The sequence below is a fragment of the Stegastes partitus genome, unplaced genomic scaffold (genome assembly GCF_000690725.1).
Source record: "Stegastes partitus isolate 25-593 unplaced genomic scaffold, Stegastes_partitus-1.0.2 Scaffold441, whole genome shotgun sequence".
Classification (NCBI taxonomy): Eukaryota; Metazoa; Chordata; class Actinopteri; family Pomacentridae; genus Stegastes; species Stegastes partitus.
The window spans coordinates 444,944-497,056 of NW_007578172.1; the positions used below are offsets into that span (position 1 = coordinate 444,944).

Genomic DNA, 52,113 nt, shown 5'->3' on the forward strand with positions numbered 1-52,113 from the left:
GATTTTTATGCATCATTAATTTTTTGTGCAGTAACAATAAAAGAAGAAAAACTCCCACTCAGCGTGTTTGTGGTCAAAAATGGCCACCTAATGTTTTTACATATTAACATTATTTTGTACTTTCAACAGTTAAGTTTTTAAAATTAGAATCAATCCTGACCTAACTTCAGAATTTTAACCCTTTTCATTTGATTTAGAGCATCATAGCATGAAATATGGCCTGTCCCATCTTGTCATTCCACATGGCACATGTTGCTTCATGTCTTGAGCGGTAAACGCCAGCCAGAATCAGAATCCTGATCTTGGGTCTCATCTCCACTTCATCCACATCCCTCCAGTTCTCACACCTCCTGCTCCCATGTGGGTTTATATGGGTACACAGCAGCTGAATCATCTCCTCTGTTACAAACAGGTCAAAGGTAGACCGCAGCCTGCTGATGCGGGCAATTGCATACAGGGTGGGCCCTGGGGTGATACCAGTGGGTACCGGATTGTAGTGCAGGGTCTCTTTAGCAGTGGGAAACCACATAATTTTCCCATTATGAGACATCCATTTAGCTGCCAGTTCCTCTGTCTCTGCCATTACCTGCTCAGCCTCCACTGCTGTGTCTGTATTGTCCTCACCCACTGAGGAAGAAGAGTCAGGCACTGGCTGGTTCTTCTCATCATCAGTGGTGATGCTGTCATCCTCTGAGGAGGATGTCTCCTCATCTTCAGGAGAGGATGTGTTCTCATTTTCAGGAGAGGATGTGTCCTCATCTTCAGGAAAGAATGTGTCCTCATCTTCAGGAGAGGATGTGTCCTCATCTTGGGTAGAAGATGTCTCTTCTTCCGAGTGCAGAGGATTTCTCCTCATCTTCGCTCTCTGATGGCATCACATAGTCATGTGCTTAAAGAAGTAATTATGACCTTCTTGCCATCTTGCCAGAGAAAAACTGATCTGGAAGCTTTTAGACTTACTTACAGCGTTAGTAGTGACTGCACCTACATAAACTCCAGGACAGATTTATAAACAGTGCCAGAGTTTGTTTGTTTTTTCTCTGCAGTTGCATCTTTGACCTCTGCAAGATGTCCTGTGATTTTTTTTGTTCTTGAGAGTAGATATTTGGGTGTGTAAGGGCTATTATGTAGTTGTGTGTGGCCTTTTTTATGAAAAGAACAGAGCTACTGGTGCTTTGAACATGTGCATCAAAGTCAAGTTTGCCTGGGACACTCAAAGCTCAGTCGCCTGCATCAGCAGAAATTCACTGCAACTTGGATGTATGATGCATCATAATTTATTTCACTCTTTCATTTTTGTACTGCAGTTTCACGCACAGGCATGGTAGAGAAATGAGTTTCTTTGGAAAATATGCATGTTTTAATGTAAAATAAGTCAAATTTTCCAAACATGCAGCTTGAAAGACAGTGTACCGGGCCAAGACACAGCATGTTTTTTCAAGGAAATAGCGTGGTGACAACCCTGATGTGATGTATATGGTGCAGCTGTGGCTGCAGTGAAAGGAGACTTGTTGAATTGTTTTAACTGGGTCTCTTGCTTTAGTAGTGGCATTCATTCTTGCTACATGAGATACCTGTCAACGGTGCAACATCCTGCTATGCTGCCTTTCTGTATAATACTGATGGTTTCTGTAGCCATGACATCATAATGACGGTGTTAAGAGGTGGCTTGATTCAGGCAGGACGAAACTGAAGGCCAAAGAGAAAAATGCACGGCCTCCCACTGAATTCCAGGATACCATCACTGCATCCGAGCACCGCAAAAACGCAATTGATTGGTTTAAAAACACCTAAAAAATACACCTGTATAAACATCTACTTTCCAGTGGCATTACAAAGCTAACTATAGGCTTAAAATAGAATCTATTGACTACATAGGTGTGGTCTTTGTAAAAAAAATATATATATGTATTTTATTGATTTATTGTTTTTTAGAATAGCTAAAAGTGATGGAATTTTGCAACTGTGGACCTTACAGGGTTTAACTGGAGAAACCTATACATCTATTACCGTTGGATAGGTGGCACCAATCCCAAAGGACACCTTGTAGGTATCTCTCAGATGCCAGTGGCTTTGACAAAACAGCAATAGTAGACACATAGGGAATGAAATTGTGGGGCCATAGAATGTGTACATTTCTGTAGAGCTTTGCTTTGGTCCATACATACCGTGTTTCCGTCCTGCCGGCCATCTGTCATAGTGCCGATGCAGAGGCCGACCACAGTGACCACCACCATGATGACAGACAGGAAGGCAAACACTTTCCCAGCTAAACCTGAATGAGGGTTATCCACTGCTTCTCCCAGCTTGTAGAACAAACTTCCCTGTTCTACATGTGCTCTCATGGCTCTTCTTCTCTCCTGCCACTCTTCCTCTCTGCGCTGGTGCTGGGCCACAGCCTCCACACAGCTGACCACACGATGACGGCAGCAGGGCGCCATATCGTTTAAGGCTATCCCCCAATACAGCAGCTCAGTGTGCAGGGCTACACTGCAGACATCCTGCAGCACCCGCAGCTTCCCTTTCGCCAGGAAGCAGAAGATGGTCCGAAAAGCAAAAGGGTCACGGTCAAAGAAGAATTCATGGAGCATCGAGTCATAGTCGTCGCAAAACTCTGCAATCTCCCTTAGGGTGGTGCAGAAGCGCAAACGACTCAGACGACTCTTGGGGAAATCTTCCAGGGTGCTCCAGGGGAAGGTGTACCTGATGCCCCCAACATTGATGAGGGCCTGTCTGCAAGGATCGACGAACTGCCGTGAGGCCTCTGGTCCACGGAGAATCCTACCACGCTGGAAGTACAAGCCTTTGACTGTGGTGCCCTCTGACTCTATGAAAAGGTGGTTGTAACTCTCGTCACTACTGAAGGACTGGTCATCTAAGCCAGCACCGATGAGGGCCATGGTGGTAGGTGGGTGTTTCAACAATGGGCTGCACTGTAGTTACGATGAGGAAAGTCTGAAATTAGGGAGTATATTGATAATTTAGAGATAGCATGGGTGTCTTCTTATGTTACATTTTTCTATTGTACATTCATGCACTCTAATGAAAAGCTTACTCTTCTATCAAGAACTGATGTTTTAAGACAAAGGTCAGTGAAGTGAGAAAAAGTAATAGCATTTTAAGATCTTATATTAAGATCAGACTGAGACCAGAAAAGGACTATTTCTCGGGAGCTGAATTTAAAAAGTATGAGAAAGTCATCAGAATTTCACATTGATGTTGACATGAGCTCAACTATGTCCAGAAGAAATAAAATGGACAAAGAAGAGATCTGATTTAAAATGCTGTTTGAACTTGTTCTGTAGTTTTAAGTGGGACAAAATAAATACTAGGGATGCTAGGGATGTTTTTCAGATATCTGATATGCCAAGATTTTCCAACTTATTTTGACCAATTGCCTATACCGATAAATACATGTGTTTTAAAGTCTTATTGCAGATTGCATGAATGAACATATTATTCTGTCTACTGTCATTGTGATGGCACACTGGCAGATGCACACATAACGTACAAAGCTTTTGAAAACCACATTCACTGGGCAAAATAAGAAAGATACTTTAATTGACATGTTGACTATGCAACATGTATTCTAATGTGACATTAAACAAATTAAATAATGAAAAAAATTGTGTAACTCCACCATAGCTTTTTTTTTTAATCAACAAAATTCTTGGTAACTTTGAAAACTCATTCTTGTTTGTAGCAGGAAGTAAGTTTCAGTTTTTTGTATTTGTTCTCAGGTGGTTATCGTTTGCCATTAGGCAACAGAAGATTAAAGTGTAATTTTTGGAGGCTTACAACTACATTTTTGTCTCAGTCATCCAAAATTTATGTCCAAGTGTTCTGTAACTCACCTTAAACTGGTATTATGGTGTACAAATCCATTCAAAAGGATGCTTCCAAATATTTCAAATGCTGTAGCTGTCTCTGATTCCTTCAGATGAATTATTTAAGATTCGCAATATCAGCAGAGAAATGTGTCATCATACCAGCAGAATTGTGAAGTTAAAGTGAGAGAGAAACTCGGAGCCTGAATAAACAAAGCCCTCCCAGCTTCCATCTGTTCATCCTTTCTCCCCTTCCGGTGTTCCTCTCTAAACCTTCCAGTGTCTGGGTGACTAATGGATGACCCCGCAGTTAGTCTGAACATCATCAGGACACTTTGTGTACAGTTTGGTCTAAAACATCATCTCTTTGTCACTCTCTAAGCTTTTGGCTTAAATGTACAAAAAGCCAAACACAACGTTGACAGACTGATTCATCCAAATGGAGAAGGATTAATATCATGAGGATAAAGAACTAAAGACATATTAAACATAGAAATGATACCAACAGTACACAGCTTGTGTATTTAAAAAAATATATATAAAAGTGAAAGTTAAAATGTGCTGTCTACAAGTTGGATTGTGTTGGGTTGACTTTTTTGTGGAAAAAAATTATAATTACCAGATGATCGTTCACAATAACTTGCACTTTATTTTGGTAAAATACATTCTTTTGGCCACTTTTGTATTTGAATGTTTGATGTTATAATACAGATATGACTCCATACTGCTCCGATTAACATTTCAGATCACCATTAAGCCACACAGAATTTGAACCCATGGTGCTTTAATCAAACATGACAGATGTGTTATCAACATGGACAAGCTCAGGAGTACTGCAGCTTCAATGAACCACTCAGCCAGTATATTCATGTCAACTCACTGCAGACACACAAACCCAGCATGTAGTGTTACAACCATTAAAAAACAGTCAGCCATGGCTGCAGTCAAAGTACCAGCGATAGGATCATTCCATTATTATAGTCATAATCACAGCTACAGTCTCAACCAGTGAGAGCTGCTTTGCCTGACTCTGATAGTTATCTGTCGAGCTGCAATAGGACAGATTTTCACCTTGTAACATTTATTGCAGTTTTTTGCAAGGTAATTAAAAATCTTACAAATTCACTTTGACCTTTCAGGAACAAAAGAACAACATTTCACCAAAGACCAGCAGAGCAGCCACAAAGAGATGAAACACAACCACAGAGCGATGGAGAAATGACCCAAATTGGGGGAAAATTGAGCTTTCCGCATCTGTAACTCGATGCTGGTATTGGGGTGACAGCTAATAGAATATTTTGACAAGAAAATAACAATATATGGGATAATGTGAATATTACAAATAACATATATATAAATATTAGTTTATGGTCATATTTTGCAGAAAATGTAAAGATGGTCTTCAGCCTTTACCACCCCTTTAATATCCAAAGGTCCATTTATGTATGTATTTAAAATTATTTAAAATTATTCTAACAGGTTAGTTAACATAGGTGGGGCCTTTTTAAAATCCTTATCTCTGACAATGTAACTGGTGGATATTGCTAAAGAATTACTGCACTGTACTGTCTGAAAGTTTTCAAAAGGCAGACATGGACAGGTGACTACAACATGTGTCAGGGGTCACTATGAATATCTGTCTTAAGCCAGTCTTACCTCTGTCTGTTGTAAGGGACGTTTTAGGTCACAAACAAGACTATTGTATGTGTTGCTACATCCCTGTGAAAAAAAATAAAGAAACTTGCCTGCATGATAACTGTAATTGTGTTATATAATATTCTTTAACAAAAAAAAATACACCGTAATAAAGCAGAATAAATAAACAAGCTTAAGTAAGTATTAGAGGTATTGGCAGGCAGCTTGGTTTCGTGGTGCAGATGTTGGTAGGTGCTGTAATATCCGAAGCTAGCACTGGCAAATTCCATGACATAAAGAGTTTGTGCTTCTGTAAATGGATCTTGTAAGTAAACTGCTTATGAAACTAAAGAACAACTTTTCAGGTTCACATAATTATATATTTTTTAAACACTTTTTTTTTTAGTTATCTTAAAGTTGTACTCATGTTTGAGCTCATCGTCCAGACCTTTCCTTAAGTTTACCCCACAAACTGATGAACATCCACTCTTCATGGCAGTACCAGCAAATGACTTTTTAGAAATTAGATTTCCCCCTGATTCATAGTTTCCAATGCTGCTTGTCAACAGTCGCTTAATGGTGTCAGAGAGCAACTTATTTTTTGCTTTGAACATTATTTGCGCAGTCCTGAATTTGCTATTCTGTTCAGCTGGTGACTCAGTGAATCAGTGTAGTTATGTCAAACAACAATCAGATACTGTGACTGGTACACAGGCACTCCTTTGTCCAGTGACTATAATACGCCACCTTAAAATTCCAGCCTTATTTCAATGGCACAGTGCAGCAGATGAAAAGAGAAAGTCGACAACAGGCCGTTGGCATGCTGGATGCCAGCATGTCACTTCGGGCTGCAGCCAGGTACTCGTACACACTTGACACATTGTAGTCAACTCCACCATTTGTTGTCCAAGAAATTGCTTCAGACCGCAGAGTCCGCCAGTCAATCTGCCACATAATGCTCTGGATGGACATGCGTATGAATGTGACATTATGTTCACCAAGCCCTCCAGGAAGAGTGAAGCAACATTCTTCAAACCAGCATCAACAACCTCATTAACTCTATTTATCACTGATGTGTGACTTGTTACTGACTTGTGATTTCTGGTCTATGACTCTACTCTCCATCCGCTTATTATCATCTCTCATATAGCAAGTACTTGGTTGTTTCATGAAATCTATTCTGGTGTAGAGATGGCATGTGTAGGCACAAACAATACTTGATTCATTATACTGAGATATTCCATGCTACATTAATATTTTTGATTGGAATAATAAAACATCATCCTACCATCAATGAAGTCACTATCTACAGCAGGTAAAATAAGTATTGAACATTGTCACCATTTTTCTCAGTAAATATATTTCTAAAGATGCTACTGACATAAAATTTTCACCAGATGTTGGAAACAACCCATGTAATCCGCACATGCAAAGAAATCAAACCATAGATGTCCATAGTTATGTGTAATAATGTGAAATGACAGGAANAGTTGTGTCAATGCATTTTGCTCTCAGTAATTACTGACCTCAGGAGAAAACTGTCTCTCTGCCCTCCAAACATAAGAGTGTCCTGTGATGCTTTTCGAGCAATGGCTTGGTCAAGCTGGTTAGAGCACCACACTGCTGATGTCAACCATTTGATCCCTGTTTGAGCCAGTGATTATTTCTCCAACACTCCTACACAGAAAGTGCTTCTTTGCCCCTTAAACCTGCCTCACGAGTGCCCCTGCTATCATGCTCAAGGCTATTATTGCCTATAAATTCAGACAGGTAAGTGCGCAGGGAGGGCAACAATTTCATTGTCACTTTTTGTGTACTCATGTATGTTTAAAACAGGGAAGGGAGCCCTCCAAAAAAGATTTTGCATAGGACCCCTAAAAAGCTAGAAGAGCTCTACATATCAGTCCAGTTTTACCTGCTCTGCACTGGCTTACAATATTATTTAGAATTTACTTCAAGGTACAAAGCACTCAATAGGCTAGACCAAACTACTTTGCTTATTTGCTTGTTCAATATATCCTTCAAAAATGCTTCAATCATCAAATCAAATCAAATTTTATTTATATAGCACTTCTCATACACTAGAGCAACGCAAAGTGCTTTACAGCATTTTAAAAACATTACAGCAGTTAAAAACATTGTAAAAGAAAACAAGAAAACTCGTCCCTCCCACTCTCCATGTATACACATATGGCTACAAATGCACTCACACACACACACACACACACACACACACACACACACACACAAACCACTGGACCTAGGGAAGCATGACATGACACAGGATTGTGGGAAACACTACCATTGGGGCCGTCCACACCGGGAGGAATCACAGACCATGACCATTGGGGGCACCGGCACCAACACCCCCCCAACACCAGCAGGCAGGGGGACCAACACAACGATGTGGGGAGCCCCCCAACCAGCCGGGCCAAAGGGACCCGCAGACAGCACCCCCAGCAGCAGACCGGACACAGCCCCCAGTGTGGAGGACCCCCCTAAGGAAACACTGGAGTAAAAAACTAAAAACTTGAAAGCATAAAAGGCCCTTTGTAAGATAAAATGAAAATTAAAAGAGTAAAATATATAAGATAAAAAATAAATAAATGACAAGAATGTAAAAAGAATTTTAAAGATCAATTAAAAGCCTGATTTAAAAGGTGTGTCTTTAACCTTCTTTTAGAAATATCGACAGTCTCTGCAGTCCTGAGGCTCTCTGGCAGGCTGTTCCACAGGTGGGGGCCGTAGTGGGTAAATGCCGCCTCACCGTGGGTTTTGGAATGGATAAAAGGCTGCTGCTGGAGGACCTAAGGATCCGCGAGGGTCGATATGGTAAAAGCAGATCAGATAAATAAGGGGGTGCAAGGCCGTTAAGACATTTAAAAACTAGTAAAAGAACCTTAAAATCGATCCTGGAGCAGACGGGGAGCCAATGCAGCAACTTTAAAATGGGTGTAATGTGGGCTCTGGTCCTCATCAGCACGCATGAGGCTGAGTTTTGTAATAATTGGAGATTTAAAATGTACTTTTTGGGAAGACCAGAGAGCAGGGCATTACAATAATCTAAACGGCAGGAGATAAAAGCATGCATTAGCACCTTCATGCTGGCCTGAGAGAGAAACGGGCAGACTCTAGCTGTTCTTGAGATGACAAAAACCTATTTTCGCTATATTTTGAATACGTGGGATAAAATTCAGCTCAGAGTCAAAAATCACACCCAGGATTTTTACAGATTGTGCTGGTTTAAAATCTTGCAGTTCTGATAACAGTTTACCTCTCTGGCCTTCAGGACCAACAACTAAAACTTCAGTTTTGTCCTGGTTGAGCTGTAGGAAATTCACTGCCATCCATGATTTGATGTCAAAAATGCAGTTAAAAAGGGTATCTATTGGTCCTGTGTCATCAGGAGACACAGCAGCGTACAGCTGTGTATCATCAGTGTAGCTATGAAAACTGATGCAGTGTCTCCTGATGACGTCCCCAAGAGGAAGCATATAAAGAGTTAAAAGAATGGGACCTAAAATTGAGCCTTGGGGAACCCCACACCTAATTTTATAGGTTCCTGAGGAACACGTTTCCATACTAACATAAAAACATCGGTCTGTGAGGTAGGAGCTAAACCAGTTAAAAACAGTACCAGAGAGGCCGACCAGGTGCCTAAGTCTATTTAATAAAATGTGATGGTCTACCATTAACTTCATCTCTCATCCCAAAGAGACGACCCCGATCAGAATTCCTCTCCCCATTCTCCATCTGCATCAGACTCTTCATCTGATCCCAGCTAAAACCAGGGAAGCTCTTCTCAGGGAGACCAAAACGTCCAAACGACAAGACGTTTTCTATGTACACAAAAGGCCTATTTCTCTCAAATATTGTTCACAAATTTGTCTAAATCTGTGTTAGTGAGCACTTCTCCTTTGCCAAGATAATCCATCCACTTCACAGGTGTGGCATATCAAGATGCTGATTAGACAGCATGATTATTACACAGGCATGCCTTAACCCTCTGGCTTTGTTCGATTTTGGCATCTATTCAGTTTGTTCGTGGCCATTTTTGGCCACGTCCAAACTAAGTCTGTACATTTTTATAGTTTTTGTAATTTTTGCTACTTTTACCGCATAAAGTTTTTAACTAGCATCAGTTATTATCATTCATATAAAATATTCATTCCTTAATTTTTTTAACCCTTCAAATGTTTGTTTCAGTTTGTTTGTGCAATGCACTTGTTGTAAATCAACCTCAAAAATAACCATTGTCTTTATTCCCTGTGCCACTGGTTTTTCTTGTTATATTAAAAAAAAAAAAAGTCTGAGATATGTTACTGATTAACAGTAACACTGATTATTATGCATTATTACTTTTGAGCAGAGGGAGCAAAGTAGATGAAACTCCCACTCAGCGTGTTCGTGGCCAAAAATGGCCATCTCCTGTTTACATTCCCAAAATNACCAGATGTTGGAAACAACCCATGTAATCCGCACATGCAAAGAAATCAAACCATAGATGTCCATAGTTATGTGTAATAATGTGAAATGACAGGAAGAAAGTATTGAACACACGTACTGAAATTTATTTAATAATTCATACAAAAAGCTTCAGGATGCCTCCTGTAGTCACATGAATTGCTCAGGTGTGATTTTGGCCCATTCTTCCACACAAATAGTTTTCACATCTTGAAGGTTCCGTGGGCCTCTTGTACATATATATATAAAATAAAGGCTCGATGTCTCGTCCGCGCTGTCGGCCAATGGCATCGCACGGCCACACTGGCGGCCATCTTGATACGGTACACTCACTCACCCATAACATTGTGTTGTAGTGGTGCATGTACTTTTTAAATAACCACAACTTGCTCGACTGTCTACCGATTTTCAAACAGTTTGATTTGTTATAAACATCAGAGGTGTAGTTATAACTGCACTTATGGATAATTATATTACACTCTCACAGCCAGCAACAATTAGTATTTTAGTTATTTTGTATTTTATTTGTATTTTTGTAATTTGAATTGTAGCCACGTTAATAATGTTTGTAAGAAGCCAAACTGTTTGTAAATCTGTCAAGATTTCAGTGAGATAAGAGTATTTACGTTTGTGCAGATCACTCACCTTCCTTCATGTACCACAGGTACCAGAGAGCTGCCCCGAATCAAGATGGCTGAAGGGTGATCCTGTTCTTTAGACATCTAGCCTTTATTACATATATCTATGCTCTTGTATGAACCCTGATCTTTAATTCTTTCTATAGATTTTCAATTGGATTCAAGTCAGGTGATTGGCTGGGCCATTCTAGCAGCTTTATTTTTCTTTCTCTGAAACCAAATGAGAGTTTCCTTGGCTGTGTGTTTGGGATCATTGTCTTGCTGAAATGTCCACCCTCATTTCATCTCATCATCCTGGTAGATGGCAGCAGATTTTTATGAAGAACATCTCGATACATTTTTCCATTCATCCTTCCTTCAATTATATGAAGTTTGCCAGTACAGTGTCCTGAAAAACAGCCCCACACCATGATGTTCCCACCTCTAAACTTCACTGTTGGTGTGGTGTTTTTGGGGTGATGTGCAGTGCCATTTGTCCTCCAAACATGGTGTGTATTATGGCATCCAAAGAGTTCAATTTTGGTCTCACTGACCAGACTATTCTCTCAGTCTTGTGTGCCACCTTGGTAATGAGACACCTTCTTATAGGCCATCAGTTGGGACTGAACCAACTGATATGAATTTGCACCGACAAGGGGGCAGGATTGTTTTCTAATTACTGGTTGATTTCAGCTAGTGTCTTGGCTTTCCATGCTTTTTTGCATCTCCCTTTCTTCATGTGTTCAATACTTTTTCCCAGTGTCAGTTCTCCAGTTGATGTCATTAAGCCACTGCAGAAAGAGAGGATGCAACATAAAGGCAAATATGATAAAACTCCAGTCAAACTTCCAGTAGAGAAAAAGTATGAAGAAAACATAAAGAAAACAATTAGATACAACAACAACCGATGTGATGCTTCATCATATACTTCATCTAAAAAATCTTTCCACATCAAAAAAAAAAAAAGTTAAGTTTAGTTAAATTAATTAAAATTTTAATTAATTTAACTATTCATACTCAGGAATTTTTAAATTCAAATTGAAAAGGTAAGTGGATGGAAACATGCATATTGTTCAGCACGATCAACAAATTCCCTGAAAAGACAAATGCTGTCATGTATTTTGCTGTAACTTGCAGTCCCAAACAGACTGCTCACCTTTACAACACATACACATTTATATACAGCTCACATTTATATGGTTAGATTTTTAAAAGTGCACTGTGACCTCCTAAGTCAACTGGGAAATGTAGTTTTTAAGAAAACACACTAAAACAGGAGGAATTTGTGCATCTCAGGGGACGACTTTCACTTGTGGATTAATACATATTTATGCAGCTAATGGAATGGAAATATGCTCTCGTGAGTATTTTTTGACAGATCATTTTTCACAGACATGAATGTTGACATAAATTATTTACTTGCTTGACTAAGCAGATGAAATCTATCTTCACTACAATTCATGAGGGACATTTCACTTGCAAATCTGCCAGAATTTTGCCCTTTACGCACAGATTCATATGGTGAAATGAAATGCAGTCCAAGTGTGGTTGCATTCTTTGTGGTTGTGGTAAATGAAGCCAGCTCAAGCAAATAAACACCAACCAAGGTCTACATTTTTGTTGACTCTGCAGCTGCTGCATTTGTTGTGGTTGTGTTTAAATAAGTGACTAGTGTTCACTCTTCGCCAAAGCAGCAGATTTTCTGGGAATCAGAATTAAGAATGTTTACATGGTGCCGTCTGATAACAGGTGAACTGCTTCACACACTTTTTAATCCACCTGATACAGTTTGTTGATTACTTGTTTGCTACTGGTGTGGCCAGATTTCATTTAACATTCACATTTGTATGGATATAAAAATTAATAGCAAAATAAGTGGTAACATTCTTTTTTGAAACCTCGAAATCAGTGCTACAGAAGAAAAAACTTGCATGCCTAAATCATACCTATATAACACCACCTTCCTAAAATAATGGCCAAAGTTTTTTTTTTTTTTGACAAAAATGATTGTTATTTGCCTAAATCTCCTCATGATGCTGGCAACCTCTGGGAAAATCACCGACTTCCTCAGGTGAACAGGTCGTGCGATTCTACCCTGTAGAGTGCGACTTAGGTGGTTTTATTTTGCCAAAGTTAAGAACAGATGCATCTTGAAAAGCAATTTAACAAGCATTTCAAGATGGCAGCTGCTTCAAGAAGAACAAAAATCTGTCTAGCCGCTGAAGTTATTTCCATGGTTCAGGGCTCGTCCCCAATTGGTAAGTGATGAGATTTAGTACAATATAGGCTTGTTGTTATTTAGTCTTTTTGTTCAGTCTTTTAAGTCAACAAAATAGCTAAGTCCATGAGGCTAGCATTTAGCAGAGAGTGAAAAGGTTCCAGAATCTAGGGCAGTTACAAGCAAGAGGGTTTCTGTTAACTCTTTTCTGTCTTTTCACACTATATTTCATTTACAATTTTTGTCTAATTGTTCCACATTACATGATCTAATTAAGAAATATTTGAATACTCTATTGTAATCAAACATCTAGAAATTATGTGCATACCTAAAAAAAATACAAAGGATCCTCTTTACTTTTGTGTCTTTATTTATTGAAAATCTCACCTGAATATACATCCATCCATTATCTATACACCGCTTAATCCTCATTAATGTCACGGGGGGCAGGAACCTATCTCAGCTGACTCAGGGTGAAGGCAGGATTCACACATCAGCGGGACACAGAGAGATAAACAAGCACACTCACATTCACACAGATGAACAATTTAAAATCACAGGGAGAACATGCCAACTCCACACAGAAAGATCCCAGGCAGGTGCTAGCCACTGCATCATGGTACCGCCCCTATTAGGAATCAGTTTGTAAGAAAAAATTAAAAGTAATCTGAAAAATGCAGAAAATTAAATCAGATAATTGGCCAGAGGGGCTGCAAGGTGACTCAGTGGTTAGGACTGTTGCCTCGCAGCAAGAAGGTCGCCGATTTGCGTCCCATTGAGGACGCCTGGGATCTTTCTACATGGAGTTTGCATGTTCTCCCCGTGCAGCATGGGTTCTCTCTGGGTTCTTCGGGTTCCTCCCACAAGTCCAAAAACATGTTGAGGTTAATTGGTGATTCTAAATTGTCCGTAGGTGTGAATGTGAGTGTGCTTGGTTGTCTGTCTCTAAGTGTAGCCCTGTGATAGACTGGCGACCTGTCCAGGGTGTCCTCTGCCTTCACCCTGAGTCAGCTGGGATAGACTCCAGCCCCCTGCGACCCTAGTGAGGATTAGGCCGTGTATAGATAATGAATGGATAATTGTCCAGAATGATAATTGTCAACCCCAAATGCATAATGAATTGCAAAATGAGTTTTTTAAAGTATAAATTATGCAGTCAAAGATAGAATACATGCTAAAGTCTTATTTGCATGGTATCCTGATGCTGCATGTGTGTTGTTGTTTTTGCAGGTATTTTACACAGGAGATCAAGACTAGAGAATGATTCTGTGTATTCATGGTGGTAGTTTCTTACAAGTTTGTGCATAATTTTAAACCACTGAAGTTCACAGTCTGATAATTGGCTCATCTCACTGTGTGTAATAATCTGTCAAAGGAGATCAGGGAAGCTTGTTATATATTCATGTGGCCAGCTACATAACCTACTTCTATAACTATATGCTTTGCATACGATTTGACTTTAGAACAATTACACGATCGACCTGTCCAGGATGTCCCCTGCCTTCGCCCTAAGTCGGCTGGGATAGACTCCAGCCCCCCCACGACCCTCGTAAGGATTAAGTGGTGTATAGATAATAGATGGATGGACAATTACACGATGGTATATCAATGCATTCCTGCCATAAATTCTGCATAAGGCAGTAGTCATTGCAGTGTTCTCCATCCTCCTGCAGGTGGCTCCTGTGGTGAGAGAGTGCATGATGAAGGAGGCCATAATGATGATGAGTTACCAGCACCAATGTGACAAACCCAACTGTATCAGAATGATCATCATCAGCTCCCAGGGCAGCAAGCAGGACATGGACTTTGTCCTGGATGAGAAACACAATCTGGGAAAGGACTTGTAATGAATGAATCATACCCACAAAGAACCCTTCCTTTATCGGTCACAGATGGACATTCTCACAACAGTCGTGGTGGAATAGGAAGGAGGAGCAGTTCTGATATAAATAATTATTGATTTTTTTAAAGATACATGATGATCTGACTGACAAACAGTTTTCTGTTCACAAAAAAATCCCAATGAAATTAGGACATATGCCATATAATTTTACTCAAATGTCAAATCGCAAACAGTGTATCACTTGTAGTTTTGTTTTTTCCAAATGTATGTGTTTATCTTTTGACATATGCATGTTTTTTTTGTGGGGTTTTTTGCAAACTTCATACACACTCAATTATCATCATTACTTTCTTTTTGGTATTCATTACATTGCCTGTGTGTCATGTGGGTTTGGCTGCTATGGTAACTATGGGATATTATGATGTTATGAAACTGCTACAGCAAAGGTATTAGCAGACATTACCCAGAGCAATGTTAGCATTCAGCTCCATTCCTGTCCAAGTCCCATATTTACTCCATCTTTTCGCTCTGGTTTTGGGCTCCACTAACTCCTAAGGGAATATCTGGCTTTTCAGCTGCTTTGTACTCCACTTTGTTCACCAGTTGGTCTCTCATTGTATCTGTCTGCTGTTTTAGTGCTGGGCAGGTGGTGTACAGTGAAGGTTTTTACTGCTGTTGTTTAAAAAAAAAAAAAAAGAAAGAAAGAAAAGAAAAAAACACCCGCAGATGCTAGAAATGTACACTGATGACAGCAGTCATTTATTCAAAACAGTTAAATTGCACACCAGAAAACCAACACAATGAGCTGAAAGACGCTACAGTATTCTGTAGATGTCTAAAGCTGCCACCAGCATCTGATCAAAAAAGACCACAAGCTAGTATGTTCTGTACAAAGTAGTCTAGGGTCATTTCACTTGTTGTGTCTTTAGCCACTTGTCTGCCCTGCTGCACACTCTGTTGTGTGCTCCCACAGGGTTAAACGTTTTTCAGGTCATTGAAACTTGCAAGATAAACTCACTTAGCTACAAATACAAATGCATGCTGAGGCTTTTAAGATGCTGCCCAGCTTATTCTACAAAGCCTTTGTCGACCTGCTGGCTTTTAGTAAAACATCCCAGCTCAGTTTTCCAGCCCTCAGATAGGTTGTGTAAGCTACTGCTCTGCAAACGAAATAAATAGCCGCAGAATACCTCATTTAAATGCTGATGACTAATGTCCTACCTGATGACTAATGTGCCTTGAATAAAACATATGGACACTTATAAGCACAGCCAAGACCAGACTCAATAAATTTTTTTTGTTAGGTTGTTTGTTTTTATTTATATCCGACATATAAAAGACTATTCACAGTGAAACGTTTTCTTCAAATAACAAAAGGTGAAAATCACAGAAAATAGTTGCACAAGACAGTCTGCTCGATACATGATTCATGACTAAAATGTAGAAATGAATACACACAAAATTTACTTTCACACCTTTCTGCATCTACACAGATCAAATAATCGAAAAGTATTTTAAACCATAGTGTCTGTGTTACAACAAAACCACAGGCAAACATTGTCTTGTCTTCAATAAATTGTGTGAAAACTGTGTGACATTTTTAAAGTAGATTTCAGTTGAGAGGTGATTACGAGAAAGGAAGTGAGAGAACATTAAGTACAAGCTGTAAATCCCAGCTGATGCCAGTGTGAGGCCCTTTTTCCCAAAAACTGCTGAATAAGCAGACAAGAAAGAATGCATGACAAATACTCTGGCTGCCCACAAGTCTGTCCCTGACAGATGAGTAAAGTTGGTGAGAGACACTGGTCATTCATCACAAGTCCTTCCCCAGATTGTGTATCTCATCCAGGACAAAGTCCATGTCCTGCCTGCTGACCTGAGGGCTGATGATGATCATTCTGAAGAAGTTGGCTTTGTCTCCATGGGGCTGATACCCCACCATCATGCTGCCTGTTTTCATCATGCGTTCTTTAACCACTGGGGCCACCTGCAGGATGGGGAGGATTCATTGCAATGACTGACGATACTGACACAAAAAGATATGGAGTTAGACATGAAGATATTTCTCTTTAGTAATAAGTTTCTTACAGTGTGGAGCTTCTGGTAGAGCTCAGGGCCATCTGGAAGGTTCCTCAGACTTGGTGGAATGTACCAGAAGCAAACATTTGCATATTCGGGCTGTAGAGAAACAAAAAACAAACCAATCCCATAAATATATTAAAACTGAATTGAAATTCACCTTTTTAATATTTTACAGCTTCACCATGAAAAAAGCGTGATGATGTGAATGCAGTGATGTAGTGTGTAGCTACAGATCAACTTACTTCCATCAACAAACGGAATCCTTTTCTTTTCTTGATCTCTTGTGCAAGATACCTGCAAAAAAAACAAAAAAAACGTTTAGCTTCAGAATCAAGAAAGATTACTGTGTGACTTGCAGGTGAAAGATTCTGGCAACAAAAATTCATTAGCATAGCACTTCTATTGCAGGATGTTGCCATTCAAAGTGTTTTAAAAGCCTATAATAAGTGGAGTAGTGAAATGAGTTGAGACAAATGCACAGATGTTATCATATTTACATGATTGTTCATAATTTTAAGTATGACCTGTTTAGGAAAAAATATCAATCATAAATAGCTTTTACATGTTTTGTTTTTTTTTTCAAATAAAATTGATAAAAGTACATTTAGCTTCAAATAACCACTAGAGGGCACTGTGCACCAACTGACTCCTTTAAATCAAAGCAAAAATAATGACTTGTGCATCAATCTGCACCTTATAGATTATTTAATACAGTTTAATTAACTGTGGTCTGACTTACTCAGTCTGCATGTGTGTTGAGAACTGATCTCGATTTCCCAATAATAACATAATAACTGGACTTCTGTGCAGCTAAACGCAGCTTCTATCTTCATGCAATCAAACATATAACTCTTTTGGGTTTTTCTTTTTTTTTTCAATGACTTTGTCTTTATCTGCAGTTTGCATGAACTATGGTTCAGTGGTATGGCAGACCACTGCATCAGGTCTTCTGTGCTAACCTGATTTAACTGAGCGTGCCACGTTATTGCTGAAGGTTATCTGCAGCCTTACAATGCCGGTCTTTCCTCAGACTGACCTGGCCATGGCGAGCGCTCTGTCCACCCTCTGCTCCAGCTGACTAGTTCCCAAAGCCTTCCACATGAGCCAGAACTTGAAGGCATCCGGCTTCCTGCTGCACTGGAGCGACTTGTCCCCCGTGTCATAACTGATGTCATAGAACTTATCCTGCTGGAACAGGTAGGAGGCCCGGTTTGAGTGGCAGCGCTGGAGGAGACTCTGAGGAAACACAATGGCAAGGATGGTTTATACACACACCGGGAAAGGCTCAGGAATAAACAGACCTAGTTTACAAGACACTTTAATTAGTTTCAAAAAGACATTGTAAAAGTGCTTAGAAGGGTGTTTGTGGCCAAAAAGAATGTGTGCATGCACAAGAAGCAAATGCAAAACTGGGCATTCTCTGCCTTTATGGGGAACTATGAGGTTATAAGGCTGCTGACCCAGGGCCAGTATTTGCAGATTGCCAGATTGACATTGTCCGTTAAATATGAATGTGTCAGTAAATGAACTTCAGAAGGATTGGCAGAGCACATTCTGTGACATTGGCTAGCTGTTTACACTTTTTATTCTAAGCTGAGCAAACCAACTGTTGTATGTAGCTTCACATACTGTATAGCATACAAATATAGGAGGTGCATCCATCTTCTCATCTAACTTTTAGCAAGAAGCCATGTGTATGTCCAAAATGTCCAACTCTTCCTGTAAAGCTGTGGTTGTTACAAGGTAACATGATATTTTGCAGGATGCATTTTACAGAATATGTCAGCTGCACAGTTGTCTGCTGCCACTCACAATCTTACAAATCTCTATTTCTCCAAGTCTCAAACAAACCAAATTCTTCTGTCAGCTCATCTTTTGCGAATGTGAGACAACAAGAAAACTGGACTGTAGTGAACTACACAGTCAGGTCTAAAACCAGTAACAGGTTGAGGCTCACTGATTTCCATCCAGCTGAAGAGTTAAAAAAAAACACACTTCCCCTTTTTTTACTGCCAAAGCTACACTGTCTACATTCACACATACAGGTTAGACTGGAATTTTATCCACACTCAGGCCTCAACTTGATAATGGCTTCATTCAGACATGCCCATGACTGTGACAGAGAGAGCCACAGTGTATGTGCAATAGTGGTCATGGACACAAGATTGGACAGTACATCAAGTGATGTATATCACCTAATAATGCATCAATCAAGAAAGAGCTACATCTAAACTAGTAGCTAGCTTGTCAAACCAGCCAAACAACTAACGATCTAGTTCATTTGGGATTTCCAAAGCACTGAAAGTTCTGTCCATGTGTGCTTGTGTATGGCCTTGTGTATGACAGTTCACCTGTGTGAGGTTTAAAAAAAAAAGTGCACAGTGTGACTTGCTATTAAATCTTCACCTAGAATGATCCTTCCCTCCATCTTGGAGATAATTTGTATGTATAATTAATTAATGAAGTTACTGCTGAAGTGCCACATGTGTAAATGTCTCAATTAGGAGAGACACATATGGATCCTGTTGCAGTCTGATGCTGTAGGTATTAAATAACTCAGAGGAAAGACTGCTACAAACAGCTGGAAACAACAAACTACATTTACAGTAAAGTTTTGGTTTTAAACACATTTTGGTTTGTAGCTAATACATGGGAACTTTGGTGCACAAATTGTGACATAGGGATGTTTTTTGTCTGGTATTAGTGCTGAAATGTAGGAAAAGCCTTCCCCAAACTGCTTCACACAATTTGAAGTGTGTAATTTGTGCATGCCTAGCAGTTATTGCAGTTCAGCTTTATCCCATCATGAAAGTGATATGTTAATATTAATAGGTCAAACCCACTAAGACTGCTGTCACAACTGTTACAGAGAAGTGACCAGGTGCTCGGAGTGCATATCTGAAATGGGCTTCATATTGCAGATGGAACACTTGTATGACTTGGATGGTCATGAAATTGTTCCAGTTGATTCATCAGTCAAAATGATTAACTGTGTTGTACAATGTGTGGTAAGAAGGTACGATCTTGTGTACGTAACATTTTCAAAGGGTAACTCCAACTCTAACTATGACTCCCAAGGTGCAATTCATCAAGAAACTCCAAATCGCTGATCTTAAAACCCAAATTGCAGCTGACTCCGAGCCATATCTGACTCAAAACATGATTTACATAACAGTCCCATGCTTTTTACTGCTCTAATGCAAATGTGGCCATAGACTGTATGTAAAAGCTGAACATAAAGTAGACTCTGGGTCTGTCAAGCAAAGCTAACACAGAAGTGCCTGAAACCAATCGTTTTTTTAATGACCAGTAGGGGGCAACATCTCTGGCTGCAAAAAGAATTCTATAAGTCTGTTTCTCGCTTCATCTGTTACCGTGATAAAAATGTTCTGATTGATTTTATGGTCTTAGTCTCTAGTTTCAAGTCTCCTTCAATACAGTATGGTGCTCATTTAGGAAATAATGCTCCCATTTAAAGTAAAAACAACAATAAAGGAGGGTAAGGACACCTTGATTAACAGGTTGCTACCATAGCATCCTTGAGTCGTCAGTCAGCTCTGCTCCTTAATTGTAATATCTGGTTTTAAAAGACCAAGATAGTGACGGTGACATGCCCAATATGTCACATGAAATGCTTTTTTCTTAAATCTCACATAAGACATGGAAAGACAAATGAGACAGATTGATAGTTTTCATGCACAGTCTTTATATTTGTCCTTACCTACGAAACGTTAGCCACACTTGACACAAGTTCTAATGTATGTGTTTTAATGCAACACTGAAGTTTGTAGTTCAATGACAATGTACCTAATACAGTGATGAAACAAACTAGAATGACAACTTCTACATTCCTAGCAACTCCATAGAAATCTACTGAACATCACAAAAGAACAGGAAATACACACATGAATGAAAAATGGAGCAAGTATTCAAAAGATAGAATTGTAATGTTACATAACCATAAATTGGTATTTGCTTTCCAATTCTCTTTCTCGCTTACTTGTGTATGCTACACCTTGTAAACAATGACACACACATGTTTGCTGATTGTAATGCATCATTTCTTCTTCTGACAACAAATGAAACGGAACACAAACTGCAAAGGTGTAGCCTCATTTTAGGGCACTATAGAGCCTAAAGAAAAATAAAATAATAATTTAGAAAAAGCTTGTCTTACTGTTTTGTCTCTGACCAGGAAAGCAGAACATTGCAGACATGCCATCAGCATCTTATGAGGGTTCCAGGCCACAGAGTCAGCTCTTATCAGAAGCAAACAGGAAAAAACAAGGTTACCGTCAGTGTGTTATCACATGAAGCATCTGGAATTTCACGTCACCAAGATGTAGCAATGCTTTCTTGACAGTTCAGGTACTAATGCAGAGCAATGAAATGATCTCTATCAGAAATGTTGCTGTAGACTGATGACACCATTTACCTGTGGATGCCCTTCAACAAGTGCCTGTGCTTTTTAGACATGAGAGCTGCTCCTCCCCAACATGCCTGAAGAAACAAAAGAGAACATAATGATGATGAACACCGATGGCCAGACGTAGCTACAGGGAATGAAGGAACTAATTAATTGCTGAGCTCACGTCCACATGCAGCCACAGGTTGTGCTTCTCACAGATGTCTGCAATTTCCTCGATGGGATCAAAAGCTCCAAGCACTGTGGTCCCCGCTGTGGCGTTTACCATGAAAGGAGCTGCACCCTGAGCACACACACACAAGAACATGTTACTCTATATTTCTGTTACATTTCCGCTTTAAAAGCCCTTCAAACAAACTAATGACAAGTAATCCAGCTTCCTCACCTCACTTTTAGCCATCTTTATTTTGTCCTCCAGAGCAGAAGGAATCATCTTTCCTCTGACAGACACACACAATTATTCATTAGTCAGTTTGGGATAAAATCACAAACCAAATCTATTCATTGCCTGAATCAAATTTTTACACTTTTACTCGAATGTCTTGGAAAATAACCAGAATATCAGGTAGGAATAGAACGTATATGTGAGGTACCTTACCTGTTATCAGATGGCACCACATAGACGTTCTTTGTTCCAATTCCCAGTAAAGCTGCTGCTTTGGCAATGGAGTAATGACACTGAAAGAGATTTTTTTTTTTTTAAAGAGTAATTTCTTTTAACACAGGCACAATACATAATTATACAATGCAGATCTGATTTCTGCTTCACCATATGAATCACTGTTTAAAGAAGCCAGGGGTGGAACATTTGTAAGCTGAATCCCTCATGAGATGTCTCTCACTGGTTTTTGTGTTTCAAATGATCACTTGGTAACACTACCTTTGTGCCTTCTGAAAGGTACAAAAAACTTTTTGAGAAAGGATGCACTTTGATCTGACAACATGTGTCTGAAAAATACACAGAATACCATAAACTGCTGGACTACAAACTAAAATTTCTGCACTTTTGAAGAGCAGTGAACATCATGATACTTTTCCAGTACACCCTAAGGAGCCATATTGCTCATAACTGCAATGGGCAGCAAAGACTGGAGGATACTTTCACTTTTCCTAAATTTGGCTTAAGCCAGATAAGTGGGAAGAATAGGTGTTCATGTCTCTGGAAATATCCAGGAGCAAAACTGAAAGGCAAAAGTGGATTTTCACTTTGCAATATAACGGCAGAAATGGCTCAGATCACTGTAGCTCTGGTTAAGTGGAGAAAAAAGTCATGTAAGCAAAAACAAATCACAAACAACCTACATGCTACAGAACCTGCACCCGTGACCAACAGCTTTAAAAATGATAAGTGCATGTAGTCGTGATGCGACAGGAGCAGCTGGAGCAGAATTAGAACTGTTAGGACCCAGAAAGATTCACAAATCAGATGGAAGAAGAGATGAAATGATGAACCTGTGGCAGTAATGGTAAGGCTGTGTCATCAGACGTGTGAGTCATACAAGGATTATTACCTGCTGCCTTCCTGATGCGGTAGAAAACAACATACCTAAAAATGGCTCTGCCTTGCTATCTATAAAATCAGAATGTTACTCAGTTTGTCTTTGATATCCACATCGAACTGCTAGAGTTCAAAGAGTACAGCCATTTGTTTGTGGCCTGCTACCAACAGCGGACTACTGGAACTGAATACATGGCTTTCCAAAAGTTGCAACACCAAACAAATTAAGCAGTGCTGGTGGCCTTCATGGAATGAAGACATTTATAGATAATCTTGTGTCACATGTTCCCCTTCCTTCGGACGTTCCAGAAAATCTAACCAATATTCTCTGAGGCAAAGAGGACAAATCATCTCTGGTTGATAACATTCATGTGGATCCCTCTCTCATCTGTTCAGCTGGGCTTCACTGTCAGACTGGAAGCGCTGATCCATGCTGGCAGCAAGTCTCACATAGCCAGACCATCCTCTAGCGCTGACAAAGCAACGTGTTGAATAGTCTGACTGCACCTCATTATCATTCTGTTACACAAGAAAAATGTGTTTGCATTTCTTTAAACTAATCGCTGTGGTCTTGGGTGGTGCTAAGAAATGCCGTCCCCTCAAAATAGATATGGGGGAGCTGCCTTAGCAGAACATTAGCTTGGAGAAAGGCAAGCCCTGTCAGTAAAATGGGTAAGTGAACAGAAAAAAAAGCAGGGCTGCCTTACTACATGATCCAACTTCATCAAAAGTTATTGTTGTTGTTTCTCATAGTGAAAGGGATTCTGAAAACAGCGCCATGTAGATAGATAACGGGGAGGAGAAAGCTGCATTAAACCCACAGCCAATGGCAGGCATGTATCCCACAGTCTACCTCTGGTGAATCAGACATGCAGCTTACAAACACGTCCCCTTCCCCACGTCCCTTCAGTTTTCATTATGTTGTACACCCCTTCCTCTCGCTCTAGCCCAGTCTGCTCTCAGTGCCAGCCATCATCTGAGAGAAAAACAAAGGACAGCCACCACCCGTCCATCTCAATCTGCACCGGCTGAACTGGGCACAGTCAGTGCTGCCAGCTGCACTGATAAAAAACAGGCACAAAGTAAGACCCATCCCTGTCACCATGGAGACGTCATTCCTTAACAGTTCAAATATAGGACTCGGATCCAGTGGCGATGATGTTATCCTGTCAATGCCTTCCCGAATTCCTGTTTTTATAAGAATTGCAGGATAGAAATTGTGTGCAGCTCAGCCTGCGCTTGTATCAAGTTTAATTTTTCTGCTTCTGAGCTTTGTTCAAACACAGCACCTGGTGCTGCTAAATGTCAGATCCCTCGCAGGCAAATCATTTTTGATTAGTGACTTTTTCACAGATTATAAATGGGTTTGATGTTTTTAGCCGAGACATCGTGGGACCAAAACAGCAGTACTACAGTTCTTTTATGAGACAGCTCCCTGTAATTTTAATTTTGTCAATGCAGTCAGAGCCGAAAAGAGAGGAAGTAAATTTACTGTTTTATTGAGTGCAACAAGATACTCGTACATCTTTTGAACATCTTTCTAGTCAAAATGCCAAACAAAAAAAGCATGAAGAACAGCAGAACATAAATGGAAAAAAATAAACCTCCAAAATGAGTGTAAGCTCTGCAGAGAGAGTCATCACATTTACAATGGTAGACTGAAAAGTTGAAGACAATGGTTTTTTCTTAATTAATTTCTTAATGAACAATTACAATAATAATGCACACACACTATATGATGGTGTGGACAAGTTTGCCACTTCACAAATACCAGTATCTGCAGAACTCGTTTCTGCCGAGCCTGTCAAAGACGTTTCTTTTTTTACTATTACTGCAAAAATCTATAAGGAAAACTATTAGTTCTACCTCACTGGATCACAATATTATGCCTCAACATTCAGCAAAGATGGTAAAGATGACTCATTTGATTCCTTTAAACCTCAAACTCTTTAGGAAATTGTCTTTCTCCTGAAAACATTCACAAGCTGCCTTGATATTCTGCCCTTAAGTTCTTAGTTGTATATCAGTGCTTTCTAATATATGTCTATCTTGACAATCTATAGTTAAGAAACAAAAGTAAAGTCAGAAAATAAATTCCAGTAACCACATTAAATTCAGATCAGCCTTCCACCACCTTAAAGCTGCAGTAAGCAGAAATTTAGAAAAGAATGAAAATAGAAAAATGAAATTAGAGTTTGAAAATACACAGCATTGTCCTCAGCTCATCTTCTTTCTGTTGTTAGGTCCTCCCACCAGACAAGCATGTGCTTCAAACACACAAAAATCAAAGTCAAACTAAAAGTCAAGACTATTTGTGGCTTTTCCCAGGATTTAAACCCCACTCTCTGGAATGAAAGCCCTTCTTCTAACCCATTGTGCCACCATATCCTGTTCTGACTGTGGATTTTGTCCAATCTGATCAGCGAAAAGACTTGTGATTGGCTAAAATCCCCCATCATAAAGAATGAAAACTAAGCCAAGAGAAGGTGCAGGAGTCAAGTTTCCTGTCACATCAGTTTAACTAAAATGCTGAAAGGTTAGTACAGAATTTTTGCACAGTGATGCTAAAGACAATCACTGTCTGTCCCAGCTTCAACTATACCAGAAGAATCCTTCATTTTAAGAGAAATTCAAGCATACCTTTATACCTCGTAGAGTCGGCTACTGTTACTCACGTTATAAGGGCCTGCAACATGTTACCAGCCTGACACAGAATTTAAAACATTATTACTTGTTCATAAATCACTGAAGGCTTTGGCCCAACTTAAATGTTAGCTATGCTCGATTACATGAACTTTCCAGAACTCTCAGGTCAGCTGGGTCTGGCCTGCTGGTTCTTCCTCTAGACGTGGTGAAGCCACCTTTAGCTTCAATGCAGCTCACATTTGGAGCAAATTAAGACTCAAGATAAAGCTACTTTCCAATCAAAGCGAAAAACTTGTCTGTTTGCTTTTAATTAACATTATGTGCATTTTAGTTTATTTTTTCATTCTAGTTTTATTCTTTTTTTGTTTCTTTTTATTACTTTTATATGATCTGTGTGAAGCAACATAAACTACCTTGTGACTGAAACTGTAGCATACATTTCTGTGAAAAACACAATAGAAAAGAATGTTCTGTTTATTAAGAGGGTAAGAATAAAGATGGAGGGAAATTCGAACACAGCTAATTTATGCCAAGAATTTCATTCAGGCAGAGGTGTATATTTAGCATAGGAATAAGGAAAATGTGATCCCTGGAAATATGTTCTCAGGTCTAGACTCACTACAAAAATCCAGCCACAAGTATCTTTTGGGGTGGCATTTAGTGAGCACCTTATACCCTTATCAAACCTACCTCCTGTGAAGTGAACATGACCAGTCGTGGTGCAGCAGAGAGGCCGAGCTCTTTAATGTCAGGACAGTGATTGTATCTCGCTAAGTTCACGGCGTACATGTTGGACATAGAGCCACCTAAACGGAAAGCAGCATACAGGATGGAGTTAAGACAAAGATATTAAGGTACAACATTATCACTGATTTGCCCTTGATTCCACACACACTACCTGCAACACGTGGTCGTAGGTAGGAAAATCCCAGACAGCAAAAATTACTCTGGCTTCCATTATACAACATGGAATGATGATACATGGGCGGCCCCCGCCTGATTAGAGACCTGCATGTGGTCGACGATTGGCTGCCATGAGTGGACCCCCCATGGGTCATCACTCTACGCCAGTGTGTGGGCCACATTTTGCAATCAGGGAAGTGATTTTCTCTTGTCCTAGCAGCAGAAGAATAAACACCAGTATCTGTCGGTGATTGTACCTGCATTGAAAATTCCCTCTCCTCCTTCCTCCCAGCCGATTAACTTCATCATCTTCCTCAGCACAGCATCCTCCATCAGGGTGAAGACTGGAGCCACCTCATATGTGTATCTGGTGGAACAGATATATTGATGCTCTTTTTCAAAGTCATGTGTTACATTATTGAGTATAATTAGAAATAAAATATGAATCAGTTATTAAATTAATAGTTAGGACAGAGCTAAACAATATTTTAAAATATGTATTTAAAACCTTCCAAAATGAGTATTTGCAACCTTTACACAAAAGTTTTGGTAAACACAACATTTATACCTGAAATGTTATCAAAGCCTTCAAGTTGCCTTAATTTCCCATTTTAAATTAAAAAAAAGGAAAAGTTTGCCAGGCACAAGCTAGAAATGATTGCAATTCTCACAGAGAGCACTGTTATTGCCAAAAGTAAGAGGTAATGCAACATCATCACCTACGCAAGTCCATCTTATCTGTTGCAAACTGTAGGAAATGTTTTATACTTAAGGTATTCAAGTGACAATTACACTTTTAGGGGTAATGCACGAGTTTACATAATACTTCAACCATGACAACACCATGAGTTTACATCCTGTAGGATTTCTACACTGACATTTAGCTATTACAGTAGGAAGGGTGACTCACAGACTGGGTTTGAGGGCTTCAGCAATGAAGCTTGCCACCATCGAGTAAGGCTCCATCCCAGCATACAGCTGGTTGAAGAAACGAGGATGGGCTAGAAATAGCACAAAACAGAATTAGAACAGGTAACAGCTAAATCGATGTTACGTTGCAATGTTACTAATGCAAACTCCCTATAGATGCATGTGTTTGGATGTACGTTTTTTTTTTTCAGTCAAAAGTGACAATTATACAACACAAATTTGTGTCTACTCCTGTTTTCTTGGCAGGTTTTTTTTTAAATGTAGTAAAACTCTTTACCATCTCCTTCCTCCTACTTCTCCCACACACAACCCTCAGTTGTCAGCTTGCTCATTCTGTCACGCAAGTCAAGTCAAGCTTATTTGTATGACGCAGTTTACAACATATGTCATCACACAGTGCTTAACATAGTAAGGTATAGACCTTACAAATTTAAACAGAGAACCCAACAATCCACAGTTGCCTTTGGACTCCCTCTGAGCAAGTGGTTGGCAACATGGGAAGGAACCAAATCCCCCAGAGGAGGGGAAAAAAACCTCCGGCAGAACCAGGCTTAGGGAAGGAGGCCATCTGCCTTGACAGGTTGGGTGAGATTGGGGATGAGAGGATGTTTCTTTGCTCATTTACTTGTCAGTATTTTTCTAGTCAGTCTGCATTGTTGTTTGTCAGATTGTGGATCTTGGACCGTGGATCGTGGATCGTCCTTTGTACCCTGCTTGTTTGTATGCATTGCCTTTTCTTGACTATGGCTGCTTCACTGTTTCGAGTATTTGCCTGATGCCTCCCTATCTCTGGCTAATTTTTGGTTTTGAACAGGTTGTCACAAAAGTGGATCACTTTTAACCTGCTAGATCACCATGGTAACTTACACTGTGGTGCTAACCTGGTCCTGAGCAGGTTATGTTCAGGTAAGAAGCATATCCTTTCTTTTTTTTGTCCATTTGCGCTTTTTATCATCAGAAATTTTTTAATTTGTGTAGTGCACCATTAAAACAACCTGTAGACTGTGTGAAACAAGAGTCACATGACATGTTAAATGACCCCTTTCATGTGAACCTGCAAAGCCTCAGTTAACAAAGAAAGTTGACAGATACCTTTGTGATCTCCATTATCTCTGACTGGGGTTTTATTTTTTTACACAAAGAAAGTCGTGGCTATGTCAGACTGGCTTCAGAGTACAGCCGCCTAACCAGGTAGCAAAACCCCTACATGTACATAGACAAGAATGTGTTTTATTACTTATGACTTTTTATTTGTAAAATTACCATTTCTTCTTTCGAAAGGGCCACTAGACCCCCAGGCCTTGGGCCTGTTCCTGGTCAACAACCACAACACTCAAAATGGCAACAAAGAAATGAAACCAACTACAAAGAGAAGCATATCAACCACAAAGAGACACAAAACAACTCCAGAGAGATGCAAAAATGTGAATTACCACTAGAATCCTCAAAATAACTACAAAGAAATGTAAAATTTTTAGAAAAAAAATGCAACATAAACTGAATGAGGCAGAGATTCTCTGACTGAATCTGCAAATCGACATTGCAAATCCAGCGCAAAGAGACTATAAGCAATTACAAAGAGACAACAAAAAGCAAAGGGACTCATAGTGACTATGCAAATTAGCCTGCAAAGAGACAAGCTAAAGAGACATAAAATACCTGCAAACTACCAGAAGGTGAAGACTGACTACAAAGATGTACCCATTGTCTTTTAGGTAAGGATGAAGGATTAAGTATTTAATACACACTATAAATGACTGTGTCAGAGTTCATTGAAAGCTTCTTCACACTACTTCAAGAACAACGGAATCGTTAAGCAAGCTGCTTTGTTAAATCTGTGCCTCTGTGTTTTGATCTCAGTCCATTAAAGTTAGAAAACTTACTGGTCTTGACACTGTATCTGATGGTGTCTTTGCAGCGCTGCAGAATCTTGGAGTCAGACTCTCCTCCGTCTCTCAGCTCAAGGTCCAGCAGCTCCTTCAGCTGCTCGGGGGAGTGCCACTCACAAACCTACGCAACAAAATGTAGCTGTCACAGTCAGCCGTAGCAGAATCTAATGTCATATAGTTACATAACAAAGAAGAATAAATAATTACATTCCTACCTTTTCTCTGACATCAGATGCTTTTTTCACTGCATCTTCTATGATGATGTCCATGGACTGGTGAATAAATTCTTCTGCTGCGAGTACGTTCAGAGTGGGACCATTCAGGGAAACATCATCAATCACAACTGGAGAACATTTCACTGGATGTCCAGGGTCGGTCACAGGGCTCTGGCCTTCACTGGGACTGTCTTCTCAATAAAGACAAATGTTATCATTTGAGTTCAGACATCAATGGCTTTACAAAAAAAGTTCTATATTCTATGAAAAGTTGAGTCAAGGTAGATCATGTCCTGAATTACCCCAACATAAGCCTTCTTTGTACTCTATAATGCAATACAATAGGGCTGTGTGCAGAAAGAGGGGTAACAGTTTGTTTCCTCAAAACGTCTGTGCCACATTAGCCAGTTATGTGGTTTCCTTGTGACAACAGCATGTTGACTCAGTCATTAATTCTTCTCCTGATACTTTCTGCTTTTTCACATTTATATAGTTCCTCATTCAGCTCTGTCAGAACCTGTTTTTATTATCTATAAGACACTAGATTTTGCAGCAGCAATGTTATCAAAAAGCAGTTTCATTTTTACTCAAAATTATTTATTTATTAATTTTGAATTAATCATTTATTTATTAATATTACTACTATTTCAAGTGATTCAGTGATTGAATCGTCTAGAATAGACATATTAAGTAGTCTAACTAATAGAGAAAAAAAATGCTATATTCTTACCTTTGACGTGTCTCTCCATGTTTAATGCCACTGTCTGTGCTGGTCGCTGTACGTGCACTCACTGTATGACATCTGTATTTATAGCTACATGTCACTGCCTCCCAATGAGCTTTACGGTAATCACAATGCTGCATCATGTTGCTGGCCAACTTCCAGTAAGTTTCCACGTCAATGATCAGACAGGCTTGTGCTGAGTGAGAAAATTCCACTAACAAGCCCTTCAAACTACTGGCTTGCTGCCTTACACAAAACATGGTATGTTTAAAGTCTCCAGCCAGCCATTTTGTACCAATTTGTGACAAAGTTTTTCAATTTATTTCTATATTTTTACTTTTGTATCTCTCTTTCGGAATAAAAGGCAAAGATGACAACCCATCATGCATGAGGGTCAAAGCTAGGGCTATACAGTTTTTGGGCTAAAGCTACATATAGAAATTCTTAACTGGCAGTCAACCAAGCTCCATACAGTTTAAGCTATTTTAACTCCCTGCTCCCCCCCCCCAAAAAAAAAAATCTCAGATCTAGTCAAGTCAAGTCAATTTTATTTGTATAGCGCACAACATATTCATCACACAACACGTAGCATAGTAAGGTATAGACCTCACAAGTTTAAACAGAGAACCCAACAATCCAAAGCTGCCTTTGGACTCCTTCTGAGCAAGTGGTTGGCAACAGTGGGAAGGAACCAAATCTGCCTCGACCAGTTGGTTGAGAGTGGGGATGAGGGGGCGGCGATGGGGCTAGCAGGTTAGCAGATAGAGAACATACAATAGAACAGAACAATAAATATGAATAGAAATATTTTGGGAGTTGGTGAGACCAGCAGCTGCAGGTCAGGGACCTGGCCAGAGACGTCCACAGAGAGAACAAACACAGGACCTCAGGGGAAACCAACACGTTCTCACTCCTTACTCGTCATATATGGAGGCTTGGCTAGGCTCCCTCTGCGTCACATATTCAGGTGTCAGGTACACCCGTCTCGTCATTAATTGACTTCCAGGGTGCTCTTATTGAACGTTACAGATCTCCCTAAACTTTGGGAATTGACGACTTGAGAACGTGGAGGAGGAGGAGCCTGTTCTGGTGTTTTGAAATAACATACAAAATGTGCTACGATTCTGTCACAGCTGATGTATTTGTACATTTTTAACCTTTTCGTTCATTGGACTTCAGCTTTAACATATTTTGTCCTGCTTGTCTGAATACACGCTAGATTGGTTGCTAGTTGCTTTTGACAAAAATAAAGTCGTCAAGAGGATTTGGAAAGTCGCCACATTTAGCGAGAAAGCGCTGCCAAATTGGCAACACTGTGCGTGCCGGCAGGTGTCGCACATCAGTTGTTGTGACGCATATTTTGAGTGACAAAAAATTAAACACGTTTAATTTTAATGTTACAAATTCACAAAAATCTTCAAATTTAGAATTACATTTTAAAAACTAACCAACTGAAATAGAATACATTGACAGTAAAATACTTATTATTTATTTTCCAAAGCCACAAGGAGCCACAGCAAAGGGAAGGAAAGAGCCACATGTGGCCCCAGAGCCGCGGGTTGCCGACCCCTGGTCTAGATGAACTAACTAGACTTTATTTATAAATCCATGTTACAAAAGCAAAGCACATTTTCAACCATATGTAAGATATAGGTTAAAGCTACTTTACTAGCTACTCCGCCTCCTGGCAGGTTGAGTAGGTTGTTAATATCTCTTCACTTTGCTGATCAGCAGCACTGATACAGGAAGACTCCCGATCCAGTGCAACAGGAATCCAGTCCTCCAGCAGGTTTCAAATCCTCAGGATTACGGTGCAATTTCTGGTCGATAGAAGGCATTTAGACTGTGACTATATAATTTAGGAGTGAAACAACAACGAAAAGGCTTCCCAATGGACCTTAAGCAAACGATATTGAATGAAAATACTAAACATTACGCCTTTTAGTAATTTTATTCAGTACTACTTTCTCTTAGGTCTTGCGAGATCGTTTCTACCGTGGTTGCTATGGATGCTGCTACATGCATGGCACGGCCATGGCATGGCATGAAGTCCTACAAACAGCTGAATGCAGACAAACTAAGCTTCAGATCGACCAATCAAAACCCAAACTACGTTCATTATTTGTGAGTCTCTGTCATTATCGTAGTTAACATTTTATTTTTATGGAGGCCTCAGTTTGTAATGGATGTGAAATTACAGAGCAAAGTCAATAGGAAAGGTGTTGTGTGTTTTGGCACGTACACTGTGTCTCTGGCACTTTCTGTGATGCCTTTCTGAACAATATTGATGATGAAATAGGACAGATCCCCTGTGAAAACTGTTTTACACAACTTTTTGATATTGCGACTGAATGCAGTTCAGGCTTGTGTCATGTTGAGGTCTGTTGCAACTTTCACGAAAAAGTACAGTGAAGCTGGCACGTTCAGTTGCTGTCAAGTTAAAGAAAAGGAGTGCATGTTTGAAAGATGTGCAAGCGTTTGCTCCAAGGTAGCCACAAGTTTTATCGTGAAAGTGTTCATGCAAGTTTCCTGTTATAACCACACTGTGTGTATTATACTGGATGCATAATCATAGAATTTACACTATAAATGCAGTGCACCTATACCATACTAAGCCACTTTTTAATGTTCTGACACATTCAAGAATCAGGAGAATATACCACTAGGACATTGCTTATGATACAAGGTGGCTTTCAGTGTGTTTGTTTAACAGGTTTAACAGGATGTTTCACGTATACTGTTTTGTAGCCCATCTATTCAATGGCCTCCAGCTACAGAACTCATCATTCTGCTAAAGTGATGAACATGACATAAGCTGTTAAAGAACACCAAGAACAAAATGTGAAATATTTGTATATCATTGTCATGTGGAAAAATCCATTGCTTAGAATCCACATCCGATAGTTTGCAGCAGCCATTAAGGTTAGAAATGAACACAACAGCCCAAAAGACTGAAGCTAATTTACCTAAAACAGGATTTCCTTATTGATCAAAGCATTTCTCACAATTCATGTCCTCTACTATAAAGTGTATGTTCTGACAGATTTTCAGAATATCGAGCAATACTGTAATAAGTTCATATGCCATCCCACATGATGCGGTTCTTTCACCTTCTGATCGTTCATAGCCACAGGCCAGTAAAATCCATTTCTACCTATCTGTTGTGAAAGTTGAGCACAAATGATTTGGCTTTATAGCACAGATTTGAACTAACTCTGTAGAGACAAAGAAACACGGGTTAATGCAGGTTATAGGACTGGCTTCATATCAGCAGCTTTATTAAGCCCATATTGTTCAACAAGCACGAATCAGACTTTAATATAATACCCTTTGCCTTATCTCCTAAGCGATTCTTCCTCACTACAAAGAGTAAACGATTCTCTCAAAACTAGAACATTTGAGCAAAGTTACCCATCCATGAATTCTCTCTTTTCAGTGTCTGTTTATTATAATACCTGCATTTGCATTTTGTCCAGCTGCTGTGTGGGGGTGTGATGCTAAATGTTAAAGAATAATAACGCACAGGCATCATGTTGTGCACAAATCCAGCTTATTAACACACTGGGAGGCTTTAATGTTTGAATGTAAGGTCTGGAAGAGTTGAAACAGCAATGGCATGTTACCACACCTCGTTTTTTTGTTTTGTTTGGTTTTGTTTTTTTCTTTTTTTTTATCTAAAAGCTTAATTTTCTACTAAACAGGGTGCATATGCTGGACATGGATTCTTCCAGAAATATTGTAGTTTTAAGAACACTGAAGGCACAAAGCAGATTATAGGTTGTCACCCTGTGGCTGAAAATGGTATTGCAGTGCATACAATTTGGGCCCCAGTATATGGTATAGACCCAGTACAGCATATCATTGTCCTCAAATCCTTTCATATATAAATAATTTAACTTGTAATGTAACAATGTGTTTTACTGCCTGAGTATTTGTTGCTGATGAACCAAATGAGGAGCTGTGGGTATACTGTTAGATTTAGGGTGGGAGCATCCCGTCAAAAACAAAAACAACAACAACAAAAAACAGAGCCACATGTGACACAGTATCACAAAGGCTACATCTGAATATAGTCATCTTGTGTCATATGTAGTCAAAAATGCTGAATTACTTACAAAATTACAAAAGAATACTTTTTGTTTTTACTAGCAAATTAATCGTCATCAATTGCTTGTGGAATCAGGGAACATGTCAACCTGTCGTGCTTTCACAGGGAGTGATTTAATGCAAGTGAAACCATGCAAACTTGATCACACCTTCACTTAAGTGGGTCTGTTCATGGTTTTGTAGCCATCTGGTAGCAGGAACAGAGCTCACCGCAAACTGCTTCCTGTGTTTCGATAGTAACGCAGTGACTGATTCTGCAGAAAGCCAGAGAACGGATGTGAAAAATGAATGAGTTTGGCTCATTAGCTGTAAAGGGCTCTCTCTACCACTTCATTAATTACTCTAATAACTGGCACTGGTAAAACATGCAGTGTGGGATTAGTACAGTAGTGACTAATTGCATGCTCATTTAAGCATGTTATCACTCTTTTCATATGGTTTTGACTAGAGGGAGACTTGCAAGCTGTGATGGGACGAATGATATTTTAAGGTACCGTTTTTTAACACAATGAGATACTTGACGACGGAAGAGAAATGCAGAAGTAGATACTCTGCAAATAGAACCAATTTTCATGAAAAAACAGCCACCTAATGTGTTGCTAGGCTACTTTTAACAGCTCTACTGATCACTGATAGAAGATGAAGCCATGATTGGATAAAACTCAGTCATGCATGCTGTGGAAAAAAAGTTTCTTATGCAAGTTTACCGCACCATCAGATGTGGAAAATGAAACCGATCTATCTCTGGTTATATTTTCACATATACAACATTATGCAAAATAGGTGTGGAAGACACACTGGGCTGCGCTCTCAGGCTGCACCACCTTTACAGTCTCTGGGCTGTAAAGTTTTACATCATTTCTCCTGTTCGCATCTGTGATGTTAATAAGTTGTGTTTACTTTTGTGGAAGTATATGACCAACCTTAACAATGTTACCCTGTAAATCATGCATAGAGCTGACGTCTGCGTATAAGATGATGCAAGAAAGTACAGGCCGAGCTTAGGACTCCTACCTCGTCTCTCCTGCGGTATGTGGCAGGCTATTTGCATGTGCACTATTATATGTGTTCTGCAGACACTGCAAAGAAAAAGGAGGTAATTTATGTAAGGAAAGTTACTGTACAAGATACATTCTGCTCCCAGAAAATATGTTGATTGTTCTATTATTCGCCACAAAAGGCCTGCGTGTCTTGCTCCCTCTGTCTTTGCCTCGCTTCTAGGGAATGATACAATGCATGTACAGGCTGAAAGAGAATCCCTCAAGTATTGTTAAAGGTGAAACAGGCAGCATTGTGAATTAGAATGGACAGCCATGAAGGACTGTGGCAACCAGTGCAAATACACACATCACCTGCCTTTATATACTTTACATGGAGACAAGGCTATTCCATTTGAACACATTTCATTAGAACTCAACTCGGTATGGGTGCTTTTCATTAAAATGCATGTGCTACCACCTGCTAATCCAATGACTGTGAACAAACCGCGTGCACCACACAAACGTGCGCATCACTGACTTGATTTTAAAAGTAAAGATGAGAAAATAATCCAGTCTTGACTGCGTTTTCACTGTATTTCAGGGATTTAGCATGAGCACATTTATTGCCTGGTTTTTAAAACTCCCTACCAATAAGACCATGGATCCCACAGGCACCAAGACTGAAAACGATGTTTTGTTTGTAGTCCCGTGTATCTTTGCAGTTGTTTTGCGTCTCTTTGTAGTTATAATGTCTGTTTGTAGTCTCATGGCATCACTCTAAAGTTGTTTTTATGTCTGTAATTATTATTACCTCTTTCGGCGGTTGTTTGTATCTCTGTATTCACTTTTGCCTCTGTGAGATTGTTTTGTGTCTTTTTGCACTTGCTTTTTGTAGTCACTTGACATCCCTCTGGAAGTGTTTTGTATGTCATTGTGCTTGTTTTACCTCTTTTTACAGCTCTGTATCTCATATGTATGTCTCTTTCTGGTCTGTGTACGTGTCTGTTGTCAGTTTGGCTCTATCTGTAATCATTTTGTAGTTTTCTGTAGTTGTTTTGTATCTCTGTGATTATTTTGCCTCTTTTTGTTGTTTGCATCTCTCTGTATTTGTTGCTGTCTTTTTGTTGTTGTTTCCATTCGTCTGAATTCCCTTTTGTTTTTCTGAGGTTGTTTGGTGTCTCTTTGTAGTTATTTAATATCTTCAGTAGTCACTTTGAATCTCTCTGTAGTTGTTTTGTGTCTCTTTGTAGTCATTTTCATCTCTGTGTAGCTGGTTTATGTCTCTTAGTCGGGATACAATATATCTTTTTCAGTGACATTTTCCAGGTAAAACTCAGAAGCTTCCTGAATCTTTGTGCCATTGGTCATGTACCTTGCAGGCCTGTTCAATAATCTGTCCATGCCTAATACAAATTCATGAGAGGTTTTTATCAATTCTGAAAACAGTTTAACAGCCTATTTACTGATGTCAAGATAGTGTGTTGCCAAGAAAAAAATAAACCATTCAAAATGAGTGGTCCAAGAACTGATCCTTGTGAAACTCCAAGATACAAATTTTGTAACGGTAAACCAAGAGTTTAACTCAAATTTGCTTCATCTGGGCTTTGTGAGTGTGGTTTTATCAGACTAACAGTCATCAAAAACCCAGTTATTTTAAGAAACATCAGTTTTTTTTTTACATCCACTGTTTAAACAAGTGTGAAGAAAAATACATTTACAGAAAATCTTGCTTGTGAAATAAGCAATGCTGCTTCAGCTTTGGCAGAACATTTTCATGTAGAAGCTGACAGATAAAATAGGTTTACAGGAATTTTAAATGAGAAGAAAACTGTTAAAGATTGGGGCCTGGTAGACAAACTAAACTTCATGTGGAATTTCATGGCTTAACTATGCTAAGGCAAGAAAATAAAAATAAAAAATAAAAAATTAGGCAAAACTGAGAAAGAAGTGGGAGAACTTAAAAATCAAGGGGGGAAACAAAACATTTATTTTGACCTCTTACACTTCCGAAGTAAAAAAAAGACATGAATAGAACTATGAAAAATTTACATTTTAGAAATATAAATATATTAGGACTTTTTAATTTGCGAGGTCATGTGCTGTAAAGCCTTTGAACAATGTCTAGACTGGCACATTGCAGGGACACTGCTGTCAGGGTTAAGTCTCATATGATTCATCTCAAGAGGGTGGACTCTGTTCATCATGGAGGTGAGCCTCATTACAGTCTCCAAACATTTCTTTTTGTTCAGGAAGCATCCCTTTGCTTCAGCAGACAGTTGATGAATTGTCAAGCTCTGGAGGTCTTCCCAAAGCAGCGAGGCTCTTTCATCCCAGCACTATCCCTCTCCTCTTTTCTTCTTGTGAGGATGGATGTTAACAGAACCTCTCTGTCTGTCTACTTGTATCCAAGACACATAGATTTAATGGCCTCAGATTCCCCAAACTGCTGTAGGACTCAAGCTTTGTTTTATGGGCCAGTGAAGATGTTTCCTGGTAGGGAGATAAAGCAGCCTTTTGTATTGCTCAGCCAAGACACGCTGCTTATTACCGCGCATAGAACAGAGGAGAAAATGTGAGCGCTGTTGTGTATTGAGCTTCTCAAGCAGAGGCACGTAGTACCACTGTTGAATAAAAAGTTTGGCTATATATATTATTACTTATGGTTATGAAACTGTTAATCCATCAGCAAGAGGAACTTTTATTTGGTTAGTCAACAGGCTAAATCTAAAGAAGCACAGTCTTTAATACATTCATCAATAAAAGGTAGTCTACATTGAAGTTACTGAGCTCAGCATATGATTTTCACAAAAATACAAGGCCAGTGAATTTGTACCCCAGTAGTACTTCTGCAACAGCCACAAAATCAATCATCACTCATCATTTTTGAGTGAAAACACTCAAACAGTCGCAATAGAAAACAGTTGAAGTAACTGAATGTTTTGAATACACAGTTAAAATAGCCAACTAAAGGTAACTGACACTTTGCTGCAATAGCTGATAAATGATTAACATATTGAACTAAAACTTCACTGTGAATGTTTTTCCAGAATCCTCATGGGATCTTCCAATCATCTGGATAAAAGTCCTGCCTGTCGGGTCCACAAGAAAAATGAAAGATTTCTCAATCGGTCTCTTGGGTAGTAAAACGTGTCTTGCTCTTCCTGGGCAACAAAAGTAGAAAATCAAGAGCAAATGTGAATTCTGAGAAATGGAGTTCATGTCCATATATCTTTAGTGTTGTTTTCTTTAACTTGATACAGGCAATAATAACTTTATGCATTTTTTCCTTCAATAAGCAGCTGAAACTGTTAGTTCTTTTCCTTCAGGACTAGTTGGAACTGTTTTTGTATTCAAATGCTTAGAAGACTGTTAGTACATATCAGAAATACATCCAGAATGAAGGTAACTGTTGTCTCCTGGTTTTCAAAAGGCAACCAAAAGTTTTTTTTTTTTTTTTTACTAGACTCATACTTGTAGTAAAAGGCAACATTTCTCAGTTGCTTTAGTTCTTAATGTTCATTATTTATTGCGCCTAATGTGAGTGTCCCAGCTTTAAGTTAAATGCTAGATCACAGTAATAAACCTTTAACAGCATATACCAGTTCTATTCTGTTGTTAAAAACTAAAGTTAATGCTTTAATAGATGTTTCCCCTTTTGGTGTTGTTAAGGTTGCTAATATCATATTTCTTGTGTCTGAGAGCATCAGCTTGTTCCAGCTCTTCATTGTATCCATGTGATGTTCACAAAGAGAGAAAGGCTTTTATGAACTGCCATGCTCTTATCCTTTGATTTACATTTTGCATTGCCTGTATTGGATTACAACCAAGAAACTTTTGTTGTTGTTGTTTTTTCCCCTCTTCCGAGAGAAAATACATAGTTTTATTCAACTTTCATAAACATGCAGCCTGAGATATTTGGAGTGTGAATTTCAAACTTTTCCTGTTTCTGGATGCACAGCATACAATCATCCTTAAATTTATTCATACCCTAACATTAAAGAAAGGGCCAAATTCACAATAGTCACTCAAATAACTAGAAACTGATAAAAAAAAAGTAATAATAAACCAAAATTTGCTAAATTAGAATGTAGTGAAATCATACATTGTTTTTTTTAATTGTGGTTGAAAAGAATAATTTAAAAAACAAACAAACAACCAAAACTGTCCCAGATAAATTGGAGCACTTTGCTGATGAGCAGTGGGCCAAAATCAAAATACCTGTCAACAGGTGCAGAAGTCTGACTGAGAGTTATAGAAAACATTTGATTGCAGTGATTGGCTCAAAGGATTGTTCAACAAAATATTAGCTCCCTGGTCTCATCATGCTTGTTTTCTTGTTGTTTTTTGTTTGTTTGTTTGCTTGTTTTTAATATTTGTGTTGAACCACAATTCAAAAGCAATGTCATGATTTTCATTTTTAATTATTTTTGTCAATTTCAACTTATTTCAGTGGCAGCTGTTGTTGTCCTTCTTCAATCGGAGGGTATGAATAAATTTGAAGACGACTGCAGGGTTGTATTTGTAGCTTCACCAACTGACCACCTTTAATTATTGGGTTAATCATTGATAAAGATATCAGTTAACTTATCGCCACAAACAAGGTTAGGGTTGAACTGCTAGTAGGCTACTGCAACAAACGTCTTAATCTGCATATATGTCTACATTAGAAATGTTCGTGTAAACGACTGCCAATGGGCGTCAGTTCTGGCCTCAAGTTGGCACAAAGCCCTTCTCCTGCCACAGTTGTTCTTGCTGTCAGTTTGTTCAATATTTTCTGTGAAATTCATTTATTTCATTGGCTCACGGGACTCCAGCGGCCCACCACTGCTCGCCTGCTATACGCTCCTTGCGCTGTCCGTCACCTCCAGTCTGTCACTTGTCTCTCGCGCTACAGCATCTTCACCGGTCAGGTTGCTCTGTTTTCATTGGTCGCGTTGCCCGTCTGTCAGACGCGCTCTGTCGTGGGATTGGGCGTCTCCCAGTGCCGTGTCCCTCTTGGCCGTACCTGTCTCACTGTGAGAGGCTGACGGCTCTTCCTGCTCCACGCGCTGCTCCCGCCCCTTCATCCAGCTCCAAGGAAGGAAGGAGGAACTGCTCGAGCCGCGTGTGTCACTTCCAGTGTGCTGCAAAACCGCACTGCTATGTGATTCCTGGGAAATATTTAGCTGCCTCTGCGGTCGGTGGGAAGTAAGGTTAGAAAGTTTGGAATCACAGCCGGTGTTTTGGGGGGCGCGGGGTGCGTAGGGAAGGTGGTGCAAGTGGTTTCGGAAGTGGAGCGTGGCAGAGAAAAGGAAGAAAGAGGGGGCTTTTCTTTCCTGTGTGATACCAGATAGCTCGCTTCGCTTGCTTGCCACGACGGGACTGACGTAGAATATGGCGGAGCATCACCCGGTTTCCGACAACAAACACAAATCCTCCCTGAACTCCGGAGCCTCGTACTCTGGGAACGGGCGCAGCAGCACGGCTGTGGCGGAGAGAGCGAGCAACGCCGGAGCGGGAGGAGGAGGTCTGTCCGGCGGCCTGTCGCAGCCGGCCGGGTGGCAGTCTCTGCTGTCGTTCACCATCCTGTTCCTGGCCTGGCTGGCCGGCTTCAGCTCCAGGCTCTTCGCTGTGATTCGCTTCGAGAGCATCATTCACGAGTTTGACCCCTGGTAAGTTTGTTTCGTCGCACACCCAGCCGCTGGAGGCTGCTCGTCAGGGCAGGGAGCTCCGGAGGTCCGCGGCTGTCAGGAAGTTTCTGTGAAAGCATAGCCAGTCAGCGGTTCACTGTCACGCGCCCACATTCAGAAAAACGACGTCCTTTCTTGGCGGCATCGAGGACTTAGATCGACTAACATTATAGAATCAAAGCCTAAATGTACTTAATGTGAATTGACTTGAGAGCCCAGTCCGTCCTATTGGACAGAGCTACTCTAAGTGCTTTTACCCACACAAGGCTTCCAAATATACGTCCTAAAGTAAAGTGGCCTGTAGTCAGAGCCATGTGTGTGCATTGTAGTTGATAATGAAGTGGACACTGGAGCTGAATGTGAAGGAGGACGGGGAGGAGGAGGGGCAGGTCCCACAGCAGAGTAAATGAGGACAATAGTGACAGCTTCATCTGACGCGGGTTGAACCCGGAACGAAGCAGCAGGCCGAAGTCCTTCTAACACAGATATCTCCTTTGTTTACCTACAAATCTCCTCTGCTCTCATGTATTTGTGTTTTTTTTTTGTTGCAGCGACCCGAGCACTGATTACAGGCTTTAATATCGTTCGTGTGCCTGCAATGTGCCACATGCACATTTAAATAGAAGCACATCCTCGGTCTCAGTTACACTTACTGTGAGCAAATGGTACCTCACCCTGCACATTATTCTGACAAAGTTTCGAATTGCATTTGCATACTATCCCCCTGGGATCTGTACTACAATTGGTGGTCCTTTTGAATTGAAATGTGCACCGTACTCTGTATAATGCTATTCAGGTTTCACATTTAGGTGGCTTTGAACATTTCATTTAGCCCATGCACTAGGAGCATTTCCATCTGACTTATCTCAAATGCTTTGGCAGGGTCATGGTGCATGCTGCTGGTTTTAATTCAGGTGTGAAAAAGGCTTCCTTACACTGTCCCAGACATTAGTGCAGCCAGGCAGACGCTAACAGTTGGACAGTGAGATTAACAGACTTTGCTGCAAGATAATGTGTGAGGAGGCCTGAACAAACATTTTGTACTTTTTCCTGTATTAACGTCCAATACAGATGGTTTTTAACAAAGCTTGCCCCAGACACAGTGAAGTACCTCAGGTTGGACAGGCAAGCGCTCTGCCTAACCATGCATTTCAAACTTTACCAGCGACCAACTTGACTGCCAGAAATTGTCCAAGGTTTTTATTTGTACTCCAAGGGACTGTTGCCTGGCCCAAGCCTGCATTGCATCACTGAAAGCATTTAATGATTATTCTGAGACCAGCGGTGTGGATTAAACTGCCAGCTTCATGTCTGTCTGCTGAATAAAAGAGGGGGCTTGAAAGCTTTGGCTGGGTGAGAATCCTTCAGTTTCTATGTGTCGCTGTCTTAAAGCCTAACATGGCATGACATAGAGTGAAATTTATTCATACACTGCTTCATTGTTCTATCAGTCTCCCTTTGCTATCAGACTGGCACCATTATGTAAACTAGATATTTGGATGGATGAGGAAACTTGTTAGATCGGGTGTGTGTGCGCGTGCATGTGTGTGTGTGTGTGTGTGTCTCCTGCAGGTTGTAGTCGGATGATAAAATATGTTTAAGGTCAGATAATATTGTTATAAATTTCACACCTAGCTAATGAAAAAAAATCACTCTTCCTTTTTTAAATTGAATGAGAGTGGAGCACATTTTTTTTTAGTGGTAATGATTACAATAATCAATTTTCAAAGTTATTACAATAACTTAGTTGTGCCTCACCTCGTGTTGAGAAGGGAAACCCCATTTTGTGTGTGTGTCAGTACTGTGGGCACATGTATTTCAGAGGAAGTAGAATGTCTTTGCGCTCAGTAAATGCACCACATGCAAGACTTTGAATCTACTGTTTTGAAATCAATAAAACATAATGAATGTTTGGAAGGAATCAGATTTTTCTGAGGTCATACTAAAGAAGCCTCAAGGTTGTCAAGCATTCAGGAGATTGAAAAGCAGCCATTTCTGATCACTGTTTGATGGCAGTTAGCTCATACACATCCCCACAATCTCACTACAAGGTTGCTGTCATTCTGTAGCTTATTTTTTGAACGAAGATCGCAGGAGTGCTAACAGTCGTATCAACCCTCGGCTACACTGTTTGTTCTGTCTATCCCTCTCTCTCTTCCTCGCACACGCCCTCTCTGATGTGTCCCTTTGATGTGGGTAGTTAATAGTTCTTTTCCTTCAGAAGTCCTAGATCGAGCTATTAGATCTGACAGCAAAGCCGGTCGGGACTGGTGTTACGCAGCCGGCCCATACATGGCTAGTTATGCTTTGGGTTCGGGCTGTGTTAATCATGCACAGTGCAGCATCAGAAAGAAAAAAAACAGCTTCATTAGTACTTATGTCTCTGTCTGATGCACTAAAGGTTGCTTGCTAGTGAACTGGACCTCCCTCAGAGCAAGGTCTGGCAAGGACACTGCATCTGATTCACTGTCATCTTTTTTTCCCCAAAAAATTCCACCTCCTATGAAAAAGGGCTTGTAGGAAATTTAAATGCAATTAATATCACTTGGTGTTCAGTTTTTCTGGACACATGACATGGCTGATATCAATGCGGACATTAAGTAATTTAAATAGACCACAAAATCAAACCCATACCTCTTTTCGGTCAGTTTTTAGAGCTGAATGTTGAATAACAAAACTTTCAAGTTACTTTCGCTACAAAATATGTAGTGAAACTGAAATTTGTCGAATACTGAAGCCTTGCAGCACATCAAGTCAAATTTGGATTTCTTGTTTCTCAGTTCCTGAAACGAATAGGTCTTGTTTTGGATGGAAAAAACAACTGAGATTTAGATGGGATTTCTTCAGAATAAAATTCTGAGACTTCAGCAGACTTTCGCTTTTGATGTTTTAGATAACAGATTCGAGAAGAATATATCAGTTGCAACTCATTAACACAAATGCTGTAGATAGCTTATCAAAAGGAGCACGCATATGTTCAAAAAAAGCACCTGACTTGGACCTTCAATTGCAATTGGACAGTGTGCCTCTGTAGTTGTAGGTCAACAAATGTGAGTCTTATTTCAGCTGTAGTATCCAAGTTGAATTTTCACTCCTCACAATCCGGAGCAACAAGCATGTGAAAAACTAGGGCGTGCCAAAGGTGATAGACACTTCATATATTCTGCTGCTCATCTCATTTCTGAGTTGAAGCTACATGTTGTGAACATTAAGTAGGCTGCCACTCATAATAGTATTTCTGCATTCTTAGTTAGCAAAAGGTGCAGATTGCAACTGAGTCCTTTGTGTGCACTAGTTATTAGCCATGCTCGAGGCATGGCCCTAAGGTTGGCAATGCTTGTCAGTCAGTCTGACTGAAAGATCTCAGCAGATGAGGGATAGATTGCTATGAGTATGACTATAGACATTTATTGTCTCCAGAGGATGAAGCCTGTTTATTTGCATGATCCTCAAAGTTTTCCTCTGGATCCCCCATGACTCGGGAGTGCAGCTGTAAGAAAACAGTTTCTTAAACTGCTGAGTAGATTGTAAGAAATTTCTGTACTAACATTCATGTTTCTCTCAGGATGGCTTGTAATAATGATTACTTGAGTTTTCATCTAGTGCCATCTAGTGGGGTTTAAATTACAGGAGGATCACCAAACTTGCTGAAAAAAACACTGGGTAATTGCAGTGGCACTTGTTACTGGAGTGTTTGATCAAAAATGATACCACACAGGTGCCCTGGATGAGATTAAAAAAAAATCACTAACCAGTGCAGGTAATGTTCATTTAGCCTCACATCCCATAGAGAAATTAATCCAGACTGAATGGGCTTCTAGCTGTGTTTTTAATTTTAATTTATAATGGTGAAAGTTTTAACAAATTAAACTGAATAAACAGACTGCTTAATTTAAAATTTAAATTTAAAATCTGACTTTGATACCCATCAAATAAAGGAATAAAGTAACAGCCAAAGGTGCTTGAACAGTGACCTGAAACCTCATTTCAGGAAGTGAGGTTTCAGGGTTAACAGACTCAGAGCTTTCACTAAACCTGCTATGTGAAATGGACCCCAGGTCGAAGCTGTCTCACCGTGCTGAGATTTAGGTTCCAAGTAGCAGAACTGGACCAGATATCACCATACAGAGATGCCGCTCCAGCCTCATTGTGCTCCCCGACGTCAAGTCTGTCAGCGCTCTGAGCAAGTTGCAGAGAGTACATCGCATAGGTGGATGCAGGGTTGTGGATGTTTTTTGCCTCATGCCTCATAAGGGCAGCAGCGTCCACCAGGGGATGTTCTGTGGATGTGTATAACAAGAAGCCTCAGGTGGCGGCAGACACGCGGGCCTTGGAAGATTCGCTGTTCTCAAAGGATATGATGGGCTGTTTGTGGCCCTGTAAGGGAGCATGCTTGTATTCGATTGAATTCGTTTTTTTAAAGTGTCATTGATGAGGTGTCTATCAATAGTAGATCTCACTACTGTTCAATTACCCAGGCCCAGACACTAGTATCAAAGAAATTCTGAGTTTGGGAGTGATATGCACTAAGAAAAATATCCATGTTATTAATTGAGAAGGACCTAATTATCCCTAGATAAAAAGCACACACAGTGAGATCACAATAGTCCAGCCTCATGCAAGGATACTGTTCTCTTTGTCCTTACATCTGCAAATGAAAGATAATGGGTAAAGCGCTGGTATTTATTGAGGATGTAGTTGATGATGTGTGCACTGGTACCGCGCCCAGGCTGCAGAAAGGGTTATCAGTTGTGCCACATTACAAGGTACTCTGAGAATGAGAGCAAGAGGTTTTGTGTTCTGTAATGAACAGGTATTAGACCCAGACTGTGTTGCTGTTGTACATCAGTCTGAAAAGATCTAGCTCTGTATTTTCCTGAGAGGAAAAGGTGCTTTTGAAGGTTTAAAATGAAAAGAGAGGCAGGCTGGGGAGGAGAAATAAAAGTGTCTGCTTGAAACAGAATAGAAAAGCAGATCCTACATTTAGCCCTGTTGGCTTCATTTATACTGACTGCCTCTTCATATCTGCTTCTTTTCTTACTCGTTTCTGCTTAATGATTGTATCTCTTTACTGCTGTGGAGGTCAGTTGATGGCATAAGCTATTTTTCCTTTATTTCCATGTTTAGGTAATGGTTAAAAAAAAAAAAAAGCAGCTTTAGCCTTTGCCTTAGAAACACTCTGTAAAACAAAAATTCTACCCAAGTCAGCAAGGCCATGTTTGGATTTGGGGCGATGATTCATGAGAGCAAGTTCTGTACCGGTGTGTCCTACTAAATGCCTTCAGCGGTGCATTCTTCTTGGACACAGGGATCATGACAGTTTGTGCCTCTGATCAGCTCTGTTGACGGACTGAGTGGGTCTACCTGACACCTGATTCTTTAGTGGCAGTGACTCTGCCAAGCACCAGCACTTTCACCGGGCAGTGGAGCAAATGTTGTGTCCTGCTGGCTGCTAGTAACAGGCAAGTAGATGAAGGGCCAGATACGCTGCCTGGTTCACACACCAGCAGACTGACACACTCACAGACCCTCTAGGTGGCTGCGACCTTGTGCAGGTTCGACTTTACTCCACACTTGAGCCACATAGTTTATTTGCTGGCAAGTTGTTGCCAGTAAATTTTCCATGTTTAAGGCTGTAATTTTGACTTGTTGTTTTGGTTCTCACACAAAACGTAGTAGATGATTCAGTTGTGAGCAACAGCCCTGCAATTAATTGTACCTTTATGAAGCTTATAGTGTTCAGTCGTTGACACTAGGGCTGGGCCAGTTGCTGCATTACTGCAGTAACATGATGCCTACCACAGAGATGAGCTCATTATAGTCATCACAGTTACTACTTCCAGTAATTCTTGTTCTCAGTCTTAACCATTTCACAGAAACTTTGCAAACTGAAACAGAATATTTAAATGATAATATAGTGTAAATCGCTGCAGTTTGTGGGGGTGTTAAAAAAAGAAAAAACAGCACTGAGAAAAAATAACAATTAATTTGCAACCCTAGCTGTCAGAATAATGTTGAGAGAAATGGACTTAAAATTTGTTAAATTTTACAGTTGCACTTACTGATGTTGTCAAGTTGGATTGTATTATGTATCTCTAATATTTTTCCGCTTTCAATAAAATGACATCTATTTTACTATAGGGCCTGACAGTCCACATCTGTAATTATCACAATGCACATTTCATACCAATAGTGAGCAAGAAGACATACTCCGTGGAGTCGCATTTACTCCTCAGCAAGGGAATGGCAGTAATGTTTTTAAGTAAACACAGAAAAGGTCAACACATCTTTTTTTTTTTTTCAAATATGAAACACGCTGGCTATTGATAGTGGTAGTTGTATTCACTGTTATGTACCACATAATAAAAAACATGTGTCAAACAAAAACAAATTCCTTAGACTCTCTAAAGTATATAACTGACAAACCTTTGACTTATAAAGTATTCGTGCTCTTGTCCTCTCACACACTATTGCTCACTTATATATATGATCAACACCATACAGTGAGCTCTCTATACCCTGTTCCAGCTAAATATTTCTGTTCTCAATATTTACTGTGGAGCAGTTAATTACCTTGGTGTGATATGTAGCCCAGTATTCGCTCAGTGTTTGGCTTCATTGATTTGGCTGTACTATTTGAGTAATGACAAGATATCTCAGGAAAGTGCAGTGTAAAAACAATGTACAGTAGCAATGAACAGGATAGAGTAGCCAGATAACAACATACAGTGGCTGGTAGTCAGTGATTGTAGAGCAGCATGTTTGTACTAAACTAAAGCAGACACTGGTCTTTTCAAGACATTGTCACATTAGCCATTTCTTTCAGCATCACCACCTCTCTTTGCATAATGAAACAACTGCCACTATGTCCTAATTCAGCTGCAGTGTCACAGCACCATTGGGGTATATGGATGAGCTGGCAAAGAACAACAGGAGGGCGTGAACATTAGAGAAATGCCATTAATAATATTTTCAACCTTTTAAGCCCAATTCTGTCACAGTAATTTGTTTTCCACTGGGAAATCCTCACCACCGTGAACATGTGGAAGATCCCCTTTATTCAGCTTATATAAGACTAATTCTGCTCTTTCCTTATGCAACAATCAGAATGGGGATGAGTCATTTTAAGCTATCATTCAAAGGGGAGAGTGAAATCGTCTGGCACTACTGTACATGTAACAATGTGACCTTGCCACTTTACTTGTGTACATTTATTTTAAGAGAGGAAGATGACAGGAAAGGCTTCTCTATATTTTCAGCTAGGTCACATATTTCACTGGCCTCTATGAGCTGGTTATGGATTTACAGTTTAGGCTATGCATGGAGCCATTAACGTCAAAGAGCAGTTTGTTGGAAAATGCATTAAAGTTGACAAACTGTTGATACTGTACGATTGCACTGAGATAAAGTACATCTTACAGCTTTTCAGTGTGTGTGTGAGACTGTGCGTGAGTGATCACTGGACTATATGAACAGTGGTCTGGCGGCTGCTAGAGCTGTGAACTGTACGTTATCACACTCTGTAGCCTGACAGTTCCTCTTCCAACATCACTTTTTGATCTATGACTCCTAACGTGGCTACTACTTTTTTTTTTTCATCTGTGAAATCTGTGTGTGTGTGTGTGTGGCATGAAAACATTTGCAAGTGGGACTGTGATGTGCTGTGGCACATCTGTGGAGGATATTAACCCGAGAGCAAGATTTCTTTGTTCCAAAATGCCAGTACCATAAAAGCATACTGACAGATAATGATGATGAAACAGCTGTGCAATAAACCCTCATGTTCTTGTCAGATACAGATCATGTCTTTTGTTTTTTACTGTTTGTTGTCTGTTTGGGTTTTTTAGTTTATGTGGCGTTGCCCTGCTTTAATTAGATTTTGTTTAGTTTCAGACGTTTGCATGACAGATCATGTGAGGTAAGTTATTCAGACAGTTATTGAACAAGCTGACACATATGTACACTTTTGGATGAAGTTATTCCTTTTTTCTGTGTCTGACCAGCACTCCAAAACCCAGTAATATTAAAGTTGTAATGAAGGTTAGTAGCAAAGAAGCTGCCTCCAGTAAATGTGTTTTTTGTTTTGTTTGTTTCGTTTAGTTTTTTAGTTAAATGACTTAAAAAATTTTAATTTATCAAACAATTAAAAAGAAAGATATATGCTAGTATGACTTTGTTGCCTAGTGGTTATGGCACCATGTAAAGGCAAAAATCAGAAACATTTATATCATCTTCGTTCTCTTTGGCTATTTTGGCTTTGGCTTTTCTCTCTGCCGTGAAAAGCTAAAAATGAATATATAATGATCTAGGGTGAAAAATAATTATTAACTTTAGCTTGCCCCTCCTATTTGTTCATCTGTGTTTGCTGTGATTTTTCTTTGTTAGACAAGTTGTTAGAGCAGTTCCAGGACAAGAGGCCTGATTAATATGACACAATAAATTGGCAAATAGCTCCACAAACATACAAAGCAACTTGAGCAGGGGGGCAACGAATAAACAACCTAGTTGACAAACATCAGTGACTAAATTAGCTGCAAACAAATGTATTTGCTTAGCAGTTGGGTGACCTCATTGTGAGTGTTTTTCACTCGCACTCTGAATGCTCTGGCGTTAAGGCGCTACAGCGTACTAGAGTGAAATGTGTCATGAGTCGGTGTGAGTTGCTGTCTAATGTTATTATATTGAAGGACTACCTTCTGAAAGTGTGGAGTCATACAAAGTCCACTGCTAATGTCAGCACAAGACATCTGGAGCAATACTTGAACCAAAATTAGTAACTGGGCCTAAACATCCGGGAAGATGGTTTTTGAAGCTACAGGTACAGCGGGAGTAGTCTAGCTTGACTTATTCTGTAGAACATAATGGTTTGGTTGCACCTCACTATCATTCTACAATAAGAGAAAAACAGTTTGGCTAGTTTGTATTTCTTTAAGCCAGTCACAGTCGTTGTGGGCAGGGCTTGGCAAAGAATGTGGCTTTGGTGATTCCCTAAAACGCTGATAGTTGGACTTGTTGGAGTGGAACATTTGCATACAGGGATACTAGCACTGTGAATAAAAAATATAATCCACAGAAAAAAAGCTAGCAGGGCTGACTTCCTGCGCAGTGCAAATTCTTCACAAAACTTGAGAGTTCCAGTGTGGTGAATTGCCCTTTGTCGAAGCAAAAAAAAAAGTTAACATGCAGACAGGAAGGAGAGGATGAAATGAGCCGCCAATGGCAGGCTTATACCTACATCCTACATCCGGTGAGTCAGATTACAGTGATGCATTTTGGTTAGAAGCTTATGAGGAACATCTAAAATGACTGACCTCACTAAGTCAATGACAGTATTCCAGCCCTCGGGGTGATGGAGTGCATCCAGTGAGGTGTTGTAGCAGTAGCTCACATAAATTATATGAAAAAAAAAAGATGCATACACTGTCTTTATTGTGAGTGAGCATGTGCCTAAAACCACCTCAAGCTAAATGTAAAGTCTGATATGATATGTAATTAAAAATCACTCAATGTGCAATTCGTAATCTGAATAATTGATTATTTGCTTCAATAACTGACTAATTGTTTGACTATCAAAATAGCCATTAGTTGTAGCCCAAATCTGGGGTAATGTGGAGTAAGTGAAGGTGAGGCTTACACATACTGGAGACTTACATTTTTAATCAGAAAGGGGAGACATCTGTGACTGTCATGTCTGCTTCTTTTTTTCCCCTGATAGCTCCTCTGTGCTTTAGAAGACTAAAACTCACTGTGCCTCCACTGTGCATGCATTAGTTAATGGTTGACCTCTAGCTCTGTAACTGGAGGTGTGTGACTGAGGGGTAGAAGCTCAGGGTTTTTGACAATCACACAGTGTACACAAACACACACCTCTGAATGTCAGTTAACTTGTGTTCCATTCAGCCCACCAGCTCCACCTCTCAGAGGTACCATCTCTCCTTCGGCTCTGCTGGGTTTTCCCTTATCAGCAGCTAATTGGCTTTTCTTTCCATCTCTCTGGGACCTTGCCTCAGTGCATGTGGATGTGTGCTAGTCTGACCTTGCTGTCATCCAAGAAACTAAGTCAGTAGTTGCCCTTTCATGAACTACTGCCAGAGTAGAGGCAACCCAAATAATCTTGAAAAGTAGAGCATGGTATAGTTTTCATCCCAGACAGACTAGTTGAATTACAGTGTTTACAACTGTGACATAAATGTCCTCTGTTTTGAAAATAAAAGATGACGTATCAAGATATGAGTAAGTCACGTGACTTAAGATGCAGCACATAGTTGTTAGTTTTTGTTTTTGTTATAAAGTAAGTGTAAATGTTTTTTAGGCTTTTGAGATGGTGTTTATATTCTAAATGGCTGTCTAGCAGTTCTTGTAAAGCTCTAACTGAAGTGCTTTAAACCTCTTCATAAGATTTTTTTAACTGCTCTCTCCTAGTTAAACTGTTGTCTTCCTTGAACAAGCAAAGTCTTCTTCACAATTATGGAGATGTTATAATTTCTTTAAAAAGAGGACAAGGCGCTTTGTTTCCCAAGGTCTGAAGTCTCCTTTTTCTGTTTAAAGGGACCCTCCATTGACTTTACACATGTCCAAGTTCATTCATGACTGCTGCTGCTCAGAAAGTGGTATCACTTCTGTTTTCTATGGCTGTCAGGAAGTGTTGTAAGGTTTGAAAGAAATGATCCTGTTGATTTTATCTGAGTTATCTTGGTTTGGGCTTGACACTTAAAATGTCTAACACAAAAGCCTGTATTTCAAATTTGAGTTGCAATGCAGTCTTTTTTTATTTGAATATGAGGTGTAAGATTCAGAATTTAAGACTAGACGTCCTGTTATCTTAGTCTCTGCTTTGATTTTGACAGTTCCCCTTGTAATATATCTTTTATGAGCCCCTTAACTTCATGGAAGCAATGCTAAATAGAAAGCTCAAATAGCTTGATACACTTTTAAGGCTCCTGCACTCATGGCAGTAATGTGTGGGCAATCTTAAGGGTTCAAAATTGTATTTTTGTCTAAATTATAGGGCAACTGTAGAGGTTTTAGGAACTACTGTGAAATGCTGTATTGTCTTCATTTTGCTATTTTATTTTATATATACGCTTCTGCAGATTTGACAAATGTTAACCATCCACTACTCAAAAAGAATTGAAAATATCCAACTCGCATTTGTTTTCTTTCTTTGTAACAAAACTTTGTAGATATCTGTGCTGTTCAAAGATACAGGTGGTCTAGTAGTCTGGCAAAAACTGGCCTGTAAACATAGGCCCAGAAAAAACATGTCAAATTTTGCACAATGTTAAAAGTAAAAAGAAAAACATAAAAATGAGCAACACATATTGCTTTATAACTGTTTCCTTTCAGAATACAATTGGGTGTATGAGTAATGCTAAAATTGAAGATGTAATATTTTTTGTTTTTCAAAATATATTTGTAAAATCTTTGCAAAATGTTTTTT

The 52,113-nt window shown here is 39.7% G+C and overlaps 3 protein-coding genes across 3 annotated transcripts in view; 1 reads left to right on the forward strand and 2 right to left on the reverse strand.

Moving 5' to 3' along the window:
- Positions 1-2,900, reverse strand: part of LOC103360454 (potassium voltage-gated channel subfamily G member 2-like) — a 7,294-nt gene extending 4,394 nt beyond the window's left edge. The window contains exon 1 of the mRNA XM_008286205.1: positions 2,169-2,900. Coding sequence (XP_008284427.1) covers positions 2,169-2,900 — 732 coding nt within the window. The remainder of the gene's footprint in view (positions 1-2,168) is intronic.
- Positions 2,901-15,895: 12,995 nt separating this feature from the next.
- Positions 15,896-29,978, reverse strand: LOC103360451 (glutamate decarboxylase-like protein 1). The gene is made up of 15 exons (XM_008286202.1): positions 29,924-29,978; positions 29,194-29,384; positions 28,973-29,099; positions 27,070-27,160; positions 26,417-26,526; positions 25,947-26,062; positions 21,711-21,790; positions 21,498-21,552; positions 21,279-21,395; positions 21,122-21,186; positions 20,864-20,945; positions 17,723-17,922; positions 16,929-16,980; positions 16,693-16,782; positions 15,896-16,591 (listed from the first exon to the last, which is right to left on the reverse strand). The coding sequence occupies exons 1-15, from the start codon at positions 29,940-29,942 to the stop codon at positions 16,418-16,420; spliced, it is 1,569 nt and encodes a 522-aa protein (XP_008284424.1). The 5' UTR covers positions 29,943-29,978; the 3' UTR covers positions 15,896-16,417.
- A 10,080-nt stretch (positions 29,979-40,058) lies between these two features.
- LOC103360452 (STT3 oligosaccharyltransferase complex catalytic subunit B) lies at positions 40,059-44,243 on the forward strand. Its single transcript, XM_008286203.1, has one exon. The coding sequence runs from the start codon at positions 40,378-40,380 to the stop codon at positions 40,657-40,659; it is 282 nt and encodes a 93-aa protein (XP_008284425.1). The 5' UTR covers positions 40,059-40,377; the 3' UTR covers positions 40,660-44,243.
- Positions 44,244-52,113: the final 7,870 nt, after the last annotated feature.

Excerpts from the sequence above, each read along its gene's own strand:
- LOC103360451 (XM_008286202.1), bottom strand. Across the intron at positions 29,100-29,193 it reads CATCTGATGTCAGAGAAAAG|GTTTGTGAGTGGCACTCCCC; the intron begins GTAGGAATGTAA and ends TTTGTTGCGTAG. Across the intron at positions 21,553-21,710 it reads GTGGTGCCATCTGATAACAG|AGGAAAGATGATTCCTTCTG; the intron begins GTAAGGTACCTC and ends TGTGTCTGTCAG.
- LOC103360452 (XM_008286203.1), top strand. The coding sequence starts at position 40,378 with ATGGCGGAGCATCACCCGGTTTCCGACAACAAACACAAATCCTCCCTG.